The 72,089-nt window shown below is 40.9% G+C and overlaps 2 protein-coding genes across 3 annotated transcripts; both read left to right on the top strand.

Annotated features, from left to right (window-relative positions):
• Positions 1-7,029: 7,029 nt before the first annotated feature.
• On the top strand, positions 7,030-28,546 carry RIPK2 (receptor interacting serine/threonine kinase 2; the record flags this gene model as incomplete). The annotated part of the gene is made up of 11 exons (XM_082479677.1): positions 7,030-7,217; positions 10,631-10,784; positions 11,958-12,113; positions 14,414-14,571; positions 17,506-17,555; positions 17,904-18,065; positions 21,188-21,273; positions 21,454-21,543; positions 22,152-22,257; positions 25,752-25,931; positions 27,953-28,546. 11 exons carry the CDS (start codon positions 7,030-7,032, stop codon positions 28,276-28,278), a joined length of 1,656 nt encoding a protein of 551 aa, XP_082335803.1. The 3' UTR covers positions 28,279-28,546.
• Positions 28,547-34,116: 5,570 nt separating this feature from the next.
• LOC309668621 (Y+L amino acid transporter 2-like) lies at positions 34,117-55,609 on the top strand. Of its 2 annotated transcripts, none has more exons than XM_082479086.1 (10): positions 34,117-34,182; positions 40,654-41,171; positions 44,220-44,345; positions 47,659-47,803; positions 48,767-48,890; positions 49,680-49,783; positions 50,094-50,190; positions 51,594-51,743; positions 53,598-53,781; positions 55,277-55,609. In XM_082479086.1, exons 2-10 carry the CDS (start codon positions 40,670-40,672, stop codon positions 55,366-55,368), a joined length of 1,524 nt encoding a protein of 507 aa, XP_082335212.1. In that variant the 5' UTR covers positions 34,117-34,182; positions 40,654-40,669; the 3' UTR covers positions 55,369-55,609. The 2 variants fall into 2 exon arrangements, with proteins under 2 accessions (XP_082335212.1, XP_082335211.1); XM_082479085.1 differs by lacking the exon at positions 34,117-34,182 and adding an exon at positions 35,040-35,053.
• The last annotated feature ends 16,480 nt before the right edge of the window (positions 55,610-72,089 follow it).

The following is a 72,089-nucleotide window of genomic DNA, read 5'->3' on the forward strand; positions in this document are numbered from 1 at the left end:
CAGGTGGCGAGGAAGAGGACTGGCATCATAAAATTTCCCATGTCCCACAAGCAAGAGGAGAAAAGAGGAAGCTCCATGAAAATAGCAAATGAACACCGAAATGATTCAAGCGCGGGGTGGCTTTGTTAAACTGCTAGGGCTAAAAGGAAATATCATTTATCTTCAAGAGAGCACCAGAGTTTATCCTGACATTATACTTACGACACATCGTCACCACACGGCCGCCACCACAGCTGTAGCGCAAGATGGAAATAAAATCCCGGGTGACTCAGAAGTATTGTACTCCCGAGCGCTCCCTCCCTCCTTCCCTCCCTCCCTCCCTCCCTCCCTCCAAACTGCTAGAAAAGCTCCTACCAGCTCTGCCCCTCCATTCAGTCAGCCGGGTAGCGTCAACATGTTGCAATAGCTGGGAACAAGTACTTTCATGCAGCTCTCTTAACGCAAAATTGTGTAAACAGTCGTCTAAAACATTAGGTAATAATTTCCAAAAGAATTCAGATGTTCAGGAAGGGCCCAGCTACTGTGTGGCACACGCTAACAAGGAAGCGTTAGTTAAGGCTGGTAGGAGGCTCCATGGGCGATTGCAAAGGGTGTTGGCTTCCACGGACCTCCTCAGTTGTAGCCCTCACTATCAACAGATCCGAGCAAGTGTATCATTATATTGTCAGGCAGGCAAAACAGGATCTCAGCCCGAATCTAAACACCTGATGTTTTGTTTTGGAAAAATATCAGGACTGGGAACGATTTCTCAATGGTAAGATCACACACAATTGAAGAGATTATTACCAAACTCCTTCATTCCTGCTATGTAGATAGTACCAAAGATTCAGACAAAATTTTCCTTTTAAAAAAGCTATTATAAAACAAATAGCCATTCACTTTTCATTTAAAAGCCTGGAAAATACACACACAAAAAAGCAAGGACAAACACATTGTGATTACTGAAACTCATTTTCTAAAACAGGATCCTTTATACAACTCTAAATACATGAACAAAATTCATGGACTATCCAGAGCTGGGAGAACTTGAATTTTCCCCAATGTTTCGGAATATTTCATAGGTAACAAGGTTTGTCATGTTTAAGTCCAACAGTAAAAATATAGTAAAGTTGTATGAGAGATATAACGGTTAAATATGTAAGTCCATGTTCTGACTATTGCCATGCTTTTTATATTACTTCATATGAACATGTAAACAGTTCTATCTAAGTGATACAGATCAGTGCATTGAAGATTAGCATTTTCCTGTCCTCAGGTTAGTCATATCCAATAAATCTTGAAAATGGATATTAAACATTATATGTTCATAGGAAATTATACTAGTGAGCTGAATGAGTGTTCAAGAATCTTCACAAGATATAACCACTTTCGTTATTTGATATTAATCACTTACCATTTGCTTTTTCACTACCTTGCTAAAAATATGGCAGCTTTGTATACAAATCTCCCCTTATTTTGTGGATAAGATAATAATTCCATTTTGCTGAGCCTGTCATTTTAAATCTTGCCATAGAAATGATCCTACTTGCAAAATACCTGTAAATACCACCAAAAAGAAGAAGAAGAAAAAAAAGTAGTTTAAAAAAAACCAAGGAAGGGTCCTGACAGAACCAAAGTAAGGCTATATTTATGAGGCAGGGCAGATGGTGACCATCACAGTCCTGGTGACACTGTTTGGTGGGAGCTATAGGTAGCCGTCCTCTCCGAATATTGCATCACTTCGTACGGGGAGCGCAGCACAAGAAGATGAGGCAGCTGAGGTGGGAGAATATGATGCTCAGGTAGATGTCTCCCCAGCTCTTTTCCAGATAGGTCACAGCTAGGTGGCACATCCAAACTGAGATCCATCCTTGATCCCAACACACAGTCACAGCCGAAGTGTTTGATATAGCCCGCTGGTTTTGATAGCCTTCCAGCTATTGAGATCGGAGAGGATCATTAGATTGCCATCTCTGATTTTCAGTGTAATTCCTTCTGTTTCATTAAACCCAGATATATCTATAAAAGAAATGACCAAAAAGGCTGGACCTGGTGCATATTGGCAGTATAAATTACACTTTCACAACTGGGAACAAACCAGAAAGTTATTCTTTCTAAAAACTGGCATACAAGGAGAAACTGCACTGGAAGGAAAGTATTTGAAACCACAACAAATTGAACTTGATTTATTTAGGGAGAAAATTACCCCTCTTCAGCTAGGATTAAATCAGTTTTTAAAACTGCATCATGAAACTATAGCTTCTTTAAATCCGAACATCTTGCCTTGGCAACAAACAAATCCGTACAGTTTTCTGTGCTGTTGTGAAAGCAGTAAATGTCTGGTGAATTTTAAAAACAACACAAGTGGATTTAGTGTTTAATGCCCATAAAAATGAAGGCACTAAAATTCTTCTGGGTGGAGGGACAAGACTGTAACAAATTACCTCAGAAAAATGAGTCTTTCTGTTAGTACAGACATGCACGTGGTGTGTATTTTTATATACATACGTATGTATATAAAGGGGTGCATGCACATCTATGCCTGACTTTCAGATGGAAACAATGTGTACAAGTTCCACAGACGCACAGAAAAAAAATACCTTTCTGTATTTTTTCTCTTCTCAACATATATTTCTCAATATCTCAATATTTCTCATATATCTTCTCAACAATATTTTTCTCTTCTCAACATCTGTGTGAATACCTGTTTATAGCAGAAATTGAAAAGCTCTTTCCAGCCTATCCTGCCCACGGGGAAAAATGTTAGAGAAGAAATACTACTTCAGCCTGGAAAACGTGTTTAATTTTGGTTGTTATTTTATTTGATCTTTTATACAGAGATACAAGGCATGAAGAGCATTTTACAAGTCCGTATCATCATGTGCTAAACACAGTAGCTGCCCTCCTGGATTTCGCAAGCTGAAGGCTAAGCTCATCAACACAGCTGCCACACTTTCAAAACCAGTTTCACAAAATGCTTCTTAAATTCAAGAAAGAGAATTACGTTCATTACAACACTAATCAAACCACGAGGAATATTAGACACACAAAAAATATCCTCTTTACTGTGGACCTTTGCTTATCTCATTATCAACGTGGACTTTCAGAAAACTCCCATGTGAAGGGAAGAATCAGACCAAAGACTTCTTAACAAGAACTAAAAGGTCAATGTGAGAGTTAAAAATTCAAAGAAAAGAACAAGAGGCAGTTGTTTATCTGCTACATGGTCTAAATACCGTTTCCATGATTTAGAAGTAGTATTTAATAAAAGCTTTTGTTTTATCAAAAGCCTGATCTACCTTAGGAAGCCCACGTGAGTAGGCATCCTGTCTACAATCGTAACAAAGGATCTTTGAAACTTCTCTTTGAGTATGAAAAGTACTTTTTTATTCTTATGTCCATTATATAAAGAGCTATGTGAGAGTCACAGCTTGCTGTACCAGGTCATTTATCACCTGACACAATGAGACAGAGGATAAATTACAGATTACATCACCTGCTCCTTCAAATGTAGCAGCAGCATTGTCAGAAACAGGGTAGACCTCATTAGGCCCCAAAAAAAGTTTATTGCATCAATAACACATTAAAAGGTGATTATCAGATATCCGACCAGTTCTTTTTATTAGTATACAATGCATCTTCTCTATTGTCAGCTGCACATTTTCAAATTGCAGTTTTATGGGTCTGTGCTTTGCTAAAGGCTTCTGAAATAGCACGGAAAGATCTTCTGCCGTGGTCTGACAGCCAGCTTCTGCAACAGGAGGAAAATACAAACCTACTTTTGCTCCCCGGTCCTGTGCTCAGGCTCTGGGACCTAGATTCTGACTTTCTGGTCCACATTCTTTTTTTATCCCGGGATTATTCAGATAGAAATAATCAAGTTAATTTATCCAGAAAATCTACTTGCTCACTGCGCTGGAACTTCCCAAAGATTTAACTCTTCAATGTGATTCCAGAAAACTGGGGTGGAAAATGCTCAGATATGCTCAGGTATCCTCCAGGTAAGCATTGTATCCCATTAACACCACCAGACAGGAACACACAAACCAGCACCAGCACAAGCAGCTTTGTTGACACTGTCTCCATCACCCTTCTCTTATTTTAATGACCACACCTTTGGGGCGTCCATCACGTGTTCTTCACTGGTGAGGGAGCTGCACTTCCTCTGTGAGTGAAGATTGAGCTGCCACTATGGTTGCATAAACAGATGGAATTTTACGAGAAAATGCTTATTTTCTCGATCTTCAGCATACTGAAATCTAATCAGAGTTCACCCTTCAGTCAGTGACTATCCTTAAATCTGCCATTGATTTTTCCTGCAGGTCACTTTGCACACATTACAAGAAGGGACCCTGCTTAACATTTTGAGATACCAAAGGGATTTTAAGTAAAAGTCAGTAACAATGAAAACAATAAAGATTAGGATTTTTTTTACATGTGATGAACTGTTGAAACAAGTTAGGTCTTACACTTACTGGGAAATATAGTTTTGAAGGTATCTCAAAAATGTTAAAAGTTATTAAAAAGAAAAACAATTGCACATAATGAGTGTAATACAAGTTTCTCAGATATGAGGCTATGACCCAATTTACAGTTGGGTCAGAACAGAAAGTCAACAGATACTGTTATATAGCTTTCCTGAACTGCATTACAGCATGGATTTAAAGTCAATTATACAGTTAATCTAAAAATCAGAACACCACATATAATACTTCAATTGACGTCACGTCATATTTGAGTCTTACAAGAGTTAACAGCTTTAATTTGCACTGAAACTACTTTGCATTTTAGCTGCAGTTTATGCCAAGTAATTTCAACAATGAAACCTTAAGTGGCTGTGATGCCACTTATGTCATGTGAGAGAATGCCTTTTAATACACTATCGAAAAAGAAGAGGGGGGGGAGGTCCAGAAGCAGGAATTATTTACTCTAATTTTTCCCTTTTTGTCTTGGGAGCTCCAAGCCACCAATTTATCTTTTTGGAAAACCTGTTTTGGTGTGTCAGCAAGACGCACGGCTCACCACAGCACTACAGCCACAGAACTCGGATCAAATGGAGTACTCCTCTTCCCTTCCCACCCTTCCCAGCAAACTTGCCTTCAAACTCTGACAAACTTGCTAAAGAACTCTAGAAGGCAGCAACTAACTACTTATTGCTGTTACTCATCCTGTATTCCTTTACTGTGATGAAAATACCAATGTTGCTTCCACTCAACTAGCAGAAACTGACCCAGCGTTGTCTTAGCGTGGTCCAAAACCCACTGACATCAATTGAAATGGACAGGCTCTTTAGACAATATATAGCAGTACGCTTTATAATACATATCTTATAGCAACATATAGCTCTACACTTTATAACAAAACCGTTAAATAAAAAACTATTGTAATACTCAGCACTGTTACGGATCTGCCACTTTTTATAATCACAATAATTGTCTTGGGCTTTAACTATAAATGTACATGAAATCAACACAGCACACGGCAAGAGGGTGTGCAAATAACTTTTTCTTAAAGTTTTTAGTATAGTGACATTCATAATCTTTTAATGGGAACTGCCATAAGTATGTGTTTACACAGTGGTTTTGTAGTACATGTTAATATAGTACATAGCACATTATTTTCTTTAGGAAACAAAATCTTTCTTATATATCTAAGTTGAAATAGTTTGACATATAATACTACTGACAGGGTAAATACAGAGAGGGATATGCATAAACAAATACCGCAAACCTGCATGTGGGGAACATTGCATCAAAATTACACTTCTGGGAAACCACCGAGTGTGTCTGAAAGACACGGGCTAAATGAAAACTGAAAATAGAGTAAGTCAGCACTTGCTTTATATGGCTGCTCAGTATGTTAGCAATGCTGCAGCATTTGGAGGGTATAAATCATCCAAGATATAAGAAAACTGGGAAAACATAGCAAAGCTATCTAAAGTACTAGGACCTAGGCAGAACTGAAAAATAATTGACATGCCTTAAAATGCACGCTGTGAAATATTGCACCGTGTCATAGTCTGAAAACTCAGCTCCTTTCCCTCATTGTCTGGTCCATATCCATTAGTGCGAGAAAAGAGAGGTGAAAAGCCACAGACGTTTAGCCCAAGATCCATACACATGGAAAAGCGAGGGATTTGCTCTGTTTGCCTCCATTTCATCCCGTGGAACTGTCACTCCTTGTGGAAAGCTACAGACTTCTAACTTTAAACTTAAGCATTTAGTTAGTCTATGGGAACTTGACTCGGTGAACAAAAAGCCTTGCAAAACCTTCCTGCGTAACCCTCCCATAAAGCGATCACAAACACATCAGCCGGTCAGGCAGCTCGCTCGGAGCGGGGGCAAGGGTGAACTTGCGCTTTCTGGAAATTTCGAAATTACCTTTTTGAAACGCCGCTATCCTGAAAAACCTTCCTAGGACAGACACGGAAGAGACAAGCGAGTTCAAGAGCTAACAACTCTCCTCTCACTTCACCCGAGCAATGAATATACAGCCGGAACAGCACAAATCTCAGCTCCAGAGAGAGACGGGCAGCGCTCCCGGCCGGGCTCGGCCCTGCCATCCCGCATCATCTTTCGGGAACCGAAAATAACACATCCCCCGCTCGCCTTCCGGGCGGAGGAGGATGCTTCCCACCTCTCCCCCATCCCCGGCCCGGGGAGATGCCTCCCGGCACGACGTTCCGTGGACGGGGTGAGGGGGATGCTCCATCCGTGACCCGGGGTTGCTCCCGGCACCACGACCCTGCTCCCCCGAAGGAAGGAGGAGGAGGCTGCTGCACCGGCACAGCTCTCCCGGGGGACTCCTGGCTCGTTCCCGGGTTTCTCCTCCCCGCAAGACTCATCGCGGCGGCTCCTCCTTCCCCGACCCGGGAACCCGCGGGAGGCCGTTTTCCGCGGGGAATGGGAAGTCGCTCCCCCGTGGGGCTGAAGGAGGCGCGGGCTGCCGGCGGACCGGCGAGGAGGCGGGCCCGGGAGGTGGGGGAAGAGGCGGGGAAGGAGGGCGAGAGGAACGGCGTTCCGGTCCCGTCCCCGGCGGCGGAGTGCGAGGATGAGCGGTGGGGATGGTGGAGTCCGGGCGGGCGCCATCAGCTATTCCCTCCCCTCCATCCCTTCCAACAAACTGCCGGACTTGCGTTTTATCAGCCGTGGCGCTTACGGTACCGTGTCCGCCGCTCGCCACGCTGACTGGAGGGTCCCGGTGGCCCTCAAATGTCTGCAGGGACCGCTGCTAGACAGGTAATGGGGGTGAGGAGGGGGGACCAACGGGATGGAGCATTGCGGAGGGGGGCGGCTCCAGGAAAGGGGGGGGGGGGGGGTGATGGGGGCGGCGCGGCTGCTCCCATCATCATCCCCCTCCCCGCCCCCCCCGTAGGGAAAGACTGAACTGAACCCGCCTTTCCCCTAACCCAGGAAGGGGGTCCCACGCTCCCTCTTCGCCCGCGCCACTCCGTGAGTGCGTCCCGTCGGTGGGTAAAGCCGCCACGGGTGGTGGAACGCGGGTTCTGCCGGGCGTGGGTCGAGCTGCCGCGGCGAAAGGCGCCGGCGTGGGTTTCTCACGTTTGGTGGATCGGAGACCGGGTGTCTTGGTAGGCAGCGATGCTTCAAATCCAAGGGCAAAGGACATCCCACGAAGAGTGATTCAGCCTGAGCCAGGAGAAAGCACGTACCAGCCCCGGAGCTTCCTCTCTTTCGGTTGCTGAAAATGGGTGGTTTCAGTCTCAGCATGCGAGACGCTGAGCAGGTTGCCTCTTCGGAAGGTTTGGGTTTTTTTCTTCTGCAGTGCGCACCTTGGTTCCTCCTCCCGGTGGGATTTGCACAGCTCGGCTTCTTTCTGGGTGTGTTGGTTGCTAACCATTTTGCTGAAGTATCAGCAGGGTATTGAAATGCAGTGATTGCTATAGATTCGTTGTTTACAGAGACAGACAGAGAGAATGTAAGAAACATATTACTGTATCCCCTAGAAATTGCTTCTAGCTCCCAGAAGAGGAAGCTTCTCCAAGACAATGCACAATCTTTATTATTATTTTTTTGCCCCAGATCTCACAGTACTGAAAGAAGCTAATTTAAAATAGTAGGCTTGTAGGCCCCCACATACAACTGATATTTTCTATTAGCTCTTCAGCTTGTAGCAATTGCGATCCCCATTTTCCTGGGGCCCAAGTGACAGCATGGAGTTGTTGCTCCATGTAAGGAGGCAGCAGGTAATAATTTTTCATCCATCTTTGCCTCATTCGCTCCCTACAGTGACAATTTTTTATCATATCCATGCAAACTTGCCTCTTCTTAGGCTGTCTGAAGCCTGCCTGGCTGTAAATCTGCCTCTTACGTCTTATCTAGGTGTCTTTAATCCTTACTGCCTCAGGTTTCTTTGATCTAATATTAGGCATTTAGGCAGAGTAGCTTCACTCAAAATAACAAGGCTTCTAGTCTTGTGACCCAATATGCTAGAATATAAGATAAATTGTTTTAAGCTGTCTGACCTCTTATTCCCCATGTGTGTACACAGGCTTTATCTCTGAAATCTTGCCAGAATGAAACGGAATCTCAGTTATGTTTTTAAGCAGGAATATTGTGTTCTCTGATAAATTTATTGTTTGCTTTTTTTTTCTTTACTTTAAATGTTTGCTTAAATCCCTGCTAATACAATGTTTATCCTTTGAACTCAGTTGAGAGAAAACAACAAATATTTTTAGCCTTGTGAGCATTCAGATTAGTGTGACATCTAAGCTGTGAAATTCTGATGAATTTGGGGAAAGTGAGGTAATCAAAATAATTCTACCACCTACCATATATCATGCAAAGCTTGGAAATACTATCAGAAGACTGAAAGCTGTAAGAAATCTGTTATACCTGAGTCACTGCAGCAAGTGATTTGCCAGTTGTGCAATAGGCAACATAAAATGCCATCCTGTAAACGCTGTCAAGAAAAGGGAAGAGTTCACAGTGCAGGTAATTTCCCAAACTGGAAGCCTGCACTGTGCATCCCAGAACTTGATGCATGACCAGCCAAAGAGCAAAGCCAGTTGGGAAGGTATGTGCTAATTTAGGCATTACTCAACGCCCTTCTAGTGTGGAGCAGACAAAGGTGAAGTGACTTACAGACACAGGAATAGACCTCAACACGTTGCAACTCATTTCCCGGCTACAGCTGAATCCCATGCAGATGTGCCTCACAGTCTGGGAAAACCCCTAACTTTCTCAAACCAAGCCTTTTCTGGAGAGAGGAAGGAAGGGAAGGAGTTGTGTCTTTTGTCTCATGCTTTTTTTGAAGGCTGCCCTTTTAATTTGATCATTTCCTAGCGTTTCCTCTAATAGAAGCCTTTTTCCATCACATAGGTAAGGACCAACAATTGCCATTAACTTCACATCCAAATTCAAAGTTTTCTTGTCGTAAAAGCAGCAGGCTTTAGTTCTCCGAGCTTCTTGTTTTCCCTGTATACTGTGACAGCCTGTTCTTTGCGAGGGCTGGATCTACATCGATGGGTCCAGACTGACGTGAGCTCTTCAGTGTGTGCCCCGAGCTTGGTGGACGCAAGCCAGCTCTCAGCCGGGAGCTGCATAGCCACAATAACACGGTGCTGTGCCGAGCAAATCGTGATGGGCATAGCCCTGGCTTGTATGCAGCCATGCCCCAGCACAGCTGTATTGCTTCCGAATCAGGCTGGCTCCCATCCGAAGGATCAGTCTTAGATGCGCTGTAAAAGTCCTGTTATTGCATATCCCAGTCACGTACTTGTACCTGTATCAGTCTCCACTGGTATAAAATCAAAACCTTTTTTTCTTGGAATTATCCCTCGTGGTCCAAGTATCCTCACTGTCAACAAACTCATTTTTTTCAACAACATTTGAGATATAAGGCATGCCAAGTCATTTATAATTTTTAGGGGTAGAAGCATACTCAATCTTAAATAAAACTTGAGCTTCTCAAATCCATGTGCTGCAAGGTCTGAATTTGTGAAGATATGTCAAATTCACATTTATGAGAAGGTTTGACGTGCCAGAGAGCATTCCCACAGCGAAATTCAGGCATCTGAACATCATGAGGCCGGTCTTTTCCTGTTTTTTCCAGAGGGTGATTCAAAGCAGGGCCCCAATTTGAAGGAACAATTTGTGTGAAAACAAAATATAGTTGGTCATTCCTTTTCCTTCAGAAACTGAAGGTGCACTCCTTTAGCCCATATTACTTTAGTGCTCAGCAATGTCCACTAGATTTAAATGGCTGGAGAATTGCAAGTATTAAAATCTCCACTCCAGGAGATTATTTTGGGCCTCAGTGAAAACTCAGGGTTTGAAGATGGGCAGTAAAATAGGACAAATGTTGGTTATTACCATTATGGTTACAGAGGACTGTGAGTGTTGGAGTTCTGAGTGTATTCTTCTTTACTGGAAACATGGATGAAATGTGTGATGGAAACAGATTTGTGTGGTACAACAAACCTGGGGAAGCTGTCTTGTATTTGTATTTGCGGATTCTCATCTGATTTAGAGTATCTTGTTATCCAAACAGCGTAGTAGGACACAAAAGGTGAAAGGTGGTGGTATTGCATAGAGGTACATAATTTTTTTAAGAGAATATAGTGAACTCAACATTTGCTTTGAGTTTCCTAGTATTGGTATGGTAATGCTTTTTTTTGTTTCTTTTCTTTAAGTGATAGAAACCACCTTCTAAAAGAAGCAGAGATATTACACAAAGCCAGGTTTAGTTACATTCTGCCAATTTTGGGAGTTTGCAATGAGCCTGAATTTCTGGGGATAGTAACAGAATACATGACAAATGGGTCATTAAACCAGCTTTTACATGGGGTAAGTGTACTTACAGTCTTTAAATACAATCCCTGGTTGTTTCAAATAGATTGTGATTTCCATACTTAAGGAAAGTAGTGAAGTGTATTATTAATAATATTTCAAATTAAAAGACAGTCATTACTACTAGTAGTTTTTAATGCACAGGTAGACTTTCTGTGTCCCCAAAAGACAACCAAACTCAGAAGACTTCAGTTTTATTACACTTTTTCCTTTAATGTCGTGACCTATAACTGGCTTCATGTTGAATTATTATATACAATCACTTTAAAAATCTCTGTTGTTCTCTAATTAGAATCTGAAATACTTGTGCTTACTTCAGCCTGGGTTTCAGAATTATTGACAATGTAAATAGCACACAAAGATGAGTTTTTTCCCTGAATTTGAGTCTGTCTTTAAAAAAAAAATGAAGATTTTTACTTAAGTTTATGGAAGTCAAATATAGCTAATCTGACCAGATATGGATATTTCTACCAGATCTTACTCTCAGGAGTAAGTTCTTCTGCGCTGAACTCTCAGCTGCTCCCACTAGCTTGGTCCGAGCATCCAGTGTTGCTACTGTAAAGCTGCTGCAGTTGTGTCTCAACAGCACAGCAGTCTGGTCTGTACCTTTAATCAGTACATATCTCACGGCTTACAGAGCTCAGCTGTGTGTTTTTCATAAAGGCATTAGTGTCAATGTAACTTTTAAGACTTCAGTTGAGTTTTACTGCCTTTTTCTTGGTGTATGAATATTTATAAAGGCAGTATTTTGTGCTTAGTTTCACCACAGCTTTTCTTTTTTTCCCCAATGACAGCTGAAGTTAGGATTCTTGCCTTCCTTTGTGTAGTACTTATAATCTGTGGGTTGCAAGTTTCATACAGGAGTTCATCTGTAAATCATATTCCCCTATGAATGAGTAATATAGTAAATGTCCTACATCACGTATATCAGTCGTGAACTATTATGTGAATGCTAGGGAACGGAAACATAACACTGCATGATTAACATTAATATATTTGTTTTAACAGCTAACCAGCTCAGTTGAAATTTTTAAAGGAGTTCATGTAATGTATATTTTAAAAGATTACTGCTTGTCCAAGCCACTTTCTTCCTATTATGAAAGTCTTTGTGTTGTGCTGTTAGATCAGAACAGAGAACTATCTTCTGGTTTTGTGGTTTTATCTTGGCAGAAAGATGTATATCCTGACGTTCCCTGGTGCCTGAGATTCCGCATTCTTTATGAAATTGCTTTGGGAGTAAACTATTTGCACAACATGAATCCTCCATTGCTGCACCATGACTTGAAAACCCAGAATATTTTACTGGATGATGAGTTTCATGTCAAGGTAGAGTTATTTAATCCTTATGTTCTTCAGCATCCAGAACGAGTGAAAGTGTTTTAATTGTTGTAGAGGAGGAAGGGTGAGGATGTGGCCGTACAGAGAGGACATAATTGTATGCCACGTGTTTTCTTCTGTCCTTGCAGACAGAACTTACCAACTTCTTTTGAGAACTCTGCTTTGCTCAAGTGTGGATTTAACCCATCTGAAAAGACCGGAAAGACATAATTTGGGCTGTTTGTGGTATAGCGGTGGCTGATACTCAATAGCAGTGACACTCTCGTATGGCAGCCTTCCAAGGGTGGCTATGTCTGGCCCTTTCTGAGGAGAAAGTAGAAGATAGTCCTGTCCGAGATGCTCAAACAAGTTAGTTCCGGAGGACAGTAGAACCAAATTCAAATGTTAATACCCCATTTAATATTTATCATGCAATATGTACATATATGTGCTGTTAGTGTGGTATAAGAACATATAAAACATAACTGCAAAATCTGAACATGTTGGAAGATTGCTTTTGTGAAGCTTCTTAGAGAAAGGAAACATAAATAGAGAAGTAACATTAGTTTAAAACTTTAATTCTGCCTTTTAAAATATCACTGCCACAATGTGAAAAGGAGATTAAAGTACTTCTGACAAAATGGTTAGATGCTTCCATAACTGCAAGAGTTGGGTTTGTTTTTTTAAAAGATCCTCTGTTTTTAAAAATGATAGAATATACTATTCAAGTAAATGAGAAATAAGAGATATTTTGCACTTAATTTATACCTGAGCGGCGAATGCTTCAGTTGTTACCGTGAGATGATCTTTTTGTGAGCCCTCTGAGCAAAGAGCAAAGATGCAGTGCTGATTTCTTCTTTCTCCATTGCAAAGATATTTTTCTTGGCAGCGAGGCGCCTTACGCAGCTTTGTCTCCGCTCACGCCCTCAGCAGGTCATACCTCCTCCCACTCAGTTGAGCTGGTATTGCCACCTCTCAGGCTTCCTGATAAACCTGACTGGGAAACTGGTCCAAGTCATTTTTTCATCCACTCTTTTTTTTAATCCCTAACAGCACTGGTGCAGTCTGGGGCTCTGCCTGACCACATCTAAACATTTGCTTTGCTGGAGCAATTGAAGGGAAGAGGTTAACTCTTGCCCTGCCTCCCGTAAGGAGTCTCTGGAAGCCCGTCCTTAGGGTTTTTAAGTGTTTTTTTGAGGGTGAAGCAAGATTCTGTAAATTAGGAGAGCTGGCAGGAAACGCAAGGAAGGTTATCATGCATGTCGAATAGAAGAAGTATTGCATATGTATAAAAGTAACACTATTCATAGAGTGCTCTCCCAGATCTACTGGATGAGCGAGATAGCGTGACCAGTTACAGCGAGGAAGGCTCGATGAAACTGAGCTGGAGAGACAAAAAGATTGTTTTTCACTGTGGATTCTGACTGTAGACCCTCCAGAAGGGTTATTTCTGTTATCTTAATTGCCACAGTGCTCGTACAGGCATCTTTGTTGAAAATGTTTTTGCTCTCATGCAAATGCTGGACAAGCGCAGAGCTCGTAGATGGCTACTTATGTTTCTGCCTTGTATGCCGGCCACTCTGCAGCTCAGCCAGCAAGTTTCTTCTGCTGGCTGTTTGTCTCCCTACGAATAACCTAGCCTGACATCTTGCTCCCTGGCTCACGGGTGGCTGGAATGTAAACCAAAGTCAATTCATTCTTTATGTGGATGCACGGTAAACTCTGCAGGAAGGGACAAGGCCCCAGAGTGCACAGGAAACAAAATATTCAGCGACTTTTTGCAGCACAGAATTTCAGAATATCAACTTTATTAATTCGAGATTAATATTTTGTAGTTTGGGGCATGAGGTGGAGGGCCCTAAAATTTTTCTATGAGGGCAACTGTCTCGGGATATCTGCAGGCTGAGTTACGTAGAGCTATTATGATTTATCCGAAATTTGTGCTTTCTACACAACCAGGGAGCTAGAAGTACTCGATGGGTTCTTGTTTGCCTTTTGTAACCAAAGAAAGTGATTTTCTTCATACAGGACAGATTCCCGTAGCAGATTCTCCAGCCATAGAGTATATGAGTCCTTCCTTAAAAGAAGAGGATAGGGCAGTGCTATAGGGATAGCGTGTGTCATGACCTGGGAATGCTTTCTGAACCTGAGCTGGTGTTTCCTGTTGCTAGGACAACCACATACTTTTTGGGTGTCGGGTTAAGGACTTTTAGTGACCTGTTCTTTCAGGCATATTTCAGGAATTTCTAAGAACGGTCAGCAGATAAATCCAGTTTTTCTTCTCAGAACGACTGATTTGTCCTCTCCAGATTGCAGATTTTGGCATGTCAAAATGGCGTGTCATATCCATGTCGCAATCACGAAGTGAAACCTCTTTGCCAGAAGGAGGGACGATTATCTACATGCCACCTGAAGATTACAATCCCAGTCAGAAAACCCGTGCAAGTGTAAAACACGATATCTACAGGTAACTCATGTTGTTCTCAAGTGGGCTTTGCAATCTGAATTCAAATTTGATGTACTGAACGTAGGCTTTAGCGTATCTTCTGCAATTTTCTTATTCTCAGAAGTGGTGCAAGTGTACAAGCAAAATGAGTCCGGGAAAATAGAATTGAGTGGTAGCTGGATTTGATCACCTGTTTCTTTAGAAAACACTGTGACAAGTGTAATGCTCCAGAAATTAAGCTAGAACTACAGAAACAGAGGAGATGATTGATTTCTGTGAATGAGTGTACACACAGAGACAATATAGGGAGGGGAAAACCTGTTCACACCATTGTCTCAATGCACATACCCTTGTAATTTGTCCACATCAATTAACACAATTTGCAGAATGTGTTCGGGGGAAGGAAGGAGACATATTTTTGGAAAGGGGTTAGGAAAAAACAGGGTGATGGGATTGGAGGAAGTATTTAGAGAGATCACCTTAAGGAATAACTTACTTTCTGAAAGTTCAGGTAGATTTGCGTCAGGCAGTTCTGAGTAGTAGAAGTAACAGAGTAGGAAGTAGTAGAGTGGTGTGACCCATGTAGCAAAACAGCAACTGCTCTTAGGATAGTAGAGTTACCATTAGCTGATCTGAAAAGTCTTGGAGAGCTCAAAGATTACTTGAACGATCGTGGAGGGAATTGTCATATGTAAATGGGGATTGAGGTGGCATGAAGAGGCACATCACTGTGAAAAAGCCTATCTCTCTGTCACACCCTACCACCTTTGCCTTCACTGTCTTTGGCAGGGTTGTATTTTGGTGAGAGATGGATCAGTCTCAGAGGGTCTTACTGGCCTCCAGGGACACCGCTATTTCTCTTAGTTGTCCCTTGCCCTTAAGGGGCACACAAAGTTCCTTGACATTCCTATCCAAAGAATAGACACGGTAACACACCTGCTTTCCTCACCCTTCGATGAGAAAGTCTGGACTAGGAAGACATTGAAAATGAATAACGGTACATTAGTACATTACGGGGAAAGAAGTAGTGTGACATTATCTCCTCTGGCTTCTAATTTTAGAGAATTTGAAAGTGTGGCCAGTGGCTTAATAAGTGAGTGGAGATGAGGAAGACAAATGTTTGTCAAAAAGAAAAAAAAATGCGTGCAGAGGAATAACAACCTAGTGGGAGAAAATAAGAGAGAAAAGATCAGTAGAAGAGCTTAGAAAACTGATAAATTCAGAAGGAAAGAGATTATTTGACAAGAGAGAAGAAACTGAGACAACGTTGTAAAGAGGGATGGCGGTTCAAGGCAGGAAGACGTGAAGGTAGAGAGACGGTGAAGGAAATGACCACCAGAAAGGTCACACAGGAAGGTCTGTGCTGAGGGTCAGAAGGAGACGCTGTGAAGCAGAAATACCAAAGGAAAACATGACGAGTGTAAAGAGGGATCAGCAGAAAGTGGTATGCTGCGGTGTAGTAGAACTGAGAAGATAATCTTTCGTTGCAGAGAGATTCCAAACTGAACGAAAGGCTGGATGTCTGATTAATTGACCACAGCAGATACGGCTGAATGTTGTTGCGATATTGAAGCTAATTTGTGAGGAAGGATCTTTCTTAAAGAAACAAATCCGTTGAAGTACAGTCAAGCAGCATTAACTTTTAGAAAAGGAATAATTTGCTGTGCCAAAAAGAAAAGAGCCAGCATGAATTTCTCAATAATGCACCAAAAGCAGGCTTTCTAACAGGGAGGAAGGACTGCTTTTATTAAAAGTTACTGGAATAATTTTTTAACATTGGTGAATGTTAAAATGTGAATGGAATAAGTGGTTTAGAGAAGCTCAATTTATATGATTGATTTTAAGCGTCAGTTGTTTTGTTCTTACTTTTTTTTTTTATTCTTCCTAATTGGTAGCTGTTCAATGATATAATGCTTAGAAGCAGTTAAATGTAGCCTGTATGCAAAATTTGGTACTTCTTAGTGATGTAGGAAAATACTGTCTTTGTGTACAGTTACTTGAGAAGTTGAGCAAACATTTATTCTGATAAGTGTAATTCTTCTTTAGCTACAATATAATTCTTTGCATAGTTTCATTTCTATTGCTTCAGTGGAAATTGGATTTCAGTTTTTGTGAGGTAACATTTTAAAAACTTTTTAATCCATTTTGAATTTGATTTGTTGAAAAAATAAAGGAGCAGAGGTTAGCTTACAAGGATATGTCTGAAATTAGAAATGGGGTTCTTAAGCAGTGAAATATTTTTGCTCTGTCATTTTAGCTTTAAAACTACTGGATTTATTCCTCACACCAAATTCCTATTCTTAAAAAAACAGATTTGGGGTTTTTACATTATTTTGAGTAAGCAGATGTGTGTTCAGTCTGCTGGCTGTAGTCCATTCTGTGAAGTGAATCTTGTGTAAAAGATCTCTCCCTATAGAGAAGATTGCATATGTTGAAAGTATATATGGCTGGGGGGGGTGAGGGGGGGAAGTCTGTATCTTACCTGACTCTGACTTTGTGTTGGGATAGAGGTGTGGGTGAATGCCACCCTCCCTGCGAGTACCCTGTTTCCCGTGTCAGATCCGGACTGGGGAGATGCCACAGTATTGCAGTTGGGACAGAGCAGTTGGGACTCTGGGGCTCCCTTTAATTTGCATGCTGAGATTTAAACTGCATGTATGTTATTCACAACATAGTAGTAGAGCAGAGCTAAGACAGATTTGGAATAGTTTATATGCCAAGTACTTTTCCTGTACTTAATGTTATTAACTAGTTCTAGTTGAAGTCACTGGTTAAAATTCCTGCTGGTTTTCATATATTCAGGTCATTGTTGTGGTCAGCTATAGTCAGTCCCGTGTGTGCATGCAGGATCATTTTAGCAAAATGTCGTTAATAAAATGTAAAGCTGAGCCCATCATGTTACTAAGTGTCAGCAATCTAAAATAATGTCTTCTACACTTTTTATACTTTAAACAGTTATGCAATTATTATGTGGGAAGTGATGTCAAGGAAACAGCCATTTGAAGGTAAGGCCATCTCTTCCTTTAATTTATTTTCCCAGCCTTGCGCAAAGGCTAAACCTGAGACCTGAGTACCTGGGGACTTCATTTTAGAGGTTACTTTTTAATGATTCGACTTGTAAGCTTGTTGAAGAGCACTTCGAGTTACTTTTCAAATTAAACTCTTTTTCTGTATATTTTTAAATTACAATAAAATTACATAAATTACAAATACTTTTTCTTTTGTAAGAAAAAGGGCATAACCTTATTTTGGTGAACTGTAAATACTATGTCTGCAAACTAAATTATTCCTCCTGTAGTAAGCTATTTATATTGCATATATTTCTAATGAATGCACGGTGTCTATTTTGACAGAAGTTATAAACCCCTTGCAGATAATGTACAGTGTGTCACAAGGACAGCGACTGGATTTAAGTGAAGAAAGTTTATCAATGGACATTCCTCATCGAGTGGTCATCATAAGATTAATAGGAAGTGGATGGGCACAAGACCCAGATGAAAGACCATCGTTCTTAAGTGAGTTTACCTTGCATAATAAGAAGAGATTTTAAAATTGCCAGATTTCTGTTGAACGTTGTACTTACAAAGCAAGGCTATAGTCGCAAAAGGGAAATGGTAAACATGTCACAAGATACATGTGCTCCGTCTTATTGCATATGAGAAGGTGTTTGTCTGCCTTCACCATGTCTGCAAATAAGCTTTTATGAATGGAACTATGTGTGTGCCATAAAACCAAGTTGTTAGTTGGAGTCTTTTGCACTTGCCATCCCTAATTTACCTGTAAAAAAGTAGCATATTTTGTTTCACTACTTGCACTTGGGTTTTTTTGTTTATTGTTGAAGGGAAACTTTTTTTTTAAGAAAGGGGGGGAAGTGAAGTATATAATGAGTACTGTGGGATTTATGAGCAAGCTGGCAAACATGCCAACAAATCACTGCACATCAGATAAGCTATAGTGACTTCACCTTGTGTTTGCATCTCAGTATAGATCTTTTTCACTAAGACTTTTATCTTTGACTGTTCCACCGCCCAGACTCAGCAGGAACTGGTTGAACCCATGTGCTTAACTATCTCTTTCCATCTTTGTTTAGCTTTTTGTCCACAAGACCAAATATAGATGCTTTCAGCCTTTTTTACAGTGGATTACAGAATTTAGGGAATAAGATTGAAGTGTGAGCTTGTAGAGATAAGCGTGGCATAGTGTGAACTGGAAACGTTTTGGTTTGATTTTTGCAAACCTGTGTTTGTCACACTTAACCGACACACTCGGTGTGTGTTGAATCCAAATTTATTCCCCATCAATTTATTTTAACATGCTTAATTTTGTAGCGACTTTCAGCTCTTGTTTGGCTATTGTAAAAAGGTAATTCCATAAAAACTGGCAGGAAGTGATCACCAGTTTGCAACTTTTAAATTTGCTCTTGCAGAGTTGCTGTGGTCACATATGTCAACGTGGTGAAGCTAACAGTGGTTCCTGCAGCTGCCTCGCTGTGCTGCTTTAATTTGCGTGTGCTTTAAAAGCTTCCTCCATACACTTTTAGAAAACTAATTCTGTAGGGAAAGCTGAACTGCCTTGGAGAGGAAAAAATGTAGAAAAAGAGAGTTACTGAAATTGTTCAACCGTAGAACAGTACAAAGAGCTCTGGCCTAAACAATTCTATATTTTAAGTTCCTCACTGGTTAGGTTGAGGATGCAATGTCTCAAACCTGAAATACTAGGTTTTTTTAGTTGCTTCTGGTAGGTTTTGTTTTTAGGGTTTGTTTCAGTGGGTTTTTTTAATGTTACCAGTAGAGAGGTCCACAATCTTAATGTTTCATTTATAGCATTGGTGAACAGAACTTTGTTTATTATTTTGAAAACCATTATAGGCGTACATCCTTTGAGCTGGAAATTGTCAGAAAGTTGCTGTTCAGATAGCTTAGAAAGAAATGTTCATAACTTCATTTTTTTGCATCAGTTTGGCAGAGAACAAAATGAGGACACATCCAAACACATACAGCATTCTCACATTCAGTTTACAGTCCAAAATTAATTACACGACCTTTTTTGAGGCTTTCTTATTTTTGCATTAAGACATTTTGAAATGTCAGGTTATTTTGGCATGAGTCTGGTTTGTATCATTGTAAATTGTGGATTATTTTTTTCCCAAGCAAGGAAATATATCTATAATATTTTTTAAATCAAGAATAGACACATCATGATATTTCCTTATGTATTCTTATGGCCACACTGAAAGGATAATTACCTGGGATAGGTACTAAATTGTGAGCTCATTTGGGTTCTGGTATTAGTGCCATGTCTGTAGTAAGATGGTCTTTGAAGAAAACATGCATTGCTTTTTCCCCTACTTTACTATCATAAAAAGAAAGAGGAAGTTGCAAAACTGTTACAAAATTAAGGGAAGTAAAGCTCACTGATTGGGAAATTTTGCAATTACCGTAGCATGGGGCAGGAGGAAACCAAAACATCCAAACACCCTTTTTGTTAAATAAACTTTAAATACAAAAGCTCAGTTAACATGTCTGTTCCCCTTATAAAGAACGGATAAAGACTATTTATCACTTTGTTTATGCATGTACTTGGAATGCATACCTACAATTTAATTATAATCAACAAAAATTAATAGTGCTAGTATTTCAGTGTGGAAAATGGAGTGCCAAACCTGTAAAACTCCCTTTTAGCTGACACAAGAAAATAAAAATCCCAGTATTGAATGTATGCCTTGAAGATGCTAGTGGAAAAAAATTAATATGGGAGAACTGTGGTAAAATTATAGTAAAAAATAAAAAAAATGTTAATAAGGATGCAGTGTGACGAATTGCTAGTATGGTTAAATGGGGTTTGGCGAATGGATGGAGCCCATAAAAATGCAGTAGAATCGTGATATGCCGTCATCCTTTCCTGAGGCTTTGTTGTACTTGAGCACAATTTCAAAGAGACATTTTTATAGTAGGGTCATGTCAAAATTTGAAACACTTCTAGTTTTGTAAACCTTTCAGCATTGGAAAGCAAGGGAGCATAGCACAGGTTGTCACGGGCTTATTGGGTTGTCGTGTGTCTATGTGAGCAGATGGTTTTAGCTTCTCTGCCGCGCTGCCTTTGGTGAGCATGAGGACACTGTCATTTGGGTTCACTGGAGGTGACAGGTCAGTGCCTTGACTATGACCATCTTCTCCAGCCCTGCCACGCAGCACCTATTCTGGATTTTGCTGTGGTGGGGGGTTGTTTGTTTATTTTCCTTATTATAAATATTTAACCCCTCTGCTGGAGTGGGAAGACCGTGACCCACTCTGAGGTCTTGTGCTGTTTGGTCCCATTTAGCAAACCAGGCTTGATGGGTCTATCTTGCAATACAGCAAAGGCACCGATCTACCCATCCCAGGAATGCAAGACTTGGGGTCGGGCACAGGCTCTCTTTTGATACCGAGTGCTGAGGTGGCCGCATCAGGACAGGGTTTGTTTTGGTGATGTGAATCTGTTGCGTTTGTGGCAGGTGAAAGCAAGAAAGATCTGTTTAGCAGCTTTGATATGTATCAATAGCCAAATGACTTTTGTAAATTTAAGAAAGTAGCTTTAGCAAAATGAAAACTTAATTTCCACCTTAAATCCTTCAGCAAAGTACTCTTTCTTTCTTTAGAATGCTTAATAGATCTTGAGCCAGTCCTGCGAACGTTTGATGAAATAGCTATGCTGGAAGCAGTGATTCTGTTAAAGAGATCAAAGGTAAGCGGCTTTTGTTACAGTCATGAGTTGGTCAAATAAGTTGGTAACTTTTGCTTGCAAAAAGTTATCATCTCCTTTGTCATTTATCTAATTTTGTATCTGGCTGCGGCATGTGTTTGTACAGAGCCGTCATCTTGTCTTATAGCAGAAATTTAATGCAGGTAAATATGTCTCTTCCAGTCACTATATGAATCGCGAGGTATTTACAAGAGTGGAAAGAAAACAGATGTGGAGCAGTTATCTCTAAATATACCTCTGAATCCTCAAGAGGTAAATATTTTACATACTGCATTTGGTTTGTCGGCATCATTAAAGATCCTGAGAGCTTTAAAGAGAGGTTGACTTGGTAACGGGGAATTGTTCTGCAGTTTACTTTCCTGTGCAGTCAAGGAAAGGCATAAAAAGTGTTAGTGGAGCCAGCGTGTAACAAATGCAAAACCATATAGGTGAAGATTGTAAAGGGTGGTTAAGCAGAAATAAGAAGGGCATATCCTCTAAGCGTGGGAAAACCAGCGCGTCAAGGAGGAATGCGGCACACAATGTCTGCAACTTGTAAGAGACTTGACTTCTGCTCCCTTACACCTCTATGGAGCTTGCTTATATAGGGTCATATTGATATGCTTTTACATTTTGAATCTCAGTGGTGCTTCTTTTGATTCTTAATAATAATTAAACTTCTACACAAAATTGCTGTCAGCTTTGGAAAAACACAAGTATTAGGATTACATAGATTTCTTCCGTTTGACTGTATTTTAATTATGCTGTCTGTTGAGCTTTTAGATAGCAGGGAAAAGACAGTGACGGGAAAGTACTCTAAATCATTGCAACTTTGTATTTATTTAATGCGAGTTTTCATTATACAACTGGAATCATTTCAGGAAACATATTCTGGTTCCGTACAATGTGATGCGCTTCCCCTTCGGAGCATCTCTCCAGATTTATCAAGAATCAAGTCTGTTCCGAAGTGTAATATCCTCTCATCAGGTAGAGATACTCATGACTTCATACAAACTTAAATTGCTATCACAGCTTTATACTCCCCCTGTAACATTGCACTTGCATAGTAGATAGTTGGATCTTGGCTTATGTCAGAAAAGAGATGTATTTTGCAAACTTAGTGCTCTGGGTAAAAACGTAGAGTGTTTTAGCTCTGATTTTCTATTCGTGTCACTTGAGAAATCCCCACTGCTCGCAGCTTCAGTGTTCCTATTCAGGGTCACAAGCACAGAGATGGCATTTGCTTGTCCCTTCAGACCCTTGGCAGTTTAGTTACTCATTTGTGAACTACTTCTGAAGATAAAAAGGCTAAACATTTTGAGTCACTCCTAAAGTTGAGTAAATGGAAAGTTTCTAATGCAGCCCAACCTCTCGATCATTTTTGGTTCAACAAATAAAACGGCTTCAATAAATAGATTGCCTTGCAAAAGTATCTGCACAGACCTTTTGTAGCTGTCACCTTTTCTAAATAAAAGTTGGCAAAATTCCCAGACAAAACTCAGTTTTGAGGTTTTGCTGATATCAGAAGCCAGAAAGATGCAATGGGACTCCGATGAAATAGCAATACGTGGTGAAACTTAGGCTGCACTTGAGTTTCTTCTCTTGAAAGAATGCAAACATATATTTCAAAAGAACGGCCCATCCTTTGGCTTTGCCGGGACACACAATGGTGTGAAAGTAGACAAGACGATTGACTTCACTGCTATAAAGTAGAGCATCAAAAAATGTGCCGAGATGCTGCAAGACTGGAGATACTCTGGTAAAGGTAGGAGGGCACAGGCAGTTTCTTTTCCAGTTCCTGTTTGAACACATCCACAATTCTGGGCTTGTACTCAATGTACTAGAAAGATATAAATACAGCAAGAATTTCCAGGGAAAATAAATTACGGGAGGCTTAAGGAATTTGAGTTACAGGGGAAAATGGCAGAAAGCAAACGTAGTGTAGTTTGGCTGTACCTCTACCCAAGCATTTATCTGTACACATAGTATAAAAATCTTAAAGATGGAGAATAAATTGTGGTTACCAAGCTTAACGGGAATGTTGTGGTAAATGTTAGAAAATGGATTAGACTGAATATGAGCATGGACTATAAGTGTAATCAGAATAATAATGATAAATGTCAGCCCTTCTTGCTGCTGGTTCATGTTAAAAATTGTTATATCTGCCTGTGGAGGGCATTGATGAGATTGTGGTGGTACTATTAATCTGATTGATCAGTTGGTGATCCTTTACATAGTCACGGCTTAGACTTTGTTGCATGTGCGTATAGATACTGTAAAGCCTGTGAAAATAGTGTCTACAAAACCATGCTACAGCAGAAGTGTTTGTTATTACTTTGCCAATATCTGCATCAGGTAGCTTTATAATGGAAAGCAAGACTGACATATTCCTCTTGCTTTGCCTAAATTAGATGCAATCGTTTCAGGTGAAAATCTGTTCCCAGGTATCTGTTAGCAAGACATATGTTTGGCATGGCACCAAGGCAAAAGTTAGTGACTATAGATTTTAGTGGAGTTGGTTTTTCCACCAATACAATTAGAAGATTTTTCAGCAACTTGCTCCTTCAGAGCTAGGAACTGTCTTCTAACTTTCAGCCTCTTTAATTTTTCTTCCCTAGCCAGCTTATAAACACACTTGTTCTTGGCCATTGCTTTAAACTTAAATAGCTCTTTTCCCATTTTACTTCTGATATAGAGAGTAATCCTTTAATACGCTTTGTTTTGCTAGACAAACAGGATACGCCCTTTTGAAGTCCATTTGTAAAATAAGCTTCTTCATTCTCCTGGTATCCTACTAGTCCTCCCTGTGCATGCTCTAACTTAAGTCATTGGACTAAGGCTACCAAACATCTGTACTTAGTATTAGAAAATAAGTGTGACAAGTGTTTTCTGCCTGAAATAAGAACTTTATTTAATATACCTTAGAATTTTATTTTCTCTTTCTCACAAGATCCTTCATTACGGAATAATCTACGTAGTTGTTTTTTTTTTCCCCACCTCAATTCCAGATCACTAGCCCCGGCTTGAAGCAGAAAGTCTAGATCTCATGTTTTGTGCTACCAAATTTCCACTTCTATTACCCCAGTTTCTAGGTCAACTAGGTTTTGTCTGAGTAACCTGGGTCAACCCCTTCTTTCTGAAAAACATCTGCAAATTTCATTAGCATGTTTCTATTTTTTATGCTGTGGTCACTGGTCAAGTTCATTCTCTCATACTAGTACAATCCCAGTAGTTTGTCTCTAATGGTATTAAAGAGCCATGTGTGCCTAGAGGTCTATAACAATCTACCCCAGTAGAGCTGTTTAAAATCCTTTTCTAAAATGACCTTTCATTCACACCGGTTGTCTCCTAATCCTTTCTCATTCATGAAGTAGATAACATCTGCTGCTTCGCACTATATAGCTCTGCCCAGCTGACTTTCTCTCTCTTTAATGAAATGAAAAGCTAGTTACTATGAGTTCTAGTCCACCATTTTTTAAATAATAACAGTTTCATTTCTTTCACATTTTCCTATTCCTGCTCCTTGTAATTACAGCCATATTCTTCCACAGGTCAACACTCTGATCTAGGAATACACCTTAAAATACCTCCTCTGGATGGATATCTATAAATCCTGAGCTGTCCAGGAGGCTACCTGTTCTTATTGTGTCTTTAGATGTTCATCTGAATTCTTACATGTGCATCTTTATTCTTAGTTAACATCTCTGAAGCTCTTTTATCAAGTGACATCGTGAAAGTTTGAAATGAAAACTATATACAGAAATAGGTGTATGCACTGTAATTGGTTTCTCGTCAGCTGTTATCTCTTCTTTGAGTCACTCCTACTGCTGCTTTCACATCCATCATCTATTTCTGCCATAAAAAAATCCTAAAAATAGAAACTATTAAGCTTTCCACCTGATAAAATCCCCTCTTTTCCCTTTGTTTGCAAATGTTTACATGAAGCTTTCTTGCAGTCATATGCTGTTTTGATGGACTACCGAAAGTTTCCATTGGCTTCCCACTGAATGTCACTATTGGTCTTCGTGTTCTTTCCCTCCACCTGGATCTTTCTTTCAATCTTTCCACCTTTGTTATGTTGCCAAACTTCACCAAAATAAATTAGTTGGCTTTCATGATGACTCCTAGCTACCTCTCCAAACACTTGAAGGAGTTATTTTTTTCTTCCAGTCCCTACAAAATTTTTCTGTCAGACAGGTTTTTTAAAGCTTGCATCTACCAAACTTATCCTCTCAATGTTCTTTTAAAATAAAACAAGACCCCCAAACCCATAGTCAAGCCCCGGTAAAAGATGAGGGACATAAATGTATTCAGAACCTGACTGTAAGGAATAATGTGCTGTATTTGAAGTTAATTTAGGTTGTTTGTGACTTGTTTTATGGAATTCCTCTAAATAGTCTCTGATGGCTGTTTTTTATTTGAACACAGAAGTAATACAGATCACTCTCTTTTTTTCCCCTCCTTTTTTTTTTTTTTTTAAGATGGAAATTCTGAGGGTCTACACTCTCTCAGTAGTCAAAGCACAGATGAAAATATCTCTGTAACTCAGAGCGCCAAACTTCTTATGCATCCATACACTCATTTTCGCTCATCTGAGAAGAGTATTTCAGATGCCTCAAATTCTGCATCGTGCATGCTACGATCATCACCAATTCTTTCAGGTACAGTAAACACTGATTTAATTCCAAGACCCACAATAAGTGTCCTAATAAATATATGTGTGTATGAAATGGAAACTGGAACTGTGGTTCATCTGTAAAATGAAAACAAAGCATTCTTTAAATTCAGAATGCAACTAATTCTGTCCTTGTAGCCTTATATTACAAAGTAAGTAAAACCAATGTAAAATGTGATGAGCAAACTTAATTTCTGCTGCCTGGGGTCTTGTTTAACCCACTCCCTTTGCTCATATTATTTCTCCTTTCTGCTACTGCTGTAGCAGTGCTGCAGTCCAACAGAAGAGGGAAAAAGTTAGCTGGAGCTTAACTCATCTTGTTGCCTGTCACTTCTCCCCACTTTTTAAGCCTGTCAATCTTCCTCTTAGTAATTGTGGGGCAAAGAGAATCATAGAATCATAGAATGGTTTAGGTTGGAAAGGACGTTGAAGATCATCAAGTTCCAACCCCCCTGCCATAGGCAGGGACACCTCCCACTAGACCGGTTTGCCAAAGGCCACGTCCAGCCTGGCCTTGAACATCTCCTTGGATGGGACCTCAACAACCTCTCTGGGCAACCTGTTCCAGTGCCTTACCATCCTCAAAGTGAAAAACTTCTTCCTAATGTTTAAAGCCATTCCCCCTCGTCCTATCGCTACATGCCCGAGTAAAAAGTCCTTCCCCAGCTCTCCTGTAGGCCCCCTTTAGGTACTGGAAGGCCGCAATAAGATCTCCCCGGAGCCTTCTCTTCTCCAGGCTGAACAGCCCCAACTCTTTCAGCCTCTCCTCATAGGAGAGGTGCTCCAGCTCTCAGATCATCCTCGTGGCTCTCCTCTGGACACGCTCCAGCAGGTCCGTGTCCTTCTTATGCTGGGGACTCCAGAGCTGGATGCAGTACTCCAGGTGGGGGTCTCACAAGAGTGGAGTAGAGGGGCAGAATCACCTCCTTTGACCTGCTGGCCACACTTCTTTTGATGCAGCCCAGGATACGGTTGGCCTTCTGGGCTGTAATCACACACTGCTGGCTCATGTTGAGCTTCTCGTCAATCAGCACACCCAGGTCCTTCTCCTCAGGGCTGCTCTCCAGCCATTCCCCGCCGAGCCTGTATTTCTGCTTGGGATTGCCCCGACCCAGATGTAGGACCTTGCACTTGGCCTTGTTGAACTGCATGAGGTTGGCTTGGGCCCACCTCTCCAGCCTGTCCAGGTCCCTCTGGATGGCATCCCTCCCCTCCAGTGTGTCTCCCTCACCAAAGAAACAGCGGCTGTGTCAGCATCTCACCTTTAATGATCTTCTATGTTAGTTGACAGCCCACTGCATGATACACCTATGTACTAAATAACTGTTAAATATGTGCTTAAAAAAAAAAAAACCAAAACAAAAATAAACTTAAATGCATGATGAATTATTCAGAGAGATATTTTTTTCTGGACCGCACAGTAACGTGCAACTTTATAAAGGTCTGCCACATCATCCCTCTTCTGGGAATATGAGGATTGGAACCTTTTCACTCTGTGAATCCTCAGCTTGAGGAAAATACGCAGGAAACTATAGGGATGTTTTCAGTAAACTTCAATAAAAATCCCACTAGAAAGTGAAGTTACCACCTCTCTCTTTTTAGTACCAGGTTGGGTTGAACACTGGAACAGGTTGCCCGCAGAGGCTGTCGAAGTCCCATCACTTTGGAGGTGCTCAAAATTCAGCTGGACAAGGCCCTGAGCAACCTGAGTTATCCCTGAAGTTGGCCCTGCTTTAAGCACCTCCTTCAGGGTTCCTTCCAACCTCAATTACTCTGTGATTCAGATAAAATAAATACTCTAGCCACCAAATCTGTCAAATTGGAACATTTAAATGTGGAATACAATAGTAAAATGTTAAAAACATGTTTAGTAGTCTAGCGTATTTCTGACCAAAGACAAGTTTTAAACAGCTCTTTCTCAGCTTGTTCTTTTTTCTATGGCACTATTTATTGATAGGCAGTTACAATGCTTTTTTTTTTTTTTTTTTTAATCCTCACCAATCTCAGATTTTGTTTTGGAAACCATACAACAGAATGTAGCTCATCAGTGGATCCAAAGTAAAAGAGAAGAAATCATTGATCAGATGACTGAAGCATGTTTAAATCAGTCACTGGATGCTCTTCTATCAAGATTTCTACTCATGAAAGAAGACTACGAACTTATAAGCACCAAACCTACAAGGACATCAAAAGTCCGACAGCTGCTTGATACCTCAGATAGCCAAGGAGAGGAATTTGCCAGAATTATAATACAAAAGTTGAAAGATAACAAACAGCTAGGACTTCAACCTTATCCAGACATTGTATCTAATTCTCTAAGACTGCAGCTTTAAACGTATTCTTTCTGTATGAAGCCATGTGAATATTTCTTACAACACGATTCTTGTTTCTATATAGTAGTTTTATATATGTACCGCTTTGTCTCTACTGTGCCTTTGTAGAGTCTCAGAAATGACACTGAGTTCATCTAGACTGCATTTGGTGAATTACAAATTAATCTGTTGGAGTGCAGTCATAAAGCCAACACTTATTGACTCAATTCATACAAGAATTTTGTTTCTACATGACAAAGAAAAAACATTAAATGTTCCCTATTTTGCATATTTTCTCTTTAAACATATCCTTTCCTTTCACGTCACAGATTTGAGGCAACCCATCTCAACTTGGAGTATTGGGTTTTCTCCCTCCATCTGCTCTTTCCCATAGAGGGAGGAAAAAATCTAGGTGCTCTATTTTGGGGCTTCTGTGCCATGTTTATAATAAATTTTCTTCTTTCAGCCTTACTGGTTACTCCTCCCAAGACACCGGAGAAGAATAGTAGGTGGGAGGAAGTTTACATTGCATTTTTACAGGATTTTTTATTATGTTTTGTTTTGTTTTTCCCATTTTGTTGCCAGGGCAAGCGCTTCAGACCACAGCATAAGAACTTCAGTCCAAAGAGGAGCCCGAGGGCAAGGAGGAGATTGTGTTGATCATCTTTGTTCTGCTAAGAACCGATACATTAGAAAGGGTGCAGCTATAGCCTTTTACATTATTTGGTTACACCCGCCTAAACCCCTCTTGAAATCATAGTATGATGAGATCCACATACAGCTTATACAAGGGAACCCTCAGTTAATACCTCTTTTACATTTCCTTAGTTAATGCCTCCCTTACCTTTGTCATCTGCCATAAATACTTCTCATGTTGCTGGATCAAACTTTTAATTCAACTCTATTTTTAGTACTTACATGATGAGCAGTAGTTTGGGTCTGTACAAAGATCAAGCATGCACTGCCCTGCCAGGCTGGAAGTGATGTGTGGGGGTCTCTCCTGCCATGACCTGCTTTAACCTTCTCTGGACAACAACTCCACCGTCCTTTTTTGTCTGAAGGATGGTGCTAGCATGTTGAGGAACAAATGGGGCCACCTGAGAGGAAAAGGTACGTGGTATTTTTTTCAGCTCATTTCAGAAAGCCTTAACGACTTTATCTAGGTGGCTTCAAAACTAGTGAAAAAACTACTGGTTTTAATTTGTCAAAACACAGCACAGGCAAATGATTTTTACAAGAATAAAAAATAATTACAAATTCTGCTAACACTATATAAAATTTGGGAAATTCCAAACTACACATACAAGAAAGGTGAAATCTGTCTAAGCTACCATATAAAAAGGAGCAGATAAATGAGAAATCCTAAGTGATGGCTGCTTGGAAACCTATGGAGATGGGAGATCTGCCTCATTTCAATGATTGAAGTTTCAGTGTGGGCATTACTGGTTGCCAACAGCTTAGTGTTTTCAATATCTGCCTTAACTTATTTTATGAACCGAATCACAAGAATACAATGTAGAGTTTATTGGGTAGAAAAGGAGTTTTTTTCATTTTTTAATTAAGATTTTGGCATAAACTGGAAATTTGCATTTTATCCTGCTTCTCTCTGAAGGCTATAAAATTCAAACTAGATAGGTGAGACCAGGACAATGGTGCAATGAATGGTTGTGCTTTTTGTAGAGCAGACCTGAAGATGTCCAGCAGGGTCAGGCTCTGAGGAAAGCTGCCAGCCTTGCCAGTGGAAGTTTGGTTCCAGAACTGCATGTTTCATTACACGTCACATTTTAAGCCACATTTCTTCACTGTTAGTAGTGCCTAAAGAAAGATTTGTGTCATGTAGCAAAATAGCATTTCTTCGATGTGTGTTCAAAATTCATTGTCCATTAAGAGCTTTCCTGACTTGTGCTTCTAGTAAGTAGAAGAACAGAGGCTTCTTTAGGGGTACCTTTTTACAAGCTGTTACGTTGTTCTTCTCGTAGGGTCTGCATGAGTTGCAAACTTTGTAATTTATTATTTTAAATCACGTGTAAGAAGGTAAAAGCAGTCCTGCTGTGTGTGAAAAGCCTTGGCCTGCCAGGTTGCACTTGGCCTGCCAGGTGGCAAATGGTGTCTCATGCCTGGGGGTCTGCATCTTCTTCCTATTTCCCAACTCTTTGAAAGTAGCCTCTGCCTTAGAACCAACAGAACTTGAGCACAGCACAGATGCCACGCTTCCTAGCTCTACGTGCTGGGCAGAGCACATGGTGATACCTGTACAGGCTGGCAGACTGACCTGAATCTGTGATTTGTGCTGTTGATCCTTCTCGGTGCTGCTACTGCACCTTCACACCGTTGGCCCTGACATGTTCTGCAGCCTGATAGTGTTTCTGCTGCAGCTTTTCTGCCAGCGCCCCTTGAGCTGCTGTTCCCCGAAGGTCTTGTGGATGGGTGGAGGAGCCCTGGGGAAAGAGTGGGACACATCCCAAAGCCATTCCAGATGCTGCCAAGGCAACTGTGGTAGTTGCCCACCCTCCAATCTCTTCATCGTGGAGAGGACATGTTGGACATAAAAGATGAGGACCCACTGGTAGGACACCTGGCTGAGGGGAAAGAGCATCCTGTTGCTTTCTGAAGTCTCCCTGCTGACTCTTGTCTGTCAGTAGGGAACTAGTTCGGGGTCAGTTAATGATAATAATGATAATAATGATAATTATGATAAATCTGCCCTACAGAGTCACATTCAGGAATGGTGTTGTCATGCTGCTTCAATCACTATGGGCTGCCCCTCTTGATGTGCCATCACCCATAGGTGTCACAGCTGCAGGAAAAGTAATTTTCTACTCCCGGTCCTGAATACACATGCATCTGCATGGCCATGAGTGTTGTTCTAACCAAAACCCAGCCGTCCAAGGAAACCCTGAGGCCACTCAATAGAAGAACTCAGTTCTACCTCCCTCTTCTTTCCTTGGACCCTGAGCCTCCCTCCATGAGGGAGTGGAATCCATAAACCAGTTAGGCACCAACCTGTTAGGCACACACAGATTTCTTCAAGAGTGAAATGGAGGAGGGGGCAGCCACACTCAGGACTTGAGGGATACAGAAGAAGGGGTAAGGAGAAAGCTTTGGGGTAGGCATGGGGAAAGGGAGGTGGAGGCTGCGTGCCTGATCCACACAGGGTGTGTAAAGGGTGTGTGGAGGTGACAGACCTATGAGCCAATACGTCAAAGTCTGCTGCTGCTTCTGTTGTTTAATTCCAGGGCTATGAAAGAGGAACAGAGTTTCTGTGCAACTGGAACACTCAGCACTGATTTTGACTGTGACAGCAAGTCTAGGGTTGGCGAGGACAGTCAGGCACAGTCATGCAGTACACGCACAACTTCTCTGTCAGGAAGCCCAAGTCTGGAGTGTCTGCTACAGTCATGCCAGGTCTGGGGACGTGGCAGGTGGGACCTACTCTGTGAGAGAAAGGGTTGCAGGCGCTCAGGAAGACTACCATTTGGAAAGCAGGTTGGTTGCCCCCACACACCTTCCAATACACAACAGCATTTTGTGCACCCCTCACTTCTTCACAGCAATTCCTAACAGATTTTTCAACTTTTTGCCTCCAAGGAGGAATGATGCTGATGTTTCAGAGCACTGTTCTTGCTGACAGTAAAAGCTTTTCTCTGAGTTCTAACTGCTCATTGAGAGCCTTTTAAAATGCACACATAAAAATATCCTTTTACATGTACACGGGGAAAAACAGAAACATAGGACTATACATATTATTTTGCACTTGTTACCATTAGGTTTCATAGGCCATTTTAGCATCTAGTCACTTAGCAGTGACTGATCCTTGTGTCTGGCTCCCATGCCTTGAGTTAACATGGTTGGTAGAGGTTCCTTGACATGGTCTGCGCGCTATGCTCTGTCCTCCATCAACCTCATGGGAAAGTAAGTAAAGATCAGATTTTACCAAGACGACACAAGTGGTGGCCTTTGTTTGTCATTCAGACTCTTGCAGCTAACGGCAGAAGGTGTTTGGCAGGTTAATTGTAAGCTCATCTTGCAGACGAGGACTGTCGGAGCCTGTGCTGGCTGAGCTGTGAGGCGCAGGGGGCAGAGGTAAGGAACTGGAGGAAGCAGAGGACTTGTTAGAGCTGCAGCTGAACGGTTGGCTGCATCTGGGCAATGGTATGAAGGAAGAGGGCTCTGGAAATAATTGAAGTACCCTTGTTTCCAGTGCAGAGTATGAGAAGCCTTCCTGAGCGGTAATGGAAGCGTAGGCAAGAAACCAGAAACTGTCACAGGCTTATTCAGGCGAGTGTACCTCGCTCTGCTGTTCCAGAAGCAGCTGTGTGTACGTGTAGCTATAACACGCAGAAGAATTGCTATAAGCAGTAAGTTGGCAGGGGAGAGCCCTCACTGCAGAAGTGCTAGTCAAACTCTGCAAGACTGTAAAAACGAATGCAAAAAATATTTTATAAAGGAAGGCACGTTCACTCCTTCACGTTATACATCCCACTTACTTAAAATGCAAATAGGCGTAACCTTCCTTTGCAAAGGAACTAGATTTTGTGTTCACAGAAAAAATGCTCAAGATATGGTTTTCATGCACGCTGCATGCTTTATGATTGCTCAATGCTGATTTATGTGCTGTTACTGTAAATTTGTGGGAAATGTCGAGTAGGATGTAACATTCAGGGTCAGACCAATAGTAATATAGGAAGCGTTAATGAAGAAAACGTTTTGTTTCGTGTTCCGACGTGCAGCCTCTACAGCATTAAAACAAAGGGCTAAAGCTGGCTCAGGAGGGGAATATGAACAATGTAAAGGTGCTCTCCAGCTCTAAGAGGGGGCAAATATCTGATCACAGAGTCTCTCAGCGTAGCACACAAACAAAAAAAAACCCAACAGTTTGATGACCCAAATCAGAAACAGGACAAATTCAAGTTCAAATTTCAGAGTGAAAGTAATTATGCATTCTTGAAAATACACATTCTGGTTTTTTAGGCTATAGTTTAACAATTCCCTGACAGAAGAAAAAGATTTTGAGATGGTAGAGGCTCTGATTAAGGAACGTGGTGCTCAGCCTCTCTGCTCTTCCAGCAGAGAACAACATCCCTGCAAAACAATTCTGTTGCCAAAATTTTTCTTGATATATTATAATGTACGTAACCACAGACTTGCAGGCAGCTGGAATTGTGCAATCTTTCCAGGCAGGCTAAGAGAGCTGTCTGGGATAAATAACTGTCCTTCATAGATAAAAATAAAGCAACTTGGAGGCTGTTTATCCAAAATACTTGCCATGTATCTGCTTTTAATAGTGTTTTGAAAAAAATACAGCAATTGCTGTGTAAACCTTAACTGTAGACCTGTCTCAATCTACCACAGAAAGCATGTTTTTACAAGATGTGACTTTAAAAGGAAAAAATAGGAGGAGCACTGACTTACGATAGAAAGATTTGGGTTGTTTTTATTATTCCTTTGGGTGACTGTGGGTTACAGTATGGAACGTGCAACATGATGCAACTCTCCTGCTTGTTTTCCAGTTGGATTACTGAGGCTGATTGGAGGGATATCTGCGTTTGAATTCAATTATTTCACTTTCCTGTGTGGATTAGTAGCCCGTTCTGAAGAAGGTCTGTTATCTGGTGCCCCAGCTGTGGCTTCAGACTGGTGTCCTGTGACTTCAGACTCCTGAACTGCTGGATCAGCTCCTTCCAGATGCCCTTTGAGACGTGAGTACAAATTTTTGCCTTACTATTGGCCTTGTCATTCATGGAAAACAAAAATCCCAGGGTAGTGCTCGTGCATTCATTAACTTTTTGCTCTGCCCAGAAGACTTTATTTTCTGGATGTTTACTTGTTTCGGTAGATATTGTGCCGCATACCGCACAGACTTTTGAAAAGTACTTCACAGACAGGGCAACATATCATTTCAGAAGACAAAGCTGAATACGTTGGGTAAGTAACTTCTTTCTTCGCTTATTTTTTATCTTAGATTTTTTTTTTTTAAGGCTTATTTAATTGAAATAAGATCTTAACACCAGATCAGCCTGTTTTGTGTATCACGTATCATGTCATAAGTTATCAGAAAAGCCTCAGATACATAATTCTCAGGGAAAGAAAAATAACTGAGTTGATAAATGTTTGACAATGAGTAGCTTAAATTTAAAAGAAAACATACCTAAAAAACAGGAAAACATTAAGTTGCTTGAAATGAAATAAAACCTATGAATTCCAGTTAACTACCATTCTTTGCTAGTCCCCCTACTCTGAAAATCTTTCTGTTTTGGCAAGCTAGGCCACGAAATAAACATCTGCGTCGTGAACAGTGTTCGTTAAAAGTCTCATTGTGGATTTTTAAATTAACAAGAAGGAATTAGATTGCATTTGTTTCACATTAGCATCTGGGGAAGGTTGTTCTTGGTTTCAGCGACACATGGATGAGGGATTTATTTTTTTTCCCCCGCCTTCCTTTTGTCTTATTTCTATCACAACTTGCTACGGAATAGAGAGCAACTGATATTTAAGTTGCGTGCTTCTGCCTGCTAATGACCTCAGTTGAGGTTGTTTGGAGAAGCCACATTCCAGGAGAGTCTGGGATCTTCTTTCTTGAAAGCTCTCATTGATTTTAATATTCATGCTAGTGTAATAAAAATAGCAGCTAAAGGCGAGGCTAAACCAAGAGTGAGAGAAGAGGCTATTCATATTGGTGTTAACTCACCCGTCCTGGTGAAACAGATGTGTGCTTATTTAGATCAGCAGCTAGAGCGTCACTGCTCAGTTACAGTAGCCTTTCTGCTAAAGGAAGCAAGGGTATCACCTACCCCCGGTAAGCCGCTACCTTCTCTTTCTAATACCTTTCTTAGGTTTGGACTACAGTAACTTCTCTCTCAAATATCCTCTGTGATTTGCTTGGGGGCAGGGGGGGGAATGGAGTACTGGGGGTGGAGCGGGTCCCTCCTATGGGAAAACCAGTCTTGGACCACAGTAATGTGACTAAGTATTTTTATAAACATAAAATTTAAAAACTAAAAGCAAATCTGCTCATTTCTTACTGAGTGGGATACGTTTTCTTCAGAGGAAATCAAAGTGGATTTTTTGTTATTGTTTGGGTTTTTTATTATTATTGCTAAAAAGTGTTTTATTTTATGCTGTTTCTTCATAATGCATAATCTTGTTTTGCTTGCCTGATCTCCTCTCACACTGGAAAATGTGCAGCAGCATAAGCTGCCAGGAATAATCCCTTTAAGACCTGTTGATACTCATGCTCAGCAACAGTGTTTTGAAGTTTGATCTATACATTTTTGGTCGTGTTGAAAGCTGCTGGCTCATCTGATTTCATGTTCTAATAGCTATTCATATAAATGTATATCTTTGGTTTGTGTTGTTTGTTTTTTTTTTAATTTTTTGGTCAATCTGCTACACACAGGAAAAAATTATCCAGAGTGTACTTGGAGAAAATAAGAGATTGCTCATGACTTTTAAAATGTTTTTTTACACATATATTGATTTCTAATACAAACATAATTAAAATATGCTACCTTTTGTTTTTAAATGTCATCCTTAATGTCATTCATTTTCTAACTGAAATGAGAGAATATTGGGGTTTTATTAGTTTTATTGCCTGGTTTGACTTTCTATGTTCACTGATGACATAGCAGACTTTCATTATTGAGAAATTATGTGGCAGTAGGCAACAATCACCTAAAGAAAAGGCCATGAAATTATATTAAATAATATTAAGGAGTAAATTTGATGTCCAGTGTGTTCCAACATCTTTGATAGGATATGACTTTCTAAATGGCCTCAATTTCCAAGGGAATCTGCTGAAGGGAATAATATTTGGTCTCTAAGAGAGACCCTCTGATTTATTTACTAGTATTTCTTGAATTAAAAGCTGAGAATCTCAAAATGTCCTAACAAATAGAGGCAGATCCATCCCTCTGGAAGTCTATGTGAGCAGTTCATAAGATGTCACACTTCCATGACCCCTAAACAAGCCTTGCTTCATCATTTGGCAAAGGTTAATTGCCTCCTCAAGAAGGAGGCAATCACTCATGAGGCTGTAAATCCCTGAAGGATGGGAAGCGTCTGAGAAAATCCTGCCCTGCCAAACCAGTCCTGCACTAATTTATAGAAGAACTGTCTTTGATTTCAACTTTGTTTTTCACCTACTATCAAGCTGTCCCTTCCTCCTTCACTTTTCTGTATTACTTCTGGCAGTGGCTTGACTTACAAATAAGTTATTGAGAATTACTTGGATGTAGTCATATTGTTTTCCTTAACTTCTCAGGTGTGGGTCTACAAGTTCCTTTCTGTTGCTCTTTGTGCATACAGCTGGGAGGTAAACATAAGACTGCAAAGGATTTAGGGCCATTAGGCCTGTCTGTGGTCTAAAGGCATTCTGCTTTTTCTCTCAGAGGAAAACTTTCCTCCATTTATTGAGGAAGCCCCTAAGGAAGAGCAGGCCCTGCGTGAAAACAGGGTTCTGAAGTTCTGCAGTAGAGTTCGCTTGCTGACACAAGTCACAGGCAAGTGTTTGCAGCTGTTTCATTTGGCCATCGTTGAGCTGCAGCCTCTGAGGCACATCGGCATGTTGATGCCTGTCTGAATCTCCGATTTCCAGAGAGCAACAGGTCTTTCTCCTTGTCACCGTCCACAGGGACCAAGGGAGCAGGGAGCTTCCTTCATGTCAGGAAGCTTTTGTGTCTTGCTCTTCTTCATACACAAGAGCTCCTAAAATACCTGTACTCATATTTTTGATGCCATAGTTTTATTATTGCAGTAGGATTAGCCTTTAAATACTCAACCGTGTTGCAGAATGCAAAGAACCTTCCTTTTTTAATTACTGCATAAATTAAATCTTTCCATTCTCAGGAAGCCACTCTGAATTCCTCTCTGCTAGAGGATTCACCGTAAGGATTTGTTACCTATTATAATACACGATTTTCCAACTGAAAATCACCACCCCTCCATAAGGAGTCAACATGTTACATCTCTGATGGTTGTCCCCAGCATGTAAGCCCTCCCAGACCTTAGTACTTGCTCTCACTTGGATTATGTGCACCTTCAAAATGTGACCTATAGAGATGCCCAAGTGACAGAGAAGAGTCATGCTCAAAGAGCCAGGCTTCTTAGCTTAAGCTTTTTGGCAGAAGTAGCAGTGATGTTCCCAGGGAGGGGAGATGGCAGCACGAGGATGAAGTGACAGTGAGGGCAGGACTATGGGCCCTCCATAGTCCTCTGTTTTGTTTGTAGGAACGAAATAGCAGAAGCTGTATATGAGGGAAAGGGTTAGATCGTGGCAACGGACATTAGGTATATTCTCAAATTGTTTTCATCACTGCCTGGATGGTAATAGCAGTAAATTCTTTGAATATTTGACAAAAAATTATTCTACTTTTGCTATGATACAGGCAGATCTGTACAGGAGACTATTTGTTATATTTCACTAATTTTCTTAATAGCATGAATACTTTGCTAAGAACTGCCTCAGTCAATCCTTGTTTATTTAAGGAAGGCATAGTCCTGAATAAAGAAATCGATAACAACTTCAACATTGTGACCCCACTGAATAAAATCAGTGCTCTGTCAAAGCTAGTGGGAACATTGCTTTGGCTGGGGTGGGAGCAGGGAGTGACAAGGACAGGCAGAAGCCGTTTAAAAGATTTTGTTCTCAAATTGCTACTTTCTTGCAGTTTTTCAGCTGATATAAATTGGGATAACTTAACTACAGTAAAGTTACACATCTTGGTTATGGAAACTGAACTTCTTATCCTTTGATTCTCAGGCTGTACCTATTCGTGGACTTAATTCAGGGTCTGGTTAAAAGTTTTGCTAATGTGACATCTTTCAAAGTACAGAAGTTTGAACTGTTTCTTCTTCTAATTGTTTTTCTTTCAAAACGGTTTCATCCACAGTCACTTATTTATGGAAGAAATATTTCCCTATACAGCTCTGGTTACACATTTTTAGACATCTGAAATAATCGTTTGTTAGCACAAGAGAGAAGGAAAAAAAAGATGCGCAAAGCATTGTGTTACTTAAGAAAATAATTTAATCTTTACCTTTGTGCTCTCATGAAAGCTACAGATTGTAAAAGTTCTACTAGACTCAAGTAGCATTGCCAGTTTAAATGCTCAAATTGCCTTTAGCTACCGGGTCATCCGCACTAGACATCAAAGTTCAGGTTTGATATCACGTATGCAAGTTACTAGTCACAACCTGCCAATTGCATTACATATCCTACTTTACAGGAAAATAACTTTTATCTCATATATTGGTGAGACTTCATTTCAGGAAAACTTATAGCCGTTTGTTTTGGTCACTACTTGCATCGCTCCACATTCACATCACCTCAGGAACAGCTGCATTTTAAATTCTTACTCCCTTTGAGCTGTACCCACTTAAATATTTGTGCGTTTTGGCTCAGAGCCAAAGCTCTGAATGACTTACATATAATAATATTTTTAAAAAAATTAAAAAAAAAAAAACAAACCCAGATCAGGCACAAAAAACACAAGGTGATTTTAAACCAGCTCTGCTGCTAATGGAGTATTAATACAGAGTTCTGCCCAAATTTCTAGCATGCTGCTGTCCTGATGGGTTTGCGGGACAGCTGTGATCATGGGAGGGGAGTTCTGCCAATATTTCACATAGCTATGGAGAGCAGAAACAGAGCCAGGACGTTCTGGAAGTATTAGCTTGTATTTCTGGTGGCGGAAAGAGGGTGACATTTTTTCCCCTCCTTACTTTCACACAATCAGAAAAAATTGTGTTAGTGGTAGGAAACGGGGAATGCTATCAGGAATTTTAAGGAATATACAGGACTGGTGTATTGGATGCCTGAAATTCCTCTCCCCAGACCGAGGTGCCCTTTTTTTTATTCTTAGAGGGATAAAGTGAGAAGTAAGAGGAGTCACCCGTGTGTGAAGAGGAGGTCAGCAAAAGATGGGAGACTCAGCAGTCAGGCTTGAACACCTACGGGAAGAATTAATATTTAACTTTACTCCAGTGTTCCCTCAGTGCTCCTGCGGTTAGAAAAAGTACCATTGGGATGAGAAAAGCATTTAATCTTTAAAGAGAGTTTGATGTCTTTTAATCTTTAAACCTCATCAGGCCTCATTAGATGTTTGATCAACTAGGAAACTGAGTTGCACCGAAAAAAAGCTGGAAAAGAACACATACATTATTCAGGCCTGCTAAAACAGGCACACTTTACAAAGCAAAGAAAACCTTTTGGGAAGTTTGGGGAGGGCAGATTTTTCATTTTAAACTGGCCATTGACCCACATTTTAACAATGTAGATTTGTGGTCCAATGTTTTTGACCAGTGTCACGTGGAGGAGCTTTGTTCTACATGGAGAACTTGGCTTTAGCTCATAGGATTTTGAGGAAGTTTTCTTTGGAAGTGTTTTAGAGTGTGTGTGGAGGGGGGGAAGGGAAGGAGAAATCAATTTCTTTAGAGACAGGCACCCAAAAAACATCGTTGTTCAAAGTAAGCATCGTTATGAGTCAGCAGGACCAAAGACATGAGACAGTCGCCGCAGTCCCAGCTGTTAGGTTTCCCTTCCCCATCCCTGAGGACCTCAGCCCCAGAGGGGTGTGATGTGTGCACAAGGCTGATTCATCGACGCAGCTACGCAGTTACATCATTTTTCTCAGCTCGCGGAGTCCTTGGATCCTGCCCTGTGGGCACTGGAGCAGGATTGTTTTACGGTTGTGTTTTGTTGGACTCCCTTAGACAAAAGCGTTCCAGGAACAGGGTGTTCAAAACTCAATCCTGGTGCATGCTAGTGGCTTCTACCCAGAAGTCAAGGGAGGTTAATAACTAAACAAGCTGCGCTATACACTGCGGCAGCAATCTCATCTCTAGGAACAGCTAAAGCTCTTTTCTTTATGCTCACATGAACATTAACTTCCCGAGGCTGGAGTTCTTGAGGATCTTTTTCTCTCTTTTCTTTTGTGTTCCTCACAGATCATTTTCAGGTGTATGTGACTTGATGAAACAAATAATAATGAAATAAAGTTCTCTCTGGGATGAGAGCAAAATTGAGGGAGAGGTATAGCTGTGTGGGGCACTCCAGCTGCATTAGAACATGTTTCCAGGGGTACAGTGTCTCTTTCTTCCCTAAGGTAACTTAAATAACATAATGTAGAATTACAATCGAAGATAAATAATAAAGTGAACTGAGAGTTCACAAAAGCTTCAGGATCTACAACCAAGGACAGTGGCCTTACATTCATCCATTAAAAATGTACAGAACAGTGAAAGATAAGAAAATCCACTAATATGCGGTTCCTGGAGTGCATGATAAAAGCAGGCAAAATAATTGTTCTTTGTAGAACTCATGCCTTGTACGCTAATTATCTTATCGGTGTCTCTGATGCTATGTGCATTACAAAAGATGTTCTGTCCTCTCGTTTTCAGGTAATGACAGTTGAGGATGGCAGCCCCCTGGCGAATATGCTGCAACAAAAAATCCAAAACTAAGAATGGAAAAGCTGAAATGGACAATACAGCAGACACAAGTGAAAAAATGCAGATGAAAAAAGAAATCACGTTACTAAATGGAGTTTCTTTAATTGTAGGGAACATGATCGGCTCTGGGATATTTGTGTCACCCAGAGGTGTTTTAATGTACAGTGCTTCCTATGGACTCTCTCTAGTCATCTGGGCGCTTGGTGGGATGTTTTCGCTGTTTGGAGCTTTGTGTTATGCTGAATTGGGAACATCCATCGTTAAATCTGGAGGCAGTTATGCCTATATCCTGGAAGCATTTGGTGCCTTTGTGGCCTTCATCAGACTGTGGTCTTCCTTGCTAATTATTGAACCAACAACCCAGGCAGTGATAGCAATCACGTTTGCTAACTATATCGTTCAACCAATTTTTCCTCATTGTGAGCCACCCTATGATGCAGTCAGGTTGATTGCAGCTGCTTGTATTTGTAAGTAAAGTTATGATTCCTAGAAGTTAAGAACTATAATTGTAGGTGCTCAGAGGGATTTTTCTGAATTTCTATTCCTTCACCTTCTGTGAAAATAATTATTGCCTCTCTCAATCACATTCTTAAGAACTAATAATCTTTTCTTGAGATGGATTTTAATCGGGGCTGGGATTATTGGAGAGAAAAGAAGAATTACAACAATTTGGCTGGGGGAAACTATGACTGCTGATTAAAGATACTTACATCTCTGTGGATCATTGGCCTGATTTGCAGCCCACATTTGGTCCATGCCCTCTCTCCCCTATTTCTTGCAAATCATAAAAGATGAACAAAAATCTTAAAATTCATATAGGTTTAAAAATACTCTGCCTAATAGGAATATTGTCTCTAGAAAAATTGTGTAGTGTAATCAGACACTCCGCAGAGTTGACTTTGTTGTGACTGTGTGTCGTGGGTGAACACAGGGATAAGTGTTACAAATCTGTCCTCCAGTGAATGAACTCCGCTCAGATTCTTTTCCTTATAAACATGGATTTGTCAAGCTGGGCTATGTGCATAGACTTTGAGGCTGTGCATTAGCATGAACTTTTTAAAATGGCTTAAATCGGATAACTCAACAAAAGCTTCCAAAAGGATAAACAATTTTAGCTTAATATAATTTATACTGACAATTCTGAGAAGGTGTTTTCTCTGTAGCCCTGATTCTTGCCACCGTGATGCAGAGGAAGTTCACTTCTGAAAAAGGCTCCATGGCAGAACTTGAGACCATCATGACCACTCAGCAGTCTGAAAGGCAACTAAGCCTATTCCAAAAGACTTTGTCAGCTGAAATTCTCCACTTGTTCAGGAAAGCAGTTATTTCGTAGAACAAAATTTCTTTTCCCGATGTTCTAGATGCACCTCGTGAAATCCTAACGCTTCAGAGAAGCAGTCGGCAAACGCTGATGTTTCTTTAAGCCTCCCTTTTCTTAATTACTCTGGCTGTAGTCTTCATGTGAATCAGCTGCGTGCTCTAGCACCTCTGATTTCTGGGCTGATGCCCCAGGTGTGGCTGGCAGCTGCTGCTCTCTCATACAGCAAATTAGCTGCCTCGCCGCTGACTAGGCTGAGCATCTTGAGTAACAGCCCAGATCGCTGGGGGAATTACAGTGTATTACATTAACAGTGATATGCAATTTAGCAGGGTCAGATAGTAAATTTGTTCCTAGCCTGAACAATTTTGAAAAGGCTCAGGAGCATGGATTTAATTGGCACTTCACCGACATAGTGGAGAGAGCTTGTTTAAATATATATATATTTAAATGAATTTCCTGGGAATTCCATGCCAAGATCCCATTGCCTTGAATTTAATTGCACTCTGCAGCACATGATACATGTTATGTGTCATATACACACGCAACAAACATATCCTTTGCAGTGTTTCAAATAGCACTTTATAGCATTACAAATGTTTCGTAAATGTTCAGTATTAAAAACTTCAGTCAACACTAAATTTATAACAATTACTGATATATACTAGTGTACTTTTAAGGAAGAGGTATATGGTTAAGTTCTACTAAGGAAATTTTTTAAACTATAGAGCATAAAATTTTATTTCAATGTATATGCCACATTTACTAGCGCAAGGTTTAAAGAATTCATTATTTACAGACAGGTTTAAAATTCTATTCAAACCTGATACTAGGCATGAACAATCATTATATAACCATTGGGGGGTTTTTTAATACCAGAATAAAAATGAAATTCTATCCCCATTGCACAAAATTCATATATCAATAGGAAATAGTGGGGACAAGTCAGGTCCCATTTCTGTAAATAGGTCTATTATTACCTTGACAGCTGACAGGACACTGTCAAATAAGTGGAGCCACTCATGATAATGAAGGCAAGAAGTTCTGTGAGCATCTCTAGTTGGATGCTAATTTCCTTGCTATATAGAAAGGTTTCTAAACGGTTTTCACTTTAAGCGTTACAAAACCCTTTTTCTTCCTTTCAAGACTGAAGCGTAGATTATAGGCAGGTCAAAGAAACAGAAGGAAAGACCAACAAGACTCCTGGAGAAGAAATAGCCCACTCTGATCCATGCTTGAGAGCGCCCTGGACCACCCATGCCGCATTTAGCCTGCTGTCTTCTCCAGCAGCTGGGCTTCCTACCTGGTACCCACGCACACCCTTTCCTCATCTACCTCTGTTTTGAATTATGGAGTTGCAAGAGACATAATTTGCCCGTGATGCTCTGTGCGTGTGTGTGTGTGTGCGCGCTAGAGCGAGAGGAGGTGGATACGCGGCTCGGCCCCTGGCTGGACCTGCCACCAGCCAAGCAGCGGCACTTGTCACAGTACTTTATCTGCTCATGGGGGTTTAACTTCTGCAACAAAACTGAATGCAAAGAATATGGCAGAAGGAGGAAAGGAGAATTGATTGATCCCACCCACCCTCTGCAACCACACTACTTTGTTATTTCTATCAGATTCTGGCAAAATTGAGGCTTGAGAGAACTCTGTAAGTACTTCTGTAATCTTCAGATTGGGGTCAAAGCGTGAATGGCACAGCTCCTAAGCCATGGGCACAGAATAACAGCATGCTGGCCTGGCTCCATTCAGTGTCTTGTCAACTGCACCCAGACTTTTTGGTGCAGACGCTGTCCTTACTCTGTATGTAGAGTAGAGCTCAAATTAGCAGAGAGAACTTCAGGACAAACTTCAGTGCAAATAAAAAATTTAGAGAAATCTCATCTTCTGCATGTGAGCAACTCTGCTGGCTTTGATGTAATTTAAAGATTATTTAAAAGGATCAGGAGTTAGTCCTAAAATTCAAAATTTGATGTGTTTTTTTTACCTTACCTACTGCCATGAAAACAGTATCCTCCACAAAAACTATTGTGTAGCTTTTGAATTGGGTATTTCATTCATTTTAGTAAATCTAGGTGGAATTTTATTGTTTTATTTCTTGAAAAAGGGGTGGTAGCTGGAAGGATGTATTTGAAACGTTCTTTATGTGACGTAAAATATCAGTGCTCCTCTCATGCATATTCTTTTTTCTCTACAGGTTCCTTAACATTTATTAATTGTGTTAATGTGAAGTGGGGAACCCGTGTACAAGATGTTTTCACATATGCAAAAGTTATGGCTCTTATCCTGGTGATATCTGTCGGCCTTTACAAAATTGGTAAAGGTAAGAATATTTTTCATTTGCTTAAATTCTTAAAAATGAACCATATATGAGTTTCAAAATCTGTGCGGGAAGATCAGACTCCTTAAGACATACACACAAAGTGTCATTTATTCTGGAAAAAAACTGCCTGCTATAGGAATATTAGAGGAATTTTATGGCTTGCAAGCAACGGGGGGTTAATTATTCTTCTGCCCTTAGAGTGGCAAACCAACACGCACCAAGTCCTGTGCTGCTCAGGCTGAATAGCAAATAGCAGCTGAATTAACATCAGTTTAATGCTAACTAGTTTAAAGCCAGCCTCACTGTCTCTGCCTCATGCTTGTTAAAGGCTAGCGTTGCTACTTGCCCTGTGACAAGACGGCACAGCAGAAATTGCCCGACGCGTCCTTCGCATCGCTCCCCACCCCCCTCATCCCTGCCCTGCCCGTGGCAGAGAGCCGCCACAGCGCCCGGCGAGGGGAGGGGATCGGGGTTGGAGGAACTCATCCTTTCCTTCATTAGTGAGAGGGCGTGCTTGCTCCTAGATACAAGGGAGAAGACTGTAATACTGCAGTCCCGTGAATCACTGTGGTATGGTGAGACATCACAGGACAGACGAGCCGCCCTGTATCAGCAGTAACTGGACCCAACTGAATACACTGAAAAGCTGGAGACTAGTTTATTCCGGTGCTGCCTCTGATCTTTGCATATGACAATAGATTTGATTTTATTAATTTGGGTCTCTGGTACAGTAAAGTCTCTTCCCACTCTAGCTCTGTTTACTAAGCATAGTTACTAAGGTTTCTTCATTTTCCTTTCCCATTAAATTCCTAAATAGGCATGGTATCTTTATTCAGTTAAAATAAAGATGGGTTTGTCTCTTCAATTTAGGAATTGTCTTTTTCTGTTGCTGAAACTAGCTTATAAAACCTAACAAGCGTGCTTGCTTTTCCATGTTTGCTGTCCTTCTCCTTTCCTTGGCTGCAGTTCTAATGCATCAGCTGCTACACTGCAAAGCTACACCAGACTTTAAGAGAGCTTTTTTGTTTAGCCATTATCTGTGCACATCAGTTGTCACTAATTTATTCAAGTCTAAAGAAACCTGAACAAACAAATCCATTCCTAAGGGCAGGGATGTGAAGATGCAGAGGAAAAGCACAGCTTAAGGGCCGCAATTACATGAAGGAGTAGTTCCCCTCATAAAGCTGCTGCAGTTTTACAAAGGTGTGAGTCCATGATGTGACCCCTACAGCAGCTTTCCCCTGTCCCCACAGTCACAAATTTACCCTTGCTTTCAAGTCACTGCTTTCAAAACTCCCAGCTGACCCACTGCTCTGCAGCTGCCACGAGGCGGTTTGGCCCAGGGCCCGTTCCCTCTGCTCGTGCATCCACATAACCCACGCCGGGTCCTTTGCGTTGCTCCGTGGGGCCAGGGAGGGTAAAGGCGGACAGGAAATGTTATTGTGAGGAACGCAAAATGCTGAGGGCTTTTAGTGGTAGTAAAGGTCTCGTCTCTGCTTTGTTTAAGCAGAACCGAGCACTTGTCGCGGTTTAACCCCAACCGGCAGCTAGAGCCACGCAACTGCCCGCTCGCTCCCTCCAGTTTGGATGGGGGAGAGGATCAGAAGAGTTAAAGTGAGGAAAAATCTGTGGGTTGAGATAAAAACAGTTTAATAGGTAGACCAAAAGCCATGCACGCAAGCAAAGCAAAACAAGGAATTCATTCACTGCTTCCCGTCAGCAGGCAGGTGTTTGGCCATCTCCAGGAAAGCAGGGCTCCATCACTCCAAATGTCCCCCCCCATTCCTTCTTCTTCCCCTATTTTTATGTATTGAGCATGACATGATATGTCCTGGAATATCCCTTTGGTCAGCTGGGATCAGCTGTTTTGGCTGTGTCTCCTCCCAACTTCCTGTGCCGTCCCCAGTCTACTCACTGGTGGGGCGGTGTCAGCAGTAGAAAAGGCTTTGAGTGCTTAGCAACAACCAAAACCACCAGTGTCTTATCACACTCTTTCCATCCCAAATCCAAAACATAGCACTATACCAGCTGCTAGTAAGAAAAAGTTAACTCTATCCCAATGGAAACCATGACAGCACTTCAATACAGAAAAGACTGGGAGGAGAAATGATGTAGACTTCTGGAGGAAGCTGTGATCAGGTCAATGCACTCTTTTAAACTCAGCAGCTGTTTTAATGAAAAGAATGGTTATGACATTTTAGCGCTGCTGTATTCCTTCTGATGTGCTCAGATACGCCTCTTGTTTTAAAACAACACTGTGAATGTATCTGATTTTGAATATGAGCTGTCTTGAGTAAAAGAAGCTTTTCTTGGCCCTTTTGGATTTTTTGTTTGTTTTTTTTCCTTCCAACCATTTTCATCCCCAAAGTGGGTGTGTGCATCTCATAGCTTCGCCCTCCTCGGTTCCAACAGTCTCCTGGTAGTTACTGCTCTTGGAAGACTGTATTTCTTTTGTGGTATCTATAAACTCCTTAGTTTAACCACAGGGTGAAGTTATTTCATTTTATGACAAAGACCTTACTTTCTTCCCTAATAAAGGTTTCAGCATGTTTCTGTCTTCCTTAATACTTAAACCCACTTCCATTTATATTAGATAGTTGACTTTCCTTCTGCAAACTCAGTAAGGGCTTTCTTCCCCTTCCCAGAATCGCAGTGAAGGCTCGTGGAGTTTCATTAACATTTCGTCTATTTTGCGGCGTTCTGCAGGTTGTCATCTCAACTGATTGACCTAAACTAGAGGAGAATTTTGAAAGGAAAGATTTTTCAAGTCTCCTCTCTTAATTTTGGGGGACACCTTTGTGGGGCAGAGCATCCCACTGAGAACCAAGCTTCCAGGAGTTCCCCCTCCAGTGGCCACTAATTTATCTGGTGAAAACAGAAGCACAGCACAGATAAGAGGAAGAAATATGAGACAGATTTGGGAACTGAAATTGCATTTCCCAAGTGCCTCTGCCTGGCTGATAAGGCATAGCATGGCCTCCGTACGGCTCCCTCCTTCGGTAGGCTAGACGGCGGTGCCAGGAGGCGAGAATGCCGCAAATTCTGGTAGAATTACACAAGTCACATCCAATTACCAAACACAGGAAAATGTCTTCTGCTGTCTCCCTGTACAAGTGTAGCTGTCTGTACGTCTGACTGAACCTTTCCTATTTGTCAAGTGAAAATATAAGCTGTGCGCTTGTAGAGATAGTAACAAAACCTGGATGCAGTGGGTTTTTATATCCTTCTGGTTAGCTGAGACTTCTAGCGTAGTGTCCTTCTGCTTCACAGTCTTTGAAATGTAACAGCTCATTGCTACCTGCCGTTTGTACAGGAGAAACAGAAAACCTGAGAGCTCCGTTCGAGGGCTCAGCGACAAACCCAGGGATGATCGCGCTGGCTCTCTACTCTGCCCTCTTCTCCTACTCAGGATGGGACACGCTCAACTACGTCACCGAGGAAATGCAGAACCCCGAAAGGTAAACGGGTGCTTTTCTTTTGAATCACTGAAGTGTCTTGGTAAGAGAGGTGATGTCAGGACAAGCCATTCCATATTTGTTTCTGATTGGAAATTAGTCAAACTATTTTTTCTGCAAAAAACCTTCTTCTTTTCCAGAGTAATAAGCACACAAACTCTTCCTGATTATTGTCCTCTTTCACCAATTGTATCGCACTAATAAATCATATTGTCTTGTCTGCACATATGTATTTTAAACCTTCCACTTTAGGCCAGAATTTTTAAAGGAGGAGAACAAATCCCTGCTGAAAGCAGCGAAAAGCATGGGTCCATCTAGCTCTCTAATATTCCCTATTTCTTTTCAGTCAGATAGAACAGTTATTTTATTTTCTACCAGTAGAGTAAGACTGTTTCAGGTTTATGACTGTTTTGTCATGTGATCTTTAGCATTACTGTTTATGAGAAAAATGTTTAATTTTACTAAAGATGAAAGGTTTAGTAAAAAATAAAGTCCACGGTAGCACTGGAAATAGCATCTCCTCCCCTCTGTTGGGATGTCCACCCTGTGGGAGTGGTGTGCCTCACCTATTCAGACTCAGTCCACCTTGTCTGGGGACATACGTAGGTTATGAGTCAGGAAAAAAAATGCTACGGCCATGAAAACACTCAAGTGTGCATTCAAATCTCATTGCTTAAGTGCTCTCTTAAATTGCTTCATAGGAAAGACAGTATATAAATTTTACAGGTATAAATGTATGCTTTTCCTCTAAAACTTGTGATAGACCCAGAAGCAGCCAACTAAGGTGGTTTTGGAATTGTTCTACATATGGCTGCACGTTATTTTGTAACCCCACAATGACTAAATGATGAATTACAAGAAGTGATGAGCTATCCATTCACAAATGTTTGAATTTGGGAACAGTCTTCTATTTATATATTCCTTATTTCAAGGACATGAAATGATTTTGCCATTTTCCTTTTGTAGGAATCTACCTCTTTCTATCGCAATTTCAATGCCTATTGTGACCGTTATTTACTTGCTGACTAATATAGCATACTACGTAGTGTTGGACATGTCAGCTCTCCTCACAAGTGATGCAGTGGCTGTGGTAAGTTGTATAAAGTGATTAAACCAAAAGTTACCGAATGGATGTCACTGCAGAAGAATCTCAGGTAGCATACTTCTCGGCAACACAATTGAAATACTTCCACGCTGAAGGTCGTTGTTTTGTTTTAAACTCTGTTTTTATGTAAGACTACCAGTATATTAGAAGGTGAATATAAAAGAATATATAAAGAATACATCCAACAAATCTGCTCTTGTAAAATCCTCTTATATACTGTGAAAATCCTGCTTGTAACAGTACTTCACTGTAGGATGTTTTTGCCAGGCCCAGACAGAAAGAGCTGTGGTAAGTCTGGGTGGTTTAAGAAGCAGGGGGTTTGCTATCATTCTAGTGTACAGTGTGGGATGTTTGATGCTGCAGGATCACAGCAATATTTCCAACGCAAAAATGTGCAGTGGAATGGTTTTCAAAACCTTATCAATATTCTACAAAAAAAGTACAATTTTAACTCATGGATTACTACAATCGGGATTTGTCAGAATACATTAAAGCCTTCATCTTCTGGAGTTAGGAGATCATCTTCTGTTATCTCATTGGCTTGATCTAGGCTTATATTTTTTCTAATCTTTTTTAAAGGTATCTATCTGCCATTTTTATTTTGATACTGATCAGTTTTTCAAAATTCTAATTTCCCAAGTCATTACTGGGTGTCATAAGAAAGCATGGACTATGACATTATATTTGCACTGCTGTGTTTTCATGGGAGTTTCTCAGGATTGTCCATATACTTAATGTAACGGGACTCACTATTATTTTCTTTTTCTGTTACAGACGTTTGGCGGTGAAACCCTTAGTTATGCTAAGTGGATAATTCCTATAGCTGTGGCCATGTCTTGCTATAGTGGCTTAAACTCATCAATAATTGCAGCATCTAGGTATGAAATATAAGATTTATTTAAAATTATTTTAAAGGAATCATTTATTAGTAATCTGCATTCTTTACTAATGCACTGTAAAAGCGACACAGTTAATTTTTGCCATGTCAGGTTGTTCAATTATGACGGAAGGGTCGTTACGATCTGACGTGTCTTCTCATCAGCAGCGCCAATTGATAAACTAAAGCCACTTGACAAAAGAGCAGCATTTACAACAGAGTAATAAAAGAATTAATGCTGCCTTTGTCAGAAAGCAACAAGCTATTCCTTGGCTCGCTGACTGGTTGAGTTTTCTTATTCTTTTTTTCAGACTTTTTTATGTTGGAGCCAGAGAAGGACACCTCCCTGACAGTCTGAGCCTGATTCATATAAAGTGCTTCACACCAGTCCCAGCTCTCCTCTTCAATGTAAGCAACAGCCCGGCCCCGTGCCCGGCCAGGGCAGCCAGGGGTTCCGACCCGGAGGGTATAACACCTCTCCTCTCCTCTGTGTTTCTCCTGGGATTCTCCTGCACTGGAGATATCTTCCTCAAATGCCCAGAATTTCTAAAAGCCATTGAGGGTGGTGGTGGTATTTTGTCTGGTTGGTTTTTTTTTCAGTGTAAAGAATGGCTCGATTCACGTTCATATGCTCTCTGAACAAGATTAGCGAGGAGTAGGTACAATAGCATTACTTAGAAAACGGAGAATGGCTAAATATGTAACAGTATAGACAGGAGTTGTTTAAGTCTTTATGTGAGTTTTCAGAGTGTCACTGGAGAAGAATATGGCAGGAACATCACTCAGACCCTGCCGTAGGACTGTAGTTATAACAGGAATGACAAAGCACTTAAAATTAAATTCCCGCCGTTGGATGCCTAGAGCCATATTGAATTTTTTCCTGCTATGACTATACAAATGAATCTTGTGACGCAAAATTGAGGGACCATAAGGTATAGAAATAGTGCAAATGATTTTAATAAATAATCCATAAAGCTAACAGATTAAAATAAGGGGGAGGATATGCACAAACAGAGATGGTAGAATCATTAAAAAACATTTCAATGCTGTTTATTTGAACATGTATTTTATTTGGTGCCTTCCATTGCCCTGTGTTACATATGGCTAACGAGTAGATTATTGTGCCGGTCCTGTTTGACATCAAATAATTTACTAAAAGCTATAATGTCATTATGAATACTCTTCTCAGACAGATTCTGTTTACAGCAGTAAGATGAGCTATATTCCCTTAATACACCACCATTCACGTTTTTCACGGTGGATTTTTTTTCTGCTCATCTGTTAAAACAGACATTAAATTCCTGGTATTTTTAGGTCTTTCCATGCATATCTGTGTACCACAGAATTTACTGGTCTCAATATATGAGTGGACTGTGAGACCTTCCAACGGTGAAACCAAATTAAAAGTTTGCTTTCCAACCGAAGCCAACCAGAACAGCAGAGTAAGCCGCTGCCTACAGAAAGCTTCTTAAGCAGCGTTCTCCTTAGCGCAGCAGAGTCTGGGGCTCCTTGTGTGGCCTTCTGAGGAGGGTTTCCTGCCGGTGCTGAAACAGAACTTCACAAAGCTGACACCTCTTCAGCCGAATGTGGTGGTGTCACTGCTACGTTTAAGGAAGAGATACCAGCATGTTTCACACAGCTTATTTGCAGATTTCTCAGAGTTTTAAGTACATCCTTCTTGCAAGGAACTGATCTCCTAACTCCAGGCAACTATCTTGGAAACAGGCCAGTTTATAACTTTACTACCTCTTTATTTTACAAGGCATGTCTTTATTTTCACATTAAAACGTCTTTGTTTTTATTATCTCTAGGGCTTAATGACTTTGCTTTATCTCCTTGTGGAAGATGTTTTCCTCCTCATTAATTACTACTGCTTCAACTACTGGCTCTTTGTGGGTCTGTCTATTGCAGGACTGATATATTTGAGATATACTCAGCCGCATAGACCACGGCCTATTAAAGTAAGTAAACAAGAGAGGAAATGAGCCCTAAAAGCCAGCTAATGCACGTGTTTATGTGATCGTTAATACCACAACCATAATATTCCTAGTTATGTTGTAGACTATTTATCAGCCGTAGAAATCCTTTCAACATACAAGATAAGAAATGAAGGAGCAAAACCCATTTGAGTCTCCACAAGAACATCTGTTCTGGTACTTTTGCTGTGAGGTTGAAATAATATTTACCATTTCTTTTTTCTTTCATTCAACCTTATAACTATCTTTATTTCAAAATAAATAAGGAATAAATAAATGCCTGGGGTTCTTAGCCCCTCCTGGAACAACCCCATTTTATATTGCTCACAGCAGACCGCAGTAGAGCTAGTGATGGGGGCTCCAGAGAGGTTAACACTCTGATCAAACTTACATGACTTAACAAATTCAGCAAAATCCCTCCAAAGCCCCAAAATGCCCAAAATTCTGCCCATGCAGGAGATCAAAAGCTTAAATAATCAAACATATTTTGAGTGTTCTCTTCCACTCCGTAGTGGCATAGACAGTAAAATGCAAATTTACTGACTTATTGCGGGAGAGCGTCTGGCTATCAGTTAAGAGAGGGAGACTGCACAGAAACAAAGCGCGCCTGAAAATTGATTCTAGTTTTAATCCAATGATTGTCCAGAAAACAGGGACGGAAACCCACAGCTTCCCCCAGGCACACAAAACCACGCGCTGGCTCCTGTTTTGCCGCACTCGGTTGGCTCTGTGACCTGCATTTCAGCTCTGCACTCATGCAGTAAAAATTATGAGAAATCCAAATTAACACCCTATCTAAATATTTCTTCCTTGTCGCTCACTCTTCCTGACCTCCCACACCATTTTTAACAAAACATTTTTTTCCCGTTTAACATCGTGATTATATAAAACATGGTTCAAACCAAGGAGTAAAATATCCTAAGCACCTACTGTTAGAAAACCTTCCGTTCTTCCAGAGCAGACCAAATTTTCCTGAAGCATGTTCACACTTCTAAAACGATTGCCCAAAACATGTGGAAGATAAAGATTAAATCTTGCCTTACTGGCAGTTTTGCCATTGACTCTGCTAAAGCAAGGATTACAGTCAGATTATAGATAATGACTGTTTAATTCCTCTAAGCATTTGCCTGCTTAGTCAACGTCACAAGTCTGTATACACTTTTTCCTTTTCTGAAAGGTAGCAGCTGGTTTCATCAACTTACATTTTTAACCTTTATAAGAAATAAGAAATATTTATACCTGTAAACTCTCAGGAATTTCAGCTGGTATTCAAATGTCAGCTCCTAGACTCTTGAGAAGGCTCATTACTACAACCAGTGAAAAATATTGTAGTCAAAAATAAATCCATAAAGAGGTTATTGAAACTTTCCTTGTTGGTGGTATGATATTTGTTAAGTGCCCAGGCAAAACGGTTGTACACCAGTCCATTCATTTCGTGGCATCAACACGGTAACTGAAAGTCTAGCTGAGTTACTTCCCAATCAAGCTTTACAATTAAAAATTTGCAATTTAAGTTTGAGGGAAAACTAGCCATTGCTGCTCAGTCTTAAAGTACTACTTTCAAAGATCAATCTCATACTAATGTGGAAGGGAACTGAGCTTGTGCAGGCCTGACAAAACGGTCAGATATTCAGGTGTGAACCAGATAAGAGGCTCTCAGCAGCAACCACAGAAGTAGCAAATTGTACTGACTGTAGGCAGTCAAAAGATAGTAGTCATATAGTCAATAGCTATATTTTTATTATTGACTTGTCCGATTTTAATCTGCGATGCCTGAAAATAGCATATTTACTGCATCTTTTAATAAGTGTTGGAAATTATTTTTTTTTGTCTCCACAGCTTAACCTCTTCTTCCCTATAGTATACTGTTTATGTTCCCTTTTCCTGGTCATAGTTCCTCTCTACAGCGACACAATCAATTCTCTTATTGGTATTGGTATTGCCCTCTCTGGCATTCCTGCATATTATTTGGGAGTCCATCTGCCATTTGAAAAACGACCTAAATGTCTACAGTGGCTCTCTGGTAAGCAACATCATCTCGTCCTAGTCAGTGCGCCAAAATCTTGAATGCTTGGTCAGAAGACAAAAAGAAGAATTTTTCCTAGAATCGTTTTTCCTTATGAAGTTTTACTATGCTGTATACAGCATGTCTGGGATCATTTGCTTCATCCCATGGTCCTGAAAACAAAACCTTGCATACCTGTACAAAACAGTCCAATATGTGGATATATACGGTCACCTAATTTTTGTGGTGTTGAGTCATTTCAAGATGTTGACTCAATAAAAGCCATGTAGGATTGTGAAGACTAAATGCATGCAGTGTGATACCCTGGAAGGGAGAAATACGAGGACACCATTGCTTCACTTTCTGCCCAAGGAGTGGAACATATATCAATCAAAGCAGTCCATGACTTTTCATAAATTATGAAATAATAAATTCAGGCAATATTGAAAAGCAAACCTTTAATATTTTTATTCGTAGAATCATAGAATTGTCTAGGTTGGAAGAGACCCTTGGGATCATCGAGTCCAACCGTCTACCCTACTCTACAAAGTTCTCCCCTACACCATATTCCCCAACACCACATCCAAACGTCTCTTAAACACATCCAGGGATGGTGACTCAACCACCTCCCTGGGCAGTCTATTCCAATGCCCGACCACCCTTTCTGTGAAAAATTCTTTCCTAATGTTCAGTCTAAACCTACCCTGTTGGAGCTTGAAGCCATTCCCTCTTGTTCTGTCATTAATTACCTGTGAGAAGAGACCAGCACCAACCTCTCTACAGTGTCCTTTCAAATAGTTGTAGACAGTGATGAGGTCTCCCCTCAGCCTCCTCCTCCTCAAACTAAACAGTCCCAGCTCCTTCAACTGCTCTTCATATGATTTGTCTGCTAGGCCCTTCACCAGCTTCGTTGCCCTCCTCTGCGCTCGCTCCAGCACCTCGATATCTCTCTTGTATTGAGGTGCCCAAAACTGGACACAATACTCGAGGTGTGGCCTCACCAGTGCTGAGTAGAGGGGCACAATCACCTCCCTACTTCTGCTGGCCACACTATTTCTAATACAAGCCAGGATGCCATTGGCTTTCTTGGCCACCTGGGCACACTGCTGGCTCATATTCAGCCACTTGTCAATTAGAACCCCCCAGGTCTCTTTCTGCCAGGCAGCTTTCCAGCCACACCTCCCCAAGCCTGTAGCGCTGCATGGGGTTATTGTGGCCCAAGTGCAGGACCTGGCACTTGCCCTTGTTGAAACTCATACCATTGATTCAGTTTGAACTCAACTATCAATCTAACAATTCAATGAAAAAGTTGATGAAAGTCTGATTAAACAAGACTTGTTGTTTAATTACTGAGCTCCTTTTGCCTTTAGCTATTTATAACGTGCTTAATCCAATTGATTAAGGTGTTTTAAGATTTCCCTAATATCTGTGTAGTGCTTTCAAATCCTCAAAATCCATATATTTGTCTAAGATGTATTATAACTGTCTCACATGTTTTTGCTATGTATTACAGCTACAACAACAAAATACGTTCAGATGCTCTTCTACTGTGCTCTGTCAGACCTGGACATAGACATGGAACCCACAGCAGCTAAGAGTAAATAGAGTTGCCTTGGCATTGAGAGTTCTGCCTTGACATTTCCTGTCTGGAGCAATTTTTGTCATCTGAAGTTCTGCCCATGTGTTCAGTTATACTAAAGCACTAACCAATGTACTATGCATCAGTTTGATATCTGTTAATTTGTGCTTTTTTTATAAATCCTAAGAAATAAATTGGTAAATATTTCAAAAGACAGACCAGATATTTGCAAGATTCAGAACCTGAGCTGGGATGTAGAAGCCACAGTGTACTTCCAAAAATGTAACCAAATTCTTAGCCAAAGTAAAAAATACATAATTCAAACTGGTAGACAAGCTTTAAGTTAATGTAGTATTAATGGTAAACTATTCTAATGCATAATTCCTGGCATACAAATTGGACCAAAAGGAGAAAACCAAAGTTTTCAGTCATTTAAATTTTGTTACAAATTCTCATTTTACAATATCCCACGTTCGTTACTCTTTTGCAGAAGAGGAGTTTTCAACAAACATATTATACCATTGCAACTGAAGGACTTTTGCTTTCCAGCAGAACAATCTGCCGTGGAACACTGTAAGGGCTCATGTTCCGTGAGTCGTGTTCCAGCTAGAGTATATTCAGGGAAAAGACTTCACTTTTTCGTAGTGTCCATTGCTTGCCTAGAACTACCAAAGGTGGGACCCCATGAATCACACTAATTTTTCTCCATGGTGGAATTTATTTAAGTAATTCACAAGGAGAAATTAAAACCTACTGATGCTTACAAAATCCCTTGAGCCCCTGCCCAACACTTCAGGCCTCACCAGTTCCTGCTAGTGAGGTCTCCTACTGAGCACGCAGAGAGCCTCCAGTACCAGCTGCCAGGTCTTCACGTCACGTAGGTGTCCATTGCACTACACCCAGCACAGGCACGTGCACAGGAGAAATGCACTCACCAGCAGGTGCCATGAAAGAAAAGGGCAGTTAAGAGCTAGGATCGGTCTTTTGAACATTAAGTTTTTCAGTGTGGCACACAGGAATGTGCAACTAGTCCAAATTGTTAGTCTCCTGAAATGGAAGAGACAATAACTGTCATTACAAAGAAGCCATTCGTCTTGCAACCTAGATCATAAAAACAACTGCTCCAGCTCTAATATGCTTTGCTGATATGTAGTACCATTTGTTATCCCTGTTGGCAAGTCGTACTTCCTTTCTGCAATTACATTTGAATATAACATATATTGTTTCTAATTTGAGTTTCATTACTCCTATTCAATGAACCCCAATTAAGGGAATTTAAACTTATACAAGTCCCTGTATCTTCTAGCATTATTGCCTTTTCATAGAATGGTTTAGGTTGGAAGGGACCTTGTATTGATTTCTGCCCAGAGAAAGAGCAATGGAACAGGGAAGAAGGCAACCATTGCTACTTAAACATCTCTTCATTCCCTCCTCGCATGGTAAGGTCATTTGCAGGAATGTAATTTCATGCATCTACAGCACAGTCTTTGCTGACAGGGCTCCTGTGAAACCTTCTATTTGTATTTCAATACCGTCTGCTGTGGCAGTTTCCTTTCAACGGGTTTTTCTTTTGGCACAAAGTATGAACAATAAAAGTGCACTAAATTAAGGTAAAAATGAAGATATTAGAGATGCGCGTTTTGCTTTTTGGAAGCCACAATTTGTGAGCAATAGCATCACTTAAGCATCGCAATCTCAAGTCACGAAGAGGAAAGAAGACCTGGGGTGTAGCTGAGTTTGCCCAGCTGAGGACATCCCCACGTACTCTTCACACACACAACACATGCCTCTGTTAGAGTATAGCACCATTTTGATCATGCTCTACGATCGTACGGAAATACTACATTTTCGCCCCATCTCTTACAAAGCACTGGTTAATGACAGAGCCACGGTCGCAGACTGCATCAGGGCACAAGGACAGTATAAACCCTAGAAGTCAGTACCAAACTGTCTTTGCCTCCACGGAGTTCAAAGTCATGCTTGGTGCTGAGCTATGTGTCACAGCAGGGCAGCGCTGTACCATCCTCTGAAGCGTTCCCTTGCAGGACCAAAGTTCTAGGTGATTTGAGACACCTGAGGTGACATCTCAGGTGGTAAGAGATAGCAGGCACTACAGGTAATGTAATAAGGGCTACCTACTAAGACCATGTCTATAGAGAATTCAGACCTGAGAAACTTCTTTGTCTGTTTTTTGCCAAAATCTGGTTTTGCATGAATCTGTCAACTTTCTGGGCATGACGCAGAAGCCTTCATTTTCTTTCTTTATGGACAGAAAGAAAGTAGCAGTCAGATACAAGGTTATAAATGTGAATAATATTGTTGAAATTCTCTATGGACATCAGAATCTCAGAAACGTTAACGTGTTTGTTGATTTTTTTCACTCCTTACAAATAATACATGTAAGTTATTGTGAAATACCTAAAGCAAGTCATAGATGCTGAAGTATTTAAATAAATAAACATCTGATCCTTGGCAAATGCTATAGTTGTGTGGTTTTAAAGCATAAAAAGAGTATTGTGAATTAAATTTGCCCTGCCTTACATCTCACAAGTTGGTTTCCCAGGAGAGCAATGAGATTCTAACCTTTATTTGTGTTCTCTATGACACAACAAAATAAGCATTTATGGACAGAAAAAAATTCTGGTTATTCCAAGCGGGGCTCTTTCTCAATGCAGTTATTAGTAATTCTTCGCCCAAACGCTTTCTTTTTCTCAGGGTAAACACATCTTTTTACGCTATACACAGACGCTCAATTATGCAGTCAAATAATGAACACTTTTTCAGAGATCTTGGCATCCAGGCGAAGTATCTCATCATTACATAACCAAACATAAGGAGGAGGCTGTTTGACATGGAGTTTGTCAGCTGGCATCTCTGTGGCAGCAGGGACTGGGGTATGGATAACGCGGGGAGCCTTTGGAAGACGTAGCCCATGAAGGTGCGTAAGGGCAGCCTGGCAGGCTGCAGGGGCAAGAGAGCCTGGAGAGCAGCCCACCTGCAGAGGTGGGAAGGGTCTTTCAGGGGCAAATGCTGGGACAATACGGTACTTGGGAGTAGTACAAGCCCTTTAGGAATCAAGAAAATACAGGACTCTCTGTTTTTATGAAAAATCACAGTTCTTTGACTAAAAATGGGAGAAGAGAACTGGTACCAGATTCCATTTCTGTGTCAGCAAAGGAAAACAGAAGTTGATAGAGGAATGTATCAGCCACAGAAAGCCTGAAGATGTCTGGGCTTTGCGTGAGCCTGAAGAGCCATAAGGGCTGTAGTGTGATCCCCGGGTACAGAGGTGAAGAAATGCCTTCACCCATTAGGTAGGATGAGGATACTGAGGTGTGAAACAACCTGAGAGATGCACGACCTGACACTGGGCCAGGTCACAGCTCTGTTACAGGACAAAGTGCCTTCAGCACGTGTCACTTGAAACTAAAGACTCTTCCTAAAGATCTTTTCTTGAAATTTACCTTTGTTGTGTAATAGGAACTTTAGAAGTATTATTGCACAATCTTTGAATCTGTAGTACTAGATCTGTCAAGTCCCTGTTCTCAAGTTGATAAGCTATCAGGTTTTGTAAATCTTCCCTTTTTTTTCCCCCGCAGGATTGATTTGTGGCTTATGAGGAGTGGCAGCCAGGCAACTATGTGAAGTGCTATAATTTTGCAAGTGGCTCAATAGCTCTAAAATTTAAAAAAAAAAAAAAGAAAGGCAAATGAGGAAAATAAAACGCAAACCTAAATAAGATGCCACAAAATAACAGGAGAATAACTTCTTTGACTTATCCATCAGGAGCCTGGATTATAACCACAAGAAATTAGAAGTGCTTATTTAGAAACATACATTTAATGTAATGGATGTCACTGGAAAACATGAAAGACGAATGGGCTACTGGAATATCTGGTTATTAGCTACCTAGAAAGGTCAGTATTAGATTCAAAGGAAGGGAATGGAATTTGGTTTACATGATCATGGGTTTGGAACAGGAGAGGTAAACATTAAAGCAAAGGATCGTGAGTCGACACTTTTCTAACATGTAGAGGAAATGAAAATTAATTGATCCATGCTACAATTCAATAAAGAGCACAGTAGATATTAGTAGGTGTTTAAAGAGCTGGTCACCCAAAATGTGCTGTGTGTCAAGTGATGGAACTGAATACATTTTGGCATACAAACAGAACAAAGATTAATTCAGCAATATACTTACTTAGTGCTCAGAAATGTTCACTTCACAGAGCCAAAAACAACTGTGAGCCACACTTGCTGGAGGGAGGGCAAAGAAAGTTTAAATTGGAAAAAAAAAAAAAATGCTTGGGGCTGTTTAAGAACATTCTACCTACGTGCAGAGACCGGAAAAAAGAAAGGAACATGCACTGGTTTAAAACCGTAATAAATCCTTCCTCTTTAGAGGGGAACTGCAAAGAGTCATTTAGAAATAGAGCAAAGGCAAATTTGGTGGTAATGACCATAAGTTCATGACAAGCTGCTGAACAAGACACCCAAGCTATTTAGATGTGCTTCTACAACAGCACAAAAAAAAAAAAAGAATTTCAGAACCTGGTTGCAATGACACAGTAAGTGCTTGCGTCAAAATATGCTTGCTGTGATGACATCGCCTTGTTTCTGGCTAGCCATTGCTCTTGTCCATGCAATGCCATCACATAAGGAAAGCTGCAAATTAAATTCACCTTTCTCTTGCTATCTTAGGAGTTAGGTCCCATCTGGCTCAGTGTGAATGTGTGGTCATGGAAGCAGAATTTAAAATTTGCAGTGAAGTTACATTTGACTCCACAAGAGGGAGAACTCCTTTGCTTGATGCTCTCCGGAAAGAATGAGAGCCCGTTGATTTGAGACCTTCTGCTCAGAGCAGCAGAATCAGAGCAACGTGTATATTCTCGCCGATAGCAAAAGTCCTGAGAAGGACACACTTAGCTCCATTGAAGAGTATCTGCTACATATTCTGAATAATGCTGTGTAACAGCCTGCTGCAAATTCAAATGAACATAAGGTTAAAGTTCAAGCATTCCTCTTTCCTTATAGGACTGATTTCATGTCTGTAGCAGAAGACGGATTTCCTCATCCTGTCTGTTTCCTATATATAACAGCATATTTGAATAGCTAATTCAAAAGGATGATGAACATCCTTTCCAGAACTTCCACATTAAGCATAAATAATAAACAAGCTAATAGTATCTAACAGACAATAAATTAGCTATGTTATGGTAATAAATGGAAATGAAAAAAATTGTTCTGTTTGAATGTCTGAGCAGTTCTCAGTCCTCATACTTCCCTTTTTCATCTTTTTTTCAGGTAAAACTTGTGAAATCTCCAAGTCTTTCTGCTATTTGTTAGTGAAGAGCTATTTATAAAGACACCCTTTGGAAAATACAGCGTTTCGGTGAAATCAGTTGCCTGTTGACCTCCTGCCAATATGATGTCACTACACAGGCAGCTATGGCCTTTGTTCTATATATATATATATGTTATTTTTCCATATCACTGTTGAATTTAATTCTGTTTTAACTGCCTTCTAGAGTAATCACCTGGCTCTGCCCACTTAGTGGAACACCAAGCCATCCTTGCCTTTCATCTCAGCTTGATATCCATCTGCTGCCAGTAATTCTCTCAATAAGTTAAGGTACTCTGAATTAACTCCTGCCAGTAATAGCAGCAAATGAATTATACGCACAGTGAGCAAGATCTGTATAAGCAGTGCCATCAAAAGGTAGCAAATGGAGAAGGATATGCAGGTTTCATATTCCTTTCTTCATTTTGCTTATTTTTCTCTCAGGCCGAGCACCCGTATTAGTTGTAGTGCTTGCTACAAATCTGGATGGTAGAGAGATGCATGTTGGCCTACTGACCTCTCCCCATATGTCTCAGCTATTCATTCTCCAAAATGTGTTAAGTAGTAGCAGGCTTGTCAGCGTTCCCACTTTCCATTCATGCCCTCGTTTGTCAGCTGTGCAGAGTTTCTGAGCCCTGTTGGGTTGCTTGCTAGGCTTGGCTATCAGCATGGTGGCACTTGGGTCGTTTGTGGAAGTATCACCTCACACCCTCGCACTGCACGAGCTTTGCCTCTTCCTCCTTCTGTGGGACCTGCATTTAGGCAGGGCCGTTTGGACCAGCTGCATCTGTGGAGGAAGTTACTAATGCTGAAGCAATTCTAGTTGACCCAAAATGTTCCTCCTCACCTTCTACATGACCTTGGCTGTAGTAAGCACATCGGTCCTGGCTTCAGGTACGTCCTGGTTTGAGGTAAAGCAGAACCAATTTTGTTCAGTAACTTTGCTTCTTAGCTGGGCCTCTTCTAACTACTGAAATTAACAGCATATTATGCAGACAATGTTCACTCTCTCAGAGTGGTAAGACCAATGTTTATAGCTGATGCCCAGGCATGGTGTGCAGAGAGGCTCCTGCTTATACTTATTGTTGTAATACCCAAGGGCAGCTCACTTTGTTACTTTGCCCCATTGGAGGGTCAGAAGCAGAAAAGCATAGTGGGGTCCCACCTGCAGGGAGGAGTGGACAGGACAGGTGACCCAAAACTGACCAACGGGGTATTCCATCCCATCTGCCTCATGCTCAGTATAAAAGCTGAGGGATCAAAGGGTCAGCTCACTCTTTCTTCAATGGCCAATGTCTGAGGAGGACTCTGTTTGTCTGCCTGTGATCCCGATCCTGAATGCAGATCCAGAATCCCGTTCCCATCCGTCACTGAGTCCAGCCTGGGACTGCCCCAGTGCCAGCCGGTGTCGTGATTGTCATCTCGGGAGCTTGATACGGTTTTGTATATATTTCAGTATTTCTTTTTATTTTATTATTAATATTTCATTAAAGTAGTTTAGTTCCTTCTAAACTCATACTTCTCTTTTTTCCTCCTCTGCCTCTCTCTTTGAAGAGGGGTAGAGGGGAGCATCTGTCAGTCCCATCTGGGGTCCCCCAGGTCCCCCGTAGCTGATTTGGCCTAAACCACAACAAGGTATTATATTGGCTCATATTGAGCAACAGATGCCAGTGAGCAGGATTTATTCCTAAAATTCACTGTAACTGACAGATCAAATCCTAGATATACTAAATATTGAATTGAGACCTACAAGTCACTAAGAAGTTTCTGCTTCTCTGGGACAGTGCAGATTACCAGACTTCACGTGTGTTTTGGTACAAGAGAAGTGATCTAACTTTCTAAGAGCTTTGAGGCCTTTTGGGGAGTGAGGTTTATTCAGTAATCTATACATTCTATAATCTGTATAAAGAAAGAGTCAAACTTTCATACATGGAAAATAGTCTATAATTTACCTCATGGCTGAAGATGATAACGAATGGAGCAATAAACTGGGAATTGATTCTTGTTCCAGGTAAGAATTTGGCTGTACAACAAACCTTCAGAGACCACAGTACCATGTTACTTTACTGTAAACCTCCTCTTTTGGGAGCTCAGGAGTGACAGATGATGAGTAGAATTGGGGAGATATAATCTCTCTAGAGTAACGAGTATTAAGATGTTTATTCTGTTCAGCAAACAGCAATTATTTTTTTCCACAGTTAGATGCTACACCAAGAATACCAACCGAGTACCTTGCACACTCAAGGCATCGGCTTATTTCTCCAAAAGACTAGAAACCAGGTAAGACCAAATTTCCCAGGACATGTTCAGGGAATCACAAGGAGAAATGCAACTATGATTTTATCCCCTCTCCTCTGCTAGACTGACTTCTGCTCCTATAATTTATCAAGACAAACTAGGTAAACATTTTGACTTTGAATGCAGAAAACATTTACTTTTACAAACAGCTGCACAAGTAATCTAGCTGCTGCCTAGGGACTAGTCATGTCGTAAATGACTGCCAAAACAGGTTTAAACTGTGGGAGTGCAACAGAGAGAAAAGGACCCAGGAAACTGTTCCTTTTTGCTTTAAGGCATTTCACGAGCTGACAACATGAAGTATCTGGTTTAGTGAGTAATTATCAGAAGCACACTACCATAGAATTGGATGCAACCTACAAAGAAACAGCATAAAGATTGCTAAAAATCATGCTGGCTTTGATGGAACTGTTCCAGCCTTCTTCAGCCATTCATACTCTCAAAGTAACATTATTGTAGGTTAGGGGTGAACAGGGTTAACTGATCCTCAAATATCATTATGGCAAGATTTGGTCTAACCAACTCACAGTGGATAAAAAGTCAATGAAAATTCATAACTGACACCACCTGAGGACTTATCCATCTTTTATTTATTTTAAAAATAAATGGTCATTTTTTCTAAGTCTTTCTGGTTTTATTAACTTGCTTTCCAATCGACAGTAATAAAAGGGTAACAAACGGCCCAGCATCTCTCCTAGAGACCTCAGGCTTATCTTACAGGCTGAGTGAATCTGTCACTGTCCACAGCAGTACAGTTCTGCCACCACATCTGGAGTGGAAGCTCTGGTGCTCTCTGACATGTCAGACATCTTAGGGGAGTGGACCGAGTTTGTCCAGTTGTGTTTTTTTAACAGGTGGCCTTTTGATTCCCCCTGCTTTTTCTCTAGTTCCTGAATCTCCCCTTATTTCCTAGTAATAAAGACTGAGCAAGCTTTCCAGCAAGTCCATCAACACCAATCTAGGTGTTAATCAGACTGAATTTCGTAAGAACTGCCACCTCTTTCCCTTTACCTCCTAAGTGATGTTACACAGAAGCAAAATGAGCATAGCTAGATCCAAAAGAAAAGGATCCATAAAATGTGTATGAGCACAGCTACATACTGCGGCGCTGAAGGACTTTTGGTGGCTCATCAAACAGCCCATGCAAAACTCTCCAACAAGACAGTAATAAACTTTCCTGTATGTCTCGGATGCCCTGAGAGGTCCATAGAAGAGCGAGGTGCCTGTGCACCAGGAGCTGCTGTGATTATCAGCCTAGAGAAGGGCAAGCAAAAGGTGACAGTAGCTGAGCCAGCAGCAAACCTGCCACATAAAGCTACCTAAAGACACATTTTAAAAGTGAAATACGGGAGCCAATTTGTTTAGCTTAATGGACTGATTTGCACTTCCAAATGCTGATCTGCTCTTCGATACAACCTAGATATGCCACTGAAAGCTGTGTCATTTTTAACAGACAAAAAGAAACATAACAACTCTGTTTTCAGGGCAGAATGAGGCATGAAGCAGAAAAGAAAGAGGAACAACACAGAGGGGATGCTGGGATTTGCCAAACGGTTTTATGACAGTTTGCTTGGAGACTTCTCAGCGTGCCTAGAAACCAAACCCAGTAAGTAAGATTTCCAAACGGGGTTTCTCAGAGCTAGAGGCCACCATAGAGAAGCTGTTCCTGGATTTCAGTTATTTTCTTGCTTTCCCTTCTCCTCAGGCCCCTGTCTCTTTATGTTGTATATGTTATACTTCCACTGCAAACAGCATGCAAAAAGGATGAGGGCATGAGGGCACCACCTCAGGTAATGGCTTCAATTTAATTTTTGCCATAGTTACATGTATATTGCCTTTCTTGCCCAAATCCTTTCATGGGCTTAGCCAGTTATACCTGTAAGGGTGTTCAAATTAAGGCCAAGTTTTCAGCCAGCTGAAGCCCACCCAAGCCACCGTAGGTGGTTTTGATGGTTGGGGATCTGAGATGTAACCTGTGTGATGACAAGCAAGCTATCTACCTCTTTCTAAGCCTCAGCTCTTTAAAATGCTGGTATCAGGAATTCTTCACAGCAAGATTGTTGAAGCACATACCTTAAAGATAGGATGATGCTTAAATACTTCAATAATGAGACTTTGATATGGACTTTTTATAGAGCTGTGCAGTCTGTAATACATCAGCCAGAATTTTCTAAACTTTCATGTAATATAAAGAATATAGCTTTGCATAAATTTTTCCAGTTACTGTCCATTGCATTACAGAAAGGCTACAACTTCCACTTGATTTCAAAAGGTTTTTAGAATAGTAGCAATCCCATTTCACACTGCTGAGAGTTTCTAGAAAGAAAAAGAGGTCTGGGATACCTAGAAAGGCAGCTGTAATTCGGTACACGTGCATTCAGTACCCACGCTGCGTCTTTCTGTCACTATGGAGAAGGACGTGAAAAGATATTTCTCAGTACCGAGACTAACGCAGCACTTAAAAAATAAATAAATAAATAAATAAAACAGGCCCAAAGCCTTTCCCCTTTTTAGGACATTCCAGCAGCAGTCACCTGGGCGATGCGGGGCGAGATGTGGGGAAGAAGGCTGCTCCTCTGCAAGAGGATGCTGCACTGCCATGGTGGAGCTGGACCACGAGGGGGAGGCCAGGTGGGCTGCCTCCCCCTGCACCGCCGCCTGCCCACGGCACTTGGGCGCATCCCTGACCCTTCACTCTGCTTTCACTTGACATCAACAAACTTTCCCTAATTGCACTCCTCGCCCGTTTGTCAGACAGGGAAAGTGCTCGGGGGAGGGGGGCTAAATGTCATCAGCTTACACCAGCTGCGGTCGTTGCAGTCCTACGATTTCTCAGAGCTCTGCAAAAAAGGCAGAATTGTTGCCTGGTACCTCCCGTGTTGTAGGTTTTATGTCCTGTTGACATCCGTGACATTTTTAAAGCAATCCGCCAATGTTTTATTTAAATTCCAAGGCAGGGCAAAGATGGGGACTGACAGCGGTTCGGCCTCTTGTGTGATTGAGAAGATGTATCAGCACAGGCTGAGGTGGGGTAACGCGGCCTCCCAGATACAGCACAGGCAATCCAGTTCTGCTAACGGTTCAGAGCAGGGTGGTTTTGCAAGGTCAGGTCCCTAGAAACAGGACTCAGGGCAAAACTGGTGACAGTGAGTCACCTTCATGCCTCCAGCACCGCCAGCTCAAGCGGTGGTGGTTTTCAGCTGCCCTATGGCTCTACCACGTTGCTTCCACGGAATGAAAAAAGCTGTAACACAGGCATGGTCGCTAGGAAATAATCAGCTGGGAATGATTTCTCTGTGTGAAGTAGGGCCAGGATATACATTTCTCACCCCTAAGAGCACTATAGGGCACTGTCAGAGAAATGCTGTGCTCTGGCTGATCACAGCCACCACGGGACTGCTGCGGTGCCACGAGCATCTGAGGACAAATGACAACGGCTTGAGCACGGCTGAAGACGATAGGTGGGTAGACCAGGCAGCAGCTGTGCTGAGGATATGAAGGTGGACAGAAGTGGCCTTCTGCACTAATGGGACACATACTCAGCATCCTACAGCCAGAACAAGAATATTCGGAGGCTGGCTTCTATCTGGGTTTAAATAATCCTGATTAAGTAATTCCTGCATTGATAGACTGGAGGCTGACAGTCCTTAAGCGGTGTGAGCTTCGTGCCTGTGCTGCTCAGCTCGAAGAGAGTCAGCAGGACTGGGCAGTGCCCGCGGGGGACAAGGGAGGACAGCAGTATTTTGCTACCAGTATTGTCTTAACTTACTGTTCGAAAGTCAGAAGTCATTCTCGCAAATTAATAAACCTAAAAAAAATCCCATGAGACCTAAATTAGCAGCGTGGGATTCTTTTTCTGTCGGGCCTTTTAGTTTCTCTGTTTATACTTTAGTGGCATTTCAGACTTTCCTCTGCAATAATAATGCATGGAAAGGGTATTTGTTTGAGTAGGTTTGTTCTTTTATTTGTTGCTTTTGGGTTTTAAAAGGAGAGAGTGCTACAGAATCAAAAGATTCAAGTGAGGGTTCAACCAAAGACATGGCATAGTTTAAAGTAAGAAATGCAATTAACAGATTTTAATAATTACCTTCATTGGGAAAGTCAAGGAGGGCAATTACGGTGCAGCTGTGGTCACCCTGCAGTTTCAGATGTGGCTGATGGGCCTCTTCTGCCTGAACCTTCTCAGCACACTGCCCTTCACCTCCTCATTAACTCCTTCCAAAAGTTGTCACAGGAGTACAGAGAGCCAACAGTAAATGAGCTGATGTGGAACCAGGGAAGAAATCAGCAATGGGTGTGCAAGGACATCACCAGTCTTTCTGCGACAGCCATGCTAGCAGACAACACTCAAAGATTTAAGAAAGCCATATATCTGTTTTTTCCCTTTCTCCCTTCATATAGCAGCAGCTTACTTCTTTGCAATTTTTCCCTTGCTTTTTTCCCCTACTCTTCTTTTTTTACCATTTCACTGCCATAATTAGATTCACTTGAGAGTGATTTTACTTTATACAACGGTATTAAGGACAGCAATTTCTTTTCATTGCCTCCTTTTTCCCCTCCTCCGCCTCAAAATTTGCTTTAATGACTTGTCCTAATTAAGTTTGAACAAATTCTTTATTATGTTCCCAGATTTTCTGTGGTGTGATCACTTAACCTGCAAATTATAATTGCAGGTTTGGTGCCCGTGCAGACTAATCATTATAATTGGTACCTGCTACATCCCTTTTAGTTTTTATTATAGCTTTACACTCAAGGAAGATAAGACAGTTCCATTTTAGGAATAAACAGGATACAGTGTCCTAAAAGAACTGTGTTTGTCTTCCAAATGCATAGTGTTTTCATATAATGTATTTAACTTTTTAAAAGAGAATCTGGTGAGTGATATCTGGGTAAGTGTGGTAAGAATTAGATCACAGTTTGAAACAAAACCAATACTTCTGAGCACATTAGAAATGGACCAAAAATCAAACCAATGTTTGTAGGACCAAAATGAGTCACTCTAAATGAAAATTTGACCAAAGGTGTTTTCAAGAGACAGTTCTGACTCACCATTGCATTAGTAAATCTAGTCCTCTTCACTGAAAAGATTAATGATGGATGATACAGGTCTCTCTGTAGTAACTTCACTTCCTTGCAGCTCCACATAATGAAGACGGCTGTTTGAGACCTGAGCTAATGATTTGGTAGGAATGCCCTGCAATGCAGATAAAATTCAAAACCAACAGATCTGAGCTTGCTCTAGGAAAGAAAGCATGAGCAGGAAAGTGAAAGAAGGCTCTAGAACAGTCAAAAGTTTGTGGGTTGTGCGTAGGAAGGTGCATAAATCGTGGATATGTACACAAGCTTCTTGCCCCTGCAACGCTGGTTGACAAACACCATTAAAAACTGCTACTTCTTTTTTAAAAAAGTCATGCTTCTGTAAAAAGTTTCAGACATCAAAAATAAATCTAGTAATCTTCAGAGAACTTGGTTGAAGTTTTAATTGGTGCGCATTTAAGATTTTTTTTTTTCTTTCATTCACTCTGAGCTCAGGTAAAAGGGTAGAAGAAAAGTTACAGAATTAGAAAATTATTTGGAGCTGTGATATTTTTAATTACCAGCGCACCACTGATGCTGGATAAAAATAGAACCACATTCTATCTGCTATAAGTGGCAGAAGTTAATACAAATTGACACTGCTCTACAGCCACTTAATAGTCTGTATAACCAAGACATGAGGAAGTAATTTACAACATTTTTTAATTTTGTCTTTGACTGCTTGTAGTATCTCTTGTGCATTTAACATTTCATTCCCAATACCACCCAGAAACCAGCTTAAAGTTTTTAAGAGGTTATTGACTTAGTGTCTGTACCTATAGTCCTTCATAGACCTAAGTCAATAGTCAGCAGACATTTTGCTCTGATTTAAGTCCAAACCTTTCTCTTTGTCAGACCGAGCCTGACAATTTTACTCTGCATTTTCATTCCGGAGAGTATGTCTGTATTTTATATTTCCGTCTGTATTTTATATTTTCGTCTGTATTCACTCTTACGAAGTGCAGACTTCCAACGGAACGGAGAGTTGCAAAGGCCCCTGCAGCCCTCACCACCACATCGTTCCCAGCAGCAGGACTCTCTAACTTAGCCTTGTGCAGGCTTGATTCATCTGGGGCTTTTCCTGCATACTGCTATGGAGAAAGGCAGGTAATCCTAATGGTGAAACAGTTGTCGGTACCAGCACTAGCTCTGCCCTACGGCCATTTTATGCAGTATATTCCCAGGCTAGTATACCTTTCTCAGTGCAGTCATAACAGGGACGTTCTGCAACTCATCCAGCAGAGTCCAGCAAAGCAGTACTATTTTCTCCCTTCCACATCTCCTTTTCTCTCCAGCTATTCTGCTCCCTTCCTCCGGAGCTTGTAAGGAAACCTCTTTACCTGATTTTCCATTCATTTCCTTCCTGATTTGCTCATTCCTTCTTGCTGCTGCCCCAATGATCGCCAGCTATCGCACTATTCTCTCTCCCACCCTATTTCAGCCTTCCCCCTCCCTTTCACCCAGTCTTGTTCATAAAGTCTGTGGGATACGGAAGTCTCCGGTTCAGTGTTTGCACAATATATTGCACTTGTGATTGCTGGTGACTGTTGCAAGGCTATTTTTCATAATGCATGCAGTCATCCTAAGCTTTCTGCAAGTTCAAAAGTTCCTTATTTCATCTCATATTCACAACCTTTCAGCTAGAAAGCGTCCCTGACCGTTGTTGTAACCATGACTTCACACCATGGAAATAACAAATCACCCCAATGGAGCAAACAGTTTCCACTGGTGATTATGCTACTTTAAAAGGACAGAGAGACCTTGTCGCATCGCAGAATACATCTATACTGTCTAGATAAATTTAAAGCTGTAATAGTGTAGCTACTGCCAAACCTTTCACAATGGGTTACATGCTAAAATAATAAAAATCAAAGCGGGGCATAGGGTCTGATGGAAAGTTTATTTTAGTTGTTTTTACCTAAGGGTCAGCCAGGTCCTGGGAATAGAAACGCTCCGGTGATGCTGGGGAGGGGGCTTTCCCACAAGCGTTTGTAACACAGGGAGGGCCACTGCTGGGATTAGACAAAAGGTAAGTGTTGGCAGTCTGGAGAGGGCCAGGTGGGGAAAGCCCAGCTGCCAGGGGAGAAGAAGACACTGGACTAGCAGGTCCTCGGGAGTGAGCTACATGTCCATACTGACCCTTGGTGGAAACTGGTGGTCGCCCTAGTACAGATGAGAGTGTTCAGAATGGATATACAAACTAAGAAGAGCCATGTTATTTAGAATGAATTAAAATACAAATTAACAAAGCCAGATTTCTTCCAATCCACATGTCTACAATACAGTTTCCTTCAGAAATAAGTAGGCTGCTAGGTCATGGAGTTTGGTCTACTGACTGTATTGACACTGGCTTACTCAACTAATTAAAATCCTCATTAGTGATGTTAACTGAAAAACTGCTATTTTCAGGTCAGGCTTCTGTCTGCGTTCATTTGTATGATCCTGGGGTTAAAGCGCGGGGATTCAGCAGCAGAAAATAGCTCTTCCCAGCTACCTCACCCTCTTCTGCTGCGCCCTTGACAAAAGACTTGATCCCTTTGACTTTCTTTGCCAGGTTGTAACATGGAGGCAAGAACTTCCCACTTGTCAGACACACAGAAGCTAATTTCCCGGTATTTGAAAAATGAGGTGCCAGAGAAAAAGGGATTAGTTTTATTTATTCATTCATTGACATTATTCTGAGCAGTTTGTGAGCGTACACGGCGCGACTCGGTAAATACCCAGAAGATTTTGTGTTGCAATAGATATTAAGCTGTATACACACAAGTGATAAAAGCGCTCTAAAAACCCATGACTGAGGTACCTAGCAGTAATACTGTTGTGTGCAGGCAATACAGACTTGCTTGATTAAAAAAGAAGAGTGGAGGACTTGCACATGGAGGTGTACAGGACTGTATAAGAATACTGCTAGAAGTCAAGTACTGTGTCACCAGCTTCCCCTAAAGCACGCTGATCAAATAAGTTTTCCTTGGCTTACTATGTCTTTGAAGGTCTGAACGCACTTGTGTTCTTTAGGTAATCAGTTCACAGTATTGTGTTTCTGCAGTGCACTTCACGATTTTTGCCTTTAAAGAGATTTTTCTGAGCCACCTATACTAAATACAACTGTTAAGATTCATGCTGATTGAAACAGATGAATCTCTGTGAAATAAGCTGAATGTGCCTACCTAAAAGAGAAATGGTACATTAGAGTTCATGCCATCTACCTCCTCCCCATTCTTTTATGAACAAAGCTTAAACGGGGTCTAAGAATATTTTATAATTTTGTTTCTGTACTGAAAACCTCACCCTGTTATCTTGTCACCAAGGATGTTTTGCAGGTTTTTTGACCCGTGTTTGAATATGTGTAGTCCACAGCTGCAAACACCAAAAACAAAATAGTGAAGAAATCCTCCCTTTTTTAATTACTATATGGCTATAATGCATGACATCTCTTTAAACACTGCTGACTAATACTCCATTTTCTAATTAAGGATTATTATCAATTCCCCTTTTTAATAAAGGGAAAGTGTTATTGCAAATTGCACTTTTATAGTAAGTAGCTTTTTAGCTGTTGCTTTACTGTAGAAGAATTTTATAGTACTCTCAGCTAAAATCCAAATACTTTATAACCCTATATGGGTCATCTGAAATTAAACATTTTTTATATATATCTCAGGTAGGGTATAAACACCCAGACATATTCTGAATCATGATTTCAGAGCCCAAAGAGAATTATCAGTCAGGGAGGGGATGGAAAAAAATATGAATTTTATATATTAGAGAATATGTACTTTGTCACTAAGCCAACTGATATATTAGAAAAATTATTTGCAAAAGAACAAGACGAAGTATTTCTTCAGTCACATATTTGTATTTCTGTATGTAATATTTCAACAGTCCAAAGTGAAAACATTAAACTTTAAAAGCTGTATGGTAGCATTAAAAATGCCTATATTCTGTTCTATTTTCCCTACAGAGCATTTTCTACCTGTAAACCCCAGATAAAAACATCAGTACAGCTGCATCAGTCAACCCAGGGCTGTCAAAGCC

Source organism: Vanellus vanellus, assembly GCF_965231255.1.
Source record: "Vanellus vanellus genome assembly, chromosome: 2".
NCBI classification, from domain to species: Eukaryota; Metazoa; Chordata; class Aves; order Charadriiformes; family Charadriidae; genus Vanellus; species Vanellus vanellus.

Coding starts and splice junctions, on each gene's coding strand:
- LOC309668621 (XM_082479086.1), top strand. CDS start 40,670: ATGGCAGCCCCCTGGCGAATATGCTGCAACAAAAAATCCAAAACTAAG. Junction 41,172..44,219: donor GATTGCAGCTGCTTGTATTT/GTAAGTAAAGTT, acceptor TTTTCTCTACAG/GTTCCTTAACATTTATTAAT. Junction 49,784..50,093: donor TCAATAATTGCAGCATCTAG/GTATGAAATATA, acceptor TCTTTTTTTCAG/ACTTTTTTATGTTGGAGCCA.